Source organism: Bidens hawaiensis, unplaced genomic scaffold, assembly GCF_021521415.1.
Source record: "Bidens hawaiensis isolate Kalapana, Puna unplaced genomic scaffold, B.hawaiensis_p1.1 tig00006273_1, whole genome shotgun sequence".
Lineage (NCBI taxonomy): Eukaryota > Viridiplantae > Streptophyta > Magnoliopsida > Asterales > Asteraceae > Bidens > Bidens hawaiensis.
In genome coordinates, this window is record NW_027491418.1 from 24,064 (window position 1) to 96,152 (window position 72,089).

Below are 72,089 nucleotides of genomic sequence, written 5' to 3' on the forward strand. Positions count from 1 at the left end.
TGCATACCAGGCACGAGGGGCCTGATGTAGCCCATATAGCGCTTTACTTAGCTTGTACACGTGATCAGGAAAGTCTGGGTCAGGAAATCCCGGAGGTTACTCAACTTACACAACCTCATCGACTTTACCGTTAAGAAACGCACTTTTCACGTCTAACTGGAACACCTTCATCTCCTTGTGTGCAGAAAATGCCAAAAACAAACGAATCGCTTCCAATCTCGCCACAGGAGCAAACACTTCATTGTAGTCAATCCCTTCCTGCTGATTAAAACCTTTTGCAACCAGCCTCACCTTGTTCCTGATTATTATTCCTTTCTCATCTCTCTTACATTTGAAAACCCATTTGGTGCCGATCGCATGCACATTCTATGGTTTTGCAACCAAATTCCATACCTCCATCTTCTTGAACTGGGCTAACTCTTCTTGCATGGCTTCGACCCACGAGTTGTCTTTTAGAGCCATTTGATAGTTCTTTGGTTCAATCTGGCTGATGAAGCAGGTGTACAAGCATTCGTTAATGATGCATGTTTCTTTAATGCTTGTGTAAACACAAGTGTGCTCATTCAAGCTTCGTCTTGTTTGTACACCGTCGGATAGATCACCTATCACGTTCTCCAAAGGGTATTTTTGTGAACTCCAGTAGTCGGAACCAAACTGACTTGCAGATTGTCTTCCAGGTTCTAAGATAGTTCATCAATGGGCGATTGTTGTTGAGAGTGAAAAGGATTGAAGAATTCGTCTTCTGTAGAGGCAGCAGGGTTATCAACAGCACTCGACGAGGAAGGTTGACATTCATCGTACTGCGGTCGTTGCACAAACTTTTCTTCCTCATCATAAAGAATCTGCGTAGCAATTTTCTCATCAACTTCTGCACAATCCAAGTAAGGCATGTTAAAAGATTTAAAAAGCTTATCATAGTCGAAAGCCTCAGCGGGTCCCGTGCTTGGTTTTGGTGGTTCGTAACTTGTGATGTCAGTGTTACACACCACCTCAACCTTGCTGGTCGATAGATTAAAGACTCATCTTTTGGGTGTCCCAACAACATATCCGACTAAAATACCTTCGTCGGCTTTCTCACCAAATTTTGAGTTCGTCTTTAATATCGAACACGAGGACCCGAATGGTTCGAGACCATTCAAGTTAGGCTTTCTACCATGCATAAGTTCAAAACATGTTTTATTCAATCTTTTAACAGTTAAAACTCGATTAAGGATATAACAGGCTGTTGCAACAGCTTCAGCCCAGAACACCACAGGAAGTTTAGCATCAGCCAGCATTGTTCTGGCTCCTTCAATTAGCGTCCTGTTCTTCCTCTCAGCCACCCCATTTTGTTGCAGAGTATACGGGGCACTGTACTGTTGGTCTATCTCTTTCTGTAGGCAGAACATCTTCATCTGGTAGTTTTTGAACTCTGTCCCATTGTCACTCCTCATGTATTTAACCTTTCTCCCCACGATGTTCTCAACCTTGATAATCAAGTTAATTACCAACTGAACCGTTTCATCTTTTGTCTTCAGGAAATATACCCAAGAATATCGAGAGAAATCATCAGTTATCACCAAGCAGTACAATGTTCCACCTAGGCTTTTTACATTCACGGGACCGAAGAGATCCATGTGAAGTAGGTCTAGGGTATTGACTATTGAATTGATCTTCTTGGTGTTATGAGGTTTCTTGTGTTGCTTTCCCTTTTTGCACGATAAACATTGGTCTTCAAAGTTGAATTTTTTTAAGGGAACACCAAGCACCAGCCCATTCTTGACAATGTAGTTCATTTTTCGAAGATGTATATGTCCCATTCTTCGATGCCATAACTCGGACTCCGATTCAGTTGCTTTTGACAGAAGACATGATTCTTCTGTTGCCATCTCAGTCGACCTCATGTCCATTACATATGTATTCTTTTCCCTTGGAGCCTTCATTACTATCCATGCCTCTGGTATCTTGAAACTAGGATACAGTACAATCGCTTCATTTTTGGTAAAGTGCACAGTGTAATCTTTGTCACAGATCTGAGACACACTCAGCAAATTATGCTTCAGCTCTTTAACGAAATTCACCTTTTCTAACTTCAATTTACCATTAGTCACCGTCACAGTTCCGGTAATTCTACCACCACTCTCTCCAGCAAAACTTACTCTACCTCCCTGAACAGGTTTCCATTCGTGTAACAACTTCTTGTTACCAGTCATGTGCCGGGAACAGCCGCTATCCACAACCCATAGATTGTTTGCAGCCCTTTTTAACTGTTCCTGCACGATTAGAGCAAAGGATTAAAATCTGGGGACCCAAGACCTATTGGTCTTGGGTCGATTAAATCTGTTAAAAGGCATCCCGTACTTTGGCTGTCCAAAGTTAGTATTAGAATGATTTCTGTAATTCCTAAAATGATACCTTCTTGTAGATTGACTATGAGGCCATCCAAACCTTCGTTAATTAAATGAATTATAACTAGTGGTTTGGTTGTTAACAGGAAAAACTGAGATCGATTTCTTTGAAATCCTGGATTAGTCCAATATTTGAACTTTGATGAGTTCGCATTCTTACCATTATAGTAATTACTGTTAGTTTTATTCTCAGTTTTCGGAGGCCTCATACCTCTGAATCTCTGATTCAGAGGGAAATCAGCAATCAAGTGTCCTATTTGATTGCATCTAAAACAACTCCTGTGTTCAACCTTCGTCTCAACAGTTGTTTCAGATGTTGAGGTTGCATTACAACCCGTTTGCCTAACATATGGTGGTACATACGGGTTTAGAGGGGAATTCTTTTCAGTAGATTTAAATTCCTCCCCACGTCTTAGTAACACTACCTCTTCATTAGTCTCACTAGCTTCGGACGTCTTGTCCGAATTTGATGAGACAGAACTTGGAACAGAAATCTTAACACTCGAAACAGACTTTGTTGTATCTTTTTCACTCAATTCGGGTTTTTTAATAGAAACTTTGACAGGAACTGTCTGACTAATCTCAACATCAACAGATTTCTGATTACTAGGATCATATGTATAGTTATGATTATAAAGTGGTGGAACTTCAGAATATCCAATTCCTCCCCTTTTAACTGGGGAACGTTGATCACTTACGAGATGATCAAGCATTGCAGAGGAATTTCTAAACTGCTCAAGTTTTCTGTTTAATTCCACCACTTTTACCTGGTAGTCAGCTATCTGTTTATCCCTTTCAGCAATTAGTTTGGTTTTCTCTTCTAACACTTCATAGCTAAGATCAATTACTTGTATTTTTTCAGCTAGACTAGCTTTAAGACTCCTAACATCTTTTTCACTAGCTTTAATCTTTACTGAATAACTATTTTCTCTAGTTTTAGTGTAATGATGATCTTCTTTTAATGTTTTAAATTGAGTGTCCAAACTGATCAGTTAATGTTTTCAATTGTTCAGACAGATTTTCACATTGCATATAAGGGAGTTCAGAACTTACCTCAGAGAGCTGATCATTCACCTCCACCATATAAGCTTGATCTTCTTTTGTCTCTCTGTCGCTTCCTTCAGTTTCGATGTTAACCAGGTTAGCCTGTTCGAACACTTCCTCAACCTGAAGATTCCAATTGTATCCCCCGTTCTGTCTGGATACCATCGCCCTATTCTCATCACTTCCCCCATTTGGTTGTGTTGGCCTGTTCTGACTACGTTCTACTCTTTCATTTGTGCATTCTTTAGCAAAGTGACCATTCTGTTGACAGTTATAACACCGAACCTTTGACTTATCAAAACCTGGTCTTTCGCCAACGAACTTTCTACCAGTCTTCTTCATAAACCTTTTAACTCTTCTTACTATCATCGCCATCTGCCACTGCAGATCCATCTCTTCCAGATCATCAGTATCGATCTGATCATAGTCTTCGTCTAAAGTAGCAGGGTCGACAATTTTACCTTTGATGTAATTTTCGTAAGAAGCAATGAAAGATGCATAGAGAGCAAACTGCTGTTCAGCAGACTTAACACTCATGGGCATCTGAGAGTAGTTGTTGTTCGGAACATTTGAGGAAAAACTACCAGTTGTTGCTTGAGGTTTAGAAGAATTTGTTCCACCAGCTACGAAACACACATCAACATCCATGTTGAGAGTTACATGACCATCTTGAGTTGAGTTAGAGCTCGAGTCTCCCTTTGAGTAGTAAGCAGATGATTCTGACTTTGAACTTGAACTTGAAGTAACTTTCGCACCATACATTCCCGGATCCTGAACCTGATCAGTTGGTATCTCTTTTCGAACCATGTTAAGTTCAAAAGTTCGTAGTTTATTGACTGCTGTTTCCAAGTCGATGTTTGCAAACTCTTTATCTTCTCTCATCAAGACAGTGTACATTTCCCATTTCGGTGGGAGAGCATGAAGAAGTTTTTCTACGATCTCTTCTTCTTTATAGTCAATTGAATGGTTTCTGAGTTCGGTCATCAAGTGGTAATACGTTGTAATGATATCATCAAGTGACTCATTCTTCAAATACTTGAACACCGAGAATTGGGTTTTGAGAAGCATAATCTTGGATGCACGTATCCCCACATTACCTTCATATCGGTTTTCAAGCGCTTCCCATAGCTCTCTGGCGGTTTTGTATTTCCTGAAGGTGTGAAGAATCTCTTGCGGAAGAGCCATTGTTATCGCAGCATGAGCTTTGCTTTCTGCCTCATACATCTTCTTTTCTTCCTCTTCCATCTTATTGTACTTCTTTATTTGTTCACGACCCTCAAACATAGCCGTTGGTGGAATGTAACCGTCTTGAATGCACACCCATATCTTAGCATCTTGATATTTGACATATTGTTCAAACCGATCTTTCCAAGCAACGAAATCGGTACCCTTAAGCATTTTTGGAGCCTTAGTAGCTGAACCTGCTTCCACCTCCATTTTCACCAGTTCCGTAATATTTATAGAAGTCATCTTTGGAAGAAATACGAACGAGCACTCAAAGAAACCAAAAATAATTTATTATTCTGAACAGTACAGTAGGCGAAGTTATTTTTAACTTCGCTTATGTCTAACTTCGCCTAATCTATCAACTTTGCTTTCTTCACAACTTCGCCTAATGTTAACTTCGCTTGATGACAACTTCGCTTAAGATAAGCGAACTTGTGAGGTAGGCGAAGTTAATGATAACTTCGCTTAAACTTATATCTTTGCCTAAACCTTACAAACAGTGGCGGCAACTTCGCCTAATGAACACAACGTTTTTGCATGTTTGATTTTGACGTATTGCGAGGTATTCGAAGGTGTAATGGGTTGTTTTTGATGGAGGGAGGGGAGTAGGACACAATAACTCGGTATTTCAACGTAAACTCGTTCCGCGAATAGTCGAACGGAACGATTTCTACACCCGTGTGATAATCCCGAACCACACAATCACGAGCAAATACTCTGATACCAATTGTAGGCTCCTAGCCGGATCTACACTGAAATATCTCGTTCTACATAGGTGCGGAATCCCTACGTAAGACGATACGAGTGTAGAAGCGATATACGTTAAACACAAGCAAACGCACGTTACAATACGCAAAAGACACGTTGTATTGCAACCAATAACACGTGATATTCAATCACCAATTACACGTCCTAAATCGATTTTTTACAAACGAACCCGTAGCCTAACTTAAATACACTTCGACAACTTCGCCTAACATGCTAGGCGAAGTTGTCACTAACTTCGCTTAAACCACAAGTTCGCTTATGATGGGCGAACTTGTGAAACAAGTTCGCTTAAACATTAATACAAACCAAACTAACACTATTACAGACACTCGATACTGAACTACTGACATCATGCACCAATACCATGGTTTGGAAACATACCGATTTGAAGATTTGGTGTGCAAACAAATGTTGAATTGCGATTTGAAATTCATTAGGGTTCTGATGCGTTGATGTGATACACGGATAAGGCTAATTATGGAAGGTTTTGAATTATTTATTTTAATAAAAATAATTAGGAATTAAATGTTTAAAGATAGGAGTGCCACTTTGCAAAATATTAGGCCAATTAGTGGGATATGTGGTTCAATCATCATTTTTGTTTATTATAAAACTAGGTTATTAACCCGTGTACGACACGGGTGGAAATAATGAAATTTTCAAACTAACACGTGTCATTTGAAAGGACAACGTAAGTTGTTATATGTTATTCAGGACGACAACATACTTTAAGTTGTAAATAATATTTGTACGAAAACAAATGCTTGTGAAATGCAAAGATAAACCAAAATAACATTCAACTTACGGTGAAAATATAATCAAAAGTTAAAAATGTAAAATACATATGCTATTAAAAAGACTTCCTTATAAACAATATTAATTCTTTATTTGTAACTTTGTCTTCCTTTTTTAATATAAGAATTTTGACACCACTCTTCGCTCTTTATAAAGCTACATAGAGTTGTCCATGTGTAAACACCGGGTCTCTAAGATATATGTCAACTCTTGCTAGAGATTGACATTGACTGTTATTAATGTACATTGCAAAACATACTACAACTGGAAAAAAAACTACATTCTCTTCAATTTAAACGAAAGTTTCTTATCTGAAGGTGTTACAACATAACGAATTATACAAGTGCGATAACCAGCATTAGTACCTGAAATAACTTTTACTTCAACAAAACGCATACCCAAATTAATTACTCGCAATCTAGTTCCATTACGCAAACCGTTCTTCTAATACATATTCTTTAATAACATTATTGGTACATCGACTTTTAGAACCAATCTATGAGTCAAAATAATTTTGGTTTTTCTGATTTATTTAGCATAATGTGTTATTTTAAAATTTTAGTTCAAATTAAAATATAAAAATATAATTAGTATGGTCTTAATTAAAAACCAAAAAAATGATTTTTTTAGTTCAAAAAAAGTTTTAATCCACTCTGATTTTTGAACGGTGTTTATAAGTAAATCCAACGTCCGAGTAGGGCACCGGGACCGAGGACTTACACGCTAATAATACAAGCAAATCCATCCGATTTTAAAATTGTAAGTTATATGTTTAACAGACAGTTCACTAATGTGAAAGGGGGGGGATACAATATCATGAATAACATTGTGATATTGCATATAGATGTGAAACCGATTGGAATAGGGATTTAGGGTATGAAATTATTAGTGTTTTCATACAATCGGAAATTACATATTCGAATAGGGATTTGTATACCGATTTGGAGAATATGGATTTATAGGGTTTGCAAAACAATGTAATCATATCATGGTTTGGAAGCATACCGATTTGAAGATTTGGTGTGTAAACAAATGTTGAATTGCGATTTGAAATTCATTAGGGTTTTGATGCGTTGATGTGATACACGGATAACGCTAGTTATGGAAGGTTTTGAATTATTTATTTTAATAAAAATAATTAGGAATTAAATGTTTAAAGATAGGAGTGCCACTTTACAAAATATTAGACCAATTAGTAGGATATGTGGTTCAATCATCATTTTTGTTTATTATAAAATGAAGTAACAAATGAACATTTGCAACATCTGTAAGAAAATTAAACGTATATTGACATTGATTTCTAGCATCGTCCAATAAACGAAGGTAGTTCTAACGTCCACAACGATTAAACAATCATATAATTTTGAAGTTAAAAGAGACACTATGAACTTTAACTTAATTCAATTCACAAAATTGAGTATCCTATTGAAATCACAAGTTGAGTGTGGGATGAGTTGATGTCTAGAACAAACCAATAATCGAATCGTGTAGAGAATCTGAGCCAAAATATAAAGAAAAACATCAAATACAACTCGGTAAATCAAAACTTATCCTTTTATTACATTGGTAGATTAATAACTTCCATATTTTTTCGAGTTTCTATAATTTATATAAAATGAAAAGTAATCTTATCCACATAAATTAAAATTAAAAACCAGTCACTAAACATCAGGTATATAATTCCGAACTTCATGAAAAATTTAAAAACTAATCTAAAACCCAAATAAGTTAGATATAACACATCTTAATTATGTCAGGTTTTGGGTTTTCCAGTCGGATTCGGGTTTAACCGCTATATCTAAGGCCATGCGTAATGGGGGTAAATGGGGGCGTTGAGGGGCGAATTTGAGAAGGAACACCGCCCCCGAGGCGATAAATGGGGCGATAAGGGGGTGAGGGCGATTGCTTTTTGTCGCCGACTTGGTTTGTTGTTTTATTATTATTATAATAGTTTGTGTGTGTGTGACACACACTCACATACATATATGCATATATATATATATATATATATATATATATATATATATAGGGGTAGGTTAAAATAAAAGGAGATAGTTTTCTAGAAAGACTAAGAATAAATCATAGCCATTGGATCATGTTAATCAATGGTTGAGATTTGAAATCACCAATAACCGACATAGTTTTCTATAATTATTCTTTCATTATTCATTTGTAATGCCAAATATCAAAAATTGATTGGTTCTTATCATTCGTAGGAAACTCCATATTCTTATTTGAACCGTTTTCTATATATATATATATATAGCAAAGTCAAAATAAAAAAAAAGATTTTCTAAGAAGTGTAGGAAATGATATTGACCACTGGATATAATATAACACATGGGATGGTCAACATTAAAATTCTTTAATATTAGAATTAAAAATCGTTTTAATGTAAATTCCTATTTTTATGCATAGTTTATTTATAATATCATAACTTGGACACATTATTTCATTGTTTATTTTAATCGTTGTAGAACCTGCAACACTTCTTTATACAAAATATCAATCATTCTCCAAACAAATCAACCTTAACGAATTTAGCACGGCTAACAACAAGGAAGACGACAAACAAGGTATTTTTGGTTCAGAAATGTTTGTGATGTTTGTAAATGTAAATGTAAATGATTTTGATCTAAGGTTTTGTTATAGTTTGTCGTATTTTGTTAGAGCATTCTCAACCTGTTCTCTATCCCTATCTCTATAATTACACTAAAAAACACTGAATTTCTCTCTGCTGTTCAATTAAATAATATTATTTATACCTTTATCATTACAGTTTTCTCTCTCCTCTACTTACAACCAATTCAACATATATTAAAAAATAAATAGGGGAAACAATGTTTCCTTAAATGTTTCCCCAAATTTACAAAAAATCACTACCTTTCTCTCTCCACCCTATAATTTACACTCACAACCTCACCCTATAATTTGCAAACTTCCCTCACATAATTATAGGGAATGAGATGAGAATGCTCTTATAGATCATAAATTTGCGGTTTTGTTCTCAAAAATATTTTCACTGTGTTATTGTTCTTGGCACTGTGGTATTTATCCTAGTGTTTCATGTCCTATATTGTTGCTTAATTTCATAATAATTTGTGTTAATTTTTGTGTTATTGTTCAAATCTAGATGCGATGGTGGTCGGAGGCGAGTGAGATGATAGGAGATTAGAACAATCAGGACACTCCCATTATGCAGCCGCGGCTAGGTTTTGGGGGCGAGTAGAGAGACGCGGCGGCTAGGGTTTAGGGATGAGAAAAAACACAACCGAGATGCCATGGAGTGTTCAATGTTGTTTAATTTCATAAAGTATGCGTTCAATGTTGTGTTATTTGATAAAACTATCAACATGTTATTCGATAAAACCATCAAAAGGAGTGTTCAATATTGTTTTTTTAAATTTCATACGCAAAGTGTTTTTTAATTTTATAGGTCGTGTGTTATTGTTCTTGATGTTCTTGGTGTTGTGTTTTAAACCACACTATAATATAGATTACAATATTCTTGGTGTTTTGTTTTAATTTTTGGATCAAAATATGATAATCACATATTGATAATGTTTCCGTATATAATATAACACCCTAGACGATTATAGATTGAAAATAACCCACCTTCTTCTACTATAATTTTGTTTCTCTGATCGAAAATAATTGAGCATGCTTTTGGGTTTGAAAATTTTTGACGTGTGTTTGAATACATGATGGGGGAGCTCTGATTGTGGAAATATATTATAGATTATTTATTGGTTTGAATAAATAAATCAAATTAATTTGTTGAGTATATTTTGGAAGTTACAGAGATACATTGCATAAAAGTTGTAAGGCCCCGTTACCGGTAGCCCTACTTTCGTGTTTGATTTACTCATAAACGCAGTTCTAAATATCAGAGTTAATTAAAACATTCGCGGAATATAAAAGCTTTCATAAAACATTTCATAACAAAACACGTCTTGTCTTAAAACATCATTTTGTCTTTCAAAATAAACGAAACATTAAACTTAAACGTCTTGAGCCTTCCGATGCCAGCCTCTTATTCAATGCCACGTGTCTCCTCAAGCGAGCTGCCTCATCCTACTCACCTGCGTGCATACTAAAAGTCAGCTACGCTGAGTGAGTTCTAGTTAATCATACATCATACAATACACATAAACTTATATTCTTTCATTCATAATTTCATACTTTCTTACTTTCTTTTTTTGTATTAACTTGCTTTCATATCTTACGTTATAAAGAGCATTACGCCCTACATTCCTCGAGTTTTACTAGGGCTCGGTACCCTCCTTCCTCGAGTATTATTAGGGCTCGGTACTCTCCTTCCTCGAGTATTATTAGGGCTCGGTACCCTCTTTCCTCGAGTATTATTAGGGCTCGGTACTGTAACACCCCGCAACCGCAGCGGAAACGTAAACGGGATGCGACAGACACCTCTGATATCAACCACATTGTTTATAAAGAAAACTGAATGCATTAATATACTTCAAAATTACATTATCTCGTATTTCATTACCGTCTAGGTGATACACACATCATACCATACGATACATAACTCTATTTGTTATAATGTATCCTAACATCCCGCACGCAAATCTTACACACATCAAGCACTTAGCACGTAAGCAATCACCTTATCTTAGTTGTACCTGAAAAGCATGTGAGAAAACGGGTCAACTACGAATAGTTGGTGAGTTTCACAATTTTAGTAAACCATGATAAATCCATATCATAATATAATATTATCTGGGGACACTGTTAACCCAGTGCTGTACTCACTCCGGGGACAATGTTAACCCAGAAACACATCCAATAACCTCTGGGGACACTGTTAACCCAGAGACACATCAAATAACCTCCGGGGACACTGTTAACCCAGAAACACATTTAATAACCTCTGGGGACACTGTTAACCCAGAAACACTGTTTCGGGCCTTACAATGTTAGCAACTCAGACAATTACCATCTTAATACATTACCATACGATTCCCGTACAATAAACATTATATAAATATATTCATCTCCATGCGATCAGCATGTACTTAAACATTTTGATAGAAACATGCTTTCTGCCCCGGGAAAATATTTAAAACAGTTCAGTAAAAAGGGGCTCGTGAAACTCACCTTAGCACATGCAAGCAGGTAACAACAATCATTATCAGTTAACACGTCCAATCTGTAATATGATCCCTACGATCGTTACTATACACTCATTATTATTATAACTTTAACCAAGTTAACCGGTACATCTGGGGGCACTGTTAACCCAGCACTGTACCCGTTCTGGGGGCAAGGTTAACCCAGAAACACTTCTCCGGGCTCAGATTGTGATGTCGTTTAGAGTTCCATGGTCACAACTACTATTAGTCGTTTTTCTCGTTTTGCGTGCCTAGCACGGTTATCCGTTTTTATGTTTCAAAAATGAGTTTGGTCACACACGACCCGAAAATAGTGGTTGACTGATAATGTAATTAAAGATGTGAAATTATAGCTCGGTTTAGACGTCCCGATTGGCCGCGGGACCCGTTTCCGTCTTTGGCGTACCGGAAACTGTTAAAATAGGTTAAAATTACTCAAATCATCCGAATTATTTTCGGATGATTCATTTTTACTTGTTTAACTCATTTATATGAATATAGTCCATTTTTAAGGTTTTTATACACCAGTCAGCTCGCTTAAGCGAACTTCACCGGTTTACTCGTTTTAAGCTTTAAAAGCTTGTTTTTGCACAAATAATTATCCGTTTAATCCCGGATCTTGAAATTTTGCACAAATAACATTTTGACAGTGGGGAAATTTATAGCAATATTTCCAGAATTAAATTTTATATTTAAAATTTATTTATCTATTTTTAAACACCATTTAAACACTAAATATGTCGTAAATACCAAACGACCTTAGAAAAATCCCAAATTTTTCCTGGATGTCCCCTGCCATCCACATAATCCCCTGTAATTTTTCCAGAACCAAAATCTTCTTTTACATGCCATTTTCACTAAAACCGAGCTAGAAAACCCTAGAACTCGTTTAACCGAAAAGCCTACTTAGACTTCTTCAACTGACCTCAAATTTTGTGTGTGACTTATACATGATATTAAAAGCTTATCTGCAATTTTCCAGAATTTTTCATGATATTTAACTATTTTTCACCATTTTTGGCCAAAACCGAGCATTAAATTCACCAAATATTCATCCTTTGTCCAAAAATTACCAAAAATTCACAGAACTCTTATTTTCATGTGTAGAACATCCCTGTAAAATTTCATGACCTAACTCTAAACCATCAACAATCTGTCCCAAAACACATACACCGAACATAAACCGAATATACCTTTCGTTTTCCGCCACTACAAGCTACAAACTCGTCTTTCCGCCTTATCTACCACTAAACACAGAGCCTACAAACAACATACCACAATACCAAGCAAGTTACACTCACGATCAAGCCTTTTACACTATAGTTTCGGTTATGATATCAAAACAAAGATTTAACCGTAAAAATTGGTTTTTGACTCGTTTAACTCCTTTCTTGGACCAAGATCCCTTGTATATCTTGTATACATCACTTGATCATGCAAGAATCGGTTTCATCTCGGGTTTTCACCCATTTTTCACTTGAAACCTCATTTCCTTGCAAATAACTCGAAAAAGGAAGATGAAAATGATTATGACTCGATCTTTACCTCGTTGTTCTTGCTAGAAAACTCGGGTTTTAGTTTGTGAACTTGAGAGAAAGGTTGAAGATGGATGATTGAGTTATGAAAAAAAAATATCAAGGAATGGGTATAAGCCCCCTATTCCGATCGGATAGGCTAAGGGGGTGGGGTGGGACCCACATGTTCAATCTTGGCCACTCATTTGGATATCCGCAATTCGGATAATGTTTTGGATAATCTGGTTCAGTTTGTTTCTCGGTTAAACGTTTAATTCGGCTTAAAACGAGGCCAAAACGGTTGTTTTTCGACTAAAAAAAATGAAATTTATATAAAACCGATTTAAGAACTTTAAAAACTCAAACCATGACTTTAGTTAACTTAAAACATCATATTATTAATAATTTCGCATCTTTTTCGGCTTGATCGATTGTCTCTTGCTTGGTTTGGTATTAAAGGTTTCGTTTAATGTACCGACGTACCATTAAATCGAAATTCTTTTTCCGTGCCGTACTTTACTTAACCCGAAGCATTAATGCTTCGTAAAATCACTAAATATCGTATATCTCGTCTATAATTGAACCCTCGATTCGTTCGGGTTTCAATAACTATCAATCGATTAATCGCATATTCAATACGATGAATTATTTATTCACGCACAATCAATACAGTGAACCCTGTATTCTCGTATAGTTACTATGGTAACTCATGTACCCGACATTACATATGACGTAACTAACGTCTACCGGTTAGGGTATACCTGGTTTCGTCGGAATCGTTACATTCTCCCCCCGTTAAGAAATTTTGTCCTCGAAATTTTACACGCCCACTATCTCCTTTCGAGAGAAAGGTGGGGGGGTTTTTCCTTCAGAATTCACCCTCGCGTTACCAAGTATAATCTGGTCCTCGCTGTGAATTCCACTTAATCTTAATTAATAAAGCTTGGTATGTCCAAACTGTTTAGTTTTCCCGTCTACTATCTCTACGGAATTAGTTATGATATCAAGCATGTCTTCTATGAGTACCTCTATTACTAGTACTTTCGTTGCCTCATCGCTTAGGCACTTTTCAATCCGTATACATGGCAAAATATCATGTATAGTACTTAGCCCCTGGAGTACTTTAATCGATAAACTAAATGACCAACCATGGAGATAGTTCTCATGGGATCCAATATATTAAGAAGCTATTTTTGGTTTTGCCAAACCTCATATCACCTCTCTCTAAGGTGATGCCTTAAAATGCCTTGTCAAATTTATTCAGTGACAATGGTTTCCTTTGAACGTTGGCATAAATCCTTTGCCAACCTCGCGCTACTTTCAACTTCTCTTAAACATTATAAATCCGATTGGTTGTTTCTCGAATCAATTCAAATCTTATGGCTTGAGTGACGCCCAATTTCAATTTAACAAATTGGTGATAAATACTTCACCCATAGAAAGGTTCAAGCTCTCGATGCTTCCTTCCCCGCCTTCCAATAATGGAAGTAGGATGACTATTTCGATATGAGATAATTGAAAATGGCACTCCACGACGAGATACCATTTCACCATCATGAATTTGGGCGAGAATTCATTGTGGTAATCGTCATGGATTGGGATGAAATGCGAGGATTGATTAATCGATCCGCGATTACCCAATTGTCCTCATGCCTTTGATATATCTTGGGAATTTGCGTCCCGAAATCCAATGTAATTTATTCCCACTATCCTTGGCGAATTTTCTGTCGTTGTGGCGTTCCCAAGGGTTTTCGGTATGTAGCCTTATCTCTTGCACAACTTAAATATTTACCAACATACGTAACCATATCTTTCTCCAAACTCGGCCGTTAATAACATCCTTTCAGATATTCGTATCATCAATAGTCTAATCCGATCCTGGATGTATGGAATATTTCGATCTATGCGCTTCGTCCATGATTACTTCACGAAAGTCATGGAGGGTCGGGATCAAAACCCGATCTTTGAAATAGAGAATTTCGTCCATACGCTGTTCGAAATTCTTCTCGTTGCCGTAAAGTTCCTCCTTTTCCAATTGTTCCTCTTTCAACGTCTTACGTTGAGCGACTCGAATCAGGTCCGAAAGATTCGACTGGACTATCATCCCCAGTGCTCGCACTCGCAATGGCTTAACCCGATCTTTCCTACTCAAGGCATCGGCTACGACGTTAGCCTTGCCGGGGTGATAACGGATGTCACAATCTTAATCGCTTAACAACTCGACCCCTCTTTCGTTGAATATGGGGCTGCGGTCTCTTATCATCTATAAAATTTGTACATTTGCGTTGTAAAAAAGGATTATGAGTTGGGTAATGCTAGAAATTCTTCAATAAACCGCTGGTAATCTCCGGCTAGTCCTAAAAATTGGCGCATTCCCTATGGCGTCTTGGGTGACTGCCAATTTTAATGGTTTCTATCTTATTTGGATCTATGTGAAATCCTTGTTGCTTTACAACATGACCAAGGAATTATGCCTTCTTTATTCAAAATCACATTTCGAAAACTTCGCGTACAACTCCTCTTGCTTTAACACTTCCACAATTTTCCTTAACCGTCGTTCGTGCTCTTCTTTACGTTGCGAATATATCAAAATATCATTAATGAATTTTATGAAAAATTTGTCAAAATAAAGTTTACAGACTCGGTTCATGAGTTCCATGAATGCTGCCGGTGCATTTGTTAGCCCGAAAGGCATAACTAAGAATTCATAATGGCCGTAGCGAGTCCGAAACGCTGTTGTTGCAACGTCCTCCTCTTGGATTTTTTTTTTTTTTTTCATTTGGTGATAACTATATCTAAGATCAATTTCTAAAAATAAATCGCCCCTTGCAGTTGGTTAAACAGATCATTTACTTCGAAGAAGTGAATACCTATTCTTGATCGTCACTTTATTCAATTCTCCCTAATCAATACATATCCTAACACTTCCGTCCTTCATTTCCCAAATAACACTGGTGCACCCCATGGTGACTAACTAGGTCGTATAAAACCTTATCCAAAAATTCTTGCATTTCAGACGGTGCAAGTCGGTAGGGCGCTTTAGCAACAGAGCCAGCTTGAGGCATTAAATCGATTCTGAATTCGACCTGTCGGGTTGTCGGTAATCCAGGAAGTTTTTCTGAGAAAACTTGTGGAATTCGCGTACCATCGGGATATCTTCTATATGTTTTCTTTTAAATACTTTGGCAATCGCGTTTGTTAAATATACCACGTCTTCTTGTCGTAAATATTGTAACATCTCAAGATGAGATTAGAGTGGTAACATAATACCGTACACTTTTCCCTGTATCTAATCGCTTCATCATCCGAAAGAGAGCTTCTAATCATCTTCTTTTCATATTTGATTTCAGCTTCATGTTGAGTTAGCCAATCCATGTTAACTATTTCGTCAAAACTTCTTAACTTTACTGGTCGTAGGTCAATAAGGAAATGTTAATCGTTCAGAATAATAGGACAATTCCGAACAATTTACTTAACCATTAGGGATTTACCGTTAGTGATTCTACAGTATAGGGTTCTATAGTTTCACTAATCAATATCTTTCCAAATGATTGGAGGTTAGCAGGAACTAACCTCTATCGGCGACCGTAAAAATATCACTGAAGCCTATTGATTTAAAACTACAACGTACTTAATACCATTTTTGGATCATGACGTGCTTTATTTGAATTACTCACAAAAGCACGGCTCCTTGCTTGATTAGAGGTTGATGCTTGTCATGAGGTTCATCTTCCACGACACCTTGGTTCAATTTTGGGCAATCTCTCTTGAAACGTTCTGTACTGCCACATTCATAGCAAGTACAACTGTTTGGCATAATTTGATTTCTTCGGATGGATTGTTATTGAAGTTGTTGGGTTCGGAGTGGTTGTACATGAATGGGTTGGGATTGCCGGTTCACATGGCTTCAATTGGTTTTACAAATGGGGCATTACGTCCATCTTTACCACACCCGTGGCCTACTATCACTCGACATTCTTCTTCCTGCCGATAACCATATTTTCCACAGTTAGGGAAGGACCCTTCATGTGGTTCATGTTTTCACACCAGAACTAGTCTTAGTATAATTCTGGGTTGTAGGACATACCTACTTATTCAAAGCCTATCTTGCACTATACCTTTATCATTTCTCTTCTTTATTACTCGACGTCTCACCTAACGTCCTTCCAGTCCACTTCCCATAGAGTAAAATACATCAATGCTGGCTTGCGACACAACCCTTTCAAAGGTTGTATATTTTACAGGATTGACTATACTCTTTATCGATGGAGTTAGTCCCCAATATTGCGCTCACTTCGCTTAGTTTCAGGAGTAATTAGCCATGTTACCAGACATGACAATTCCTTCAAACGATTAGCGTGTTCCAAGTGATCAGCACACAACATTTCTACCTTTCATAGCTCAGTTTCCAATCTCTGAACTTAATTACTCGAATAAAAGTGTTCTAGCCCGAGAATTTTAAATTCCGACCATAACATCTGAGTAACAATTTTCTAACTATAATTTTGTACCATCGTATTCCATCACGATACAACATAATCTACCAACATATCTGTAGCATATTTCACTACACAATGTTCTAGACTCATACCAATATCCTTAACCATTTCGATCTTTTCTATCCACTCACTAATCTATTCCTCCCTTTACCATCAGTAAACTATTAATAATTTCCTTAACACAATCAACAGACATACCCTTCATACCGGATCTAATTCATTACGACTACTATTCATGTTTAGTTTATAACTAATACTTGTAGTCATAATAGTATTCGGTGGAACATTATCACTTTTAGTAATACCACCAAGAATTGAAATATTCATGTTCATGTGATTGCTCGATCTACAATCTTGCGATCACATTTGCATCAACACTAGCAGTGATCTATGATACGACATTCGGTATCATCATCTGCCATCTTTGAGCAATCAACTGAATCATATCAATCTCCATCATTGGAGTTACTCTTTTTATGTCATTCTGCCGTACTCATCCCGTACGCAGTAATCAATACTAATCTCACCGTATAACTCGTTACCAGTTCAATCATAACAGCAGGTACACATACACACCAAATATTATCATACATATTACAAATACCAGTATCTAGTATATATGTCCCACAAGTATAATAACATATGGACTTAACCTGACGTCGGTTAACTTTTAAATATGTTTCATAACCCTTGTCACCAACTGACATAGAGATCTTCTCAACAAAGATCAATGTTTAATATGCTTGATTTCAATATCCGTCTGCCTGTCAGCATAACCGATACATGCTCACCGTGAGCACCAAGCGATTACATACCACGGAGTTATAATATCCGTGTTTATTCGTATATCCGGCATACACAGTATACCTCCTACGAACGAACAACCAACTATGCTATAATGATTCCAACACTTCTTTGTGTATAGGTAATCATTCTATTCGAGCATACATGGGTGTAAACATCTAACGGATGTAAGGATAACATAGGGAGTTGCAAGGTTCAAGGTAATTGCGCAACATGGGTTGCCTTCAAATATTATTAATTACTATTATGGGAAACTCTACACTTGCTCAGTCAATGTCCTCAGGCGTTCTAGGTTTGCTAAAATCGGTAATTCTCGATCTGAAGTTGGTCTGTCTCATATGTTTGTGAGTGAGCAATACATATATATATATTTCAATATATTATTTTATTTTATTTTATTTATTTACTCCTTTACCTTAATGGAATAAGAATGGGTTCAGGTACAGGTCCATCCGTACGTGAGGGTCGGCGGTGCGGGTGAACACAGGGGGTTGTTAGGATATACGGTACCGGTGTTGGTAGGGTAAGGGATCTACTAATTTTTGGTTGGGAGTGACGGTTACTCAATATTTCTGATTAATGTCAAACGGGAGATTTAACTTGGTACTATCATAACTATGGCCCGATAAGTCGGACTTATCATCAACCGATGCTCTAGAAATTTCAGCATCCTCGGTACTTTTATTATTTCATCCCTCGGTTCCTTATCCGGGTCCTATTTCTCAATACTTGTACCCACAAGATACGCACATATATATATACACCTTAGCACGTATAAATAATATTATATACTTTACACATATGTTGCCATTTTTACCTATTAATGTACCCAGTGACTTCCCCTGAATTCCCTCGTGCAGACAAGTCTGTTATTATTTTCCGGATCATAATAACTCACTTGTTCGACCGAGTTCATCCCGATACTCGTCACTATCTATTATTAGTTGATATTCAGATCCTATAATACTTGAGCTACTGGTTATATTTTAGGTATCTTTTAAAGACATCCTAATTCTTTATAACTAATGGCTCTGATACCAAGTTCTGTAACACCCCGCAACCGCAGCGGAAACGTAAACGGGATGCGACAGACACCTCTGATATCAACCACATTGTTTATAAAGAAAACTGAATGCATTAATATACTTCAAAATTACATTATCTCGTATTTCATTACCGTCTAGGTGATACACACATCATACCATACGATACATAACTCTATTTGTTATAATGTATCCTAACATCCCGCACGCAAATCTTACACACATCAAGCACTTAGCACATAAGCAATCACCTTATCTTAGTTGTACCTGAAAAGCATGTGAGAAAACGGGTCAACTACGAATAGTTGGTGAGTTTCACAATTTTAGTAAACCATGATAAATCCATATCATAATATAATATTATCTGGGGACACTGTTAACCCAGTGCTGTACTCACTCCGGGGACAATGTTAACCCAGAAACACATCCAATAACCTCTGGGGACACTGTTAACCCAGAGACACATCAAATAACCTCCGGGGACACTGTTAACCCAGAAACACATTTAATAACCTCTGGGGACACTGTTAACCCAGAAACACTGTTTCGGGCCTTACAATGTTAGCAACTCAGACAATTACCATCTTAATACATTACCCTACGATTCCCGTACAATAAACATTATATAAATATATTCATCTCCATGCGATCAGCATGTACTTAAACATTTTGATAGAAACATGCTTTCTGCCCCGGGAAAATATTTAAAACAGTTCAGTAAAAAGGGGCTCGTGAAACTCACCTTAGCACATGCAAGCAGGTAACAACAATCATTATCAGTTAACACGTCCAATCTGTAATATGATCCCTACGATCGTTACTATACACTCATTATTATTATAACTTTAACCAAGTTAACCGGTACATCTGGGGGCACTGTTAACCCAGCACTGTACCCGTTCTGGGGGCAAGGTTAACCCAGAAACACTTCTCCGGGCTCAGATTGTGATGTCGTTTAGAGTTCCATGGTCACAACTACTATTAGTCGTTTTTCTCGTTTTGCGTGCCTAGCACGGTTATCCGTTTTTATGTTTCAAAAATGAGTTTGGTCACACACGACCCGAAAATAGTGGTTGACTGATAATGTAATTAAAGATGTGAAATTATAGCTCGGTTTAGACGTCCCGATTGGCCGCGGGACCCGTTTCCGTCTTTGGCGTACCGGAAACTGTTAAAATAGGTTAAAATTACTCAAATCATCCGAATTATTTTCGGATGATTCATTTTTACTTGTTTAACTCATTTATATGAATATAGTCCATTTTTAAGGTTTTTATACACCAGTCAGCTCGCTTAAGCGAACTTCACCGGTTTACTCGTTTTAAGCTTTAAAAGCTTGTTTTTGCACAAATAATTATCCGTTTAATCCCGGATCTTGAAATTTTGCACAAATAACATTTTGACAGTGGGGAAATTTATAGCAATATTTCCAGAATTAAATTTTATATTTAAAATTTATTTATCTATTTTTAAACACCATTTAAACACTAAATATGTCGTAAATACCAAACGACCTTAGAAAAATCCCAAATTTTTCCTGGATGTCCCCTGCCATCCACATAATCCCCTGTAATTTTTCCAGAACCAAAATCTTCTTTTACATGCCATTTTCACTAAAACCGAGCTAGAAAACCCTAGAACTCGTTTAACCGAAAAGCCTACTTAGACTTCTTCAACTGACCTCAAATTTTGTGTGTGACTTATACATGATATTAAAAGCTTATCTGCAATTTTCCAGAATTTTTCATGATATTTAACTATTTTTCACCATTTTTGGCCAAAACCGAGCATTAAATTCACCAAATATTCATCCTTTGTCCAAAAATTACCAAAAATTCACAGAACTCTTATTTTCATGTGTAGAACATCCCTGTAAAATTTCATGACCTAACTCTAAACCATCAACAATCTGTCCCAAAACACATACACCGAACATAAACCGAATATACCTTTCGTTTTCCGCCACTACAAGCTACAAACTCTTCTTTCCGCCTTATCTACCACTAAACACAGAGCCTACAAACAACATACCACAATACCAAGCAAGTTACACTCACGATCAAGCCTTTTACACTATAGTTTCGGTTATGATATCAAAACAAAGATTTAACCGTAAAAATTGGTTTTTGACTCGTTTAACTCCTTTCTTGGACCAAGATCCCTTGTATATCTTGTATACATCACTTGATCATGCAAGAATCGGTTTCATCTCGGGTTTTCACCCATTTTTCACTTGAAACCTCATTTCCTTGCAAATAACTCGAAAAAGGAAGATGAAAATGATTATGACTCGATCTTTACCTCGTTGTTCTTGCTAGAAAACTCGGGTTTTAGTTTGTGAACTTGAGAGAAAGGTTGAAGATGGATGATTGAGTTATGAAAAAAAAATATCAAGGAATGGGTATAAGCCCCCTATTCCGATCGGATAGGCTAAGGGGGTGGGGTGGGACCCACATGTTCAATCTTGGCCACTCATTTGGATATCCGCAATCCGGATAATGTTTTGGATAATCTGGTTCAGTTCGTTTCTCGGTTAAACGTTTAATTCGGCTTAAAACGAGGCCAAAACGGTTGTTTTTCGACTAAAAAAAATGAAATTTATATAAAACCGATTTAAGAACTTTAAAAACTCAAACCATGACTTTAGTTAACTTAAAACATCATATTATTAATAATTTCGCATCTTTTTCGGCTTGATCGATTGTCTCTTGCTTGGTTTGGTATTAAAGGTTTCGTTTAATGTACCGACGTACCATTAAATCGAAATTCTTTTTCCGTGCCGTACTTTACTTAACCCGAAGCATTAATGCTTCGTAAAATCACTAAATATCGTATATCTCGTCTATAATTGAACCCTCGATTCGTTCGGGTTTCAATAACTATCAATCGATTAATCGCATATTCAATACGATGAATTATTTATTCACGCACAATCAATACAGTGAACCCTGTATTCTCGTATAGTTACTATGGTAACTCATGTACCCGACATTACATATGACGTAACTAACGTCTACCGGTTAGGGTATACCTGGTTTCGTCGGAATCGTTACAGGTACCCTCTTTCCTCGAATATTAGTAGGGTTCGGTTCCCTAGTTCTCGAATATTAGTAGGGTTCGATTCCCTCTTCGTTACCATACAACCATACATCATACCTCGAGTATTATTAGGGCTCGGTACCCTCTTTCCTCGAATATTAGTAGGGTTCGGTTCCCTAGTTCTCGAATATTAGTAGGGTTCGATTCCCACTTCGTTACCATACAACCATACATCATACCTCGAGTATTATTAGGGCTCGGTACCCTCTTCGTAACCATACAACCATCCTTTCCTTCTTTTATTAACTTTATCACATTCATACACATAAGCATACATATCGTACTTACCTTATACTTAGCGTTACAACTTGACAGTACGTGCAATATCCGAAGATCGTTCACGTACCGTCAAGCCATCATTCATACATATCACATTATTCACATAAGGCATACACTTATCTCTTAGGATAAGCGTATTAACAAACATATCGAGTATGCACACAGCCCCGAAAACATAACACATAAATGGGGCTAGAAACTCACCTGAACACGGTTACGCTCTCCGTTAATAGTTATTCCCTTCTTGAGCTGTGCACGGCTAACTGTATAATATTTACACGTATCAATTAACTACTACTACTCATGTTGTATTTCTATCTTTATATGAACCACAACGAACGGGGGTCCTGGGGCAGCGCCCCTGGCAGCGGGGTCTAGGGGCGGCAGCCCCTAGCAGGGTCCAAGGGGCAGAGCCCCTGGCTGGGGTCGAGCTGCCAGGTCAGCTTGGAAAAATTTTATTTCCATTAACTGTCTTAACACATTTTTCATTAGGTTTTTAATTTATTTTCTAAGCGAACTTAACTTTAGGCGAAAAACCTTAAGCGAACTTAGCTTTAGGCGAAGTTATCAGTTAGGCGAACTTGGCCGTAGGCGAAGTTATCAGTTAGGCGAACTTGGCCGTAGGCGAAGTTAGCAATTAGGCGAACTTGGCCTTAGGCGAAGTTACCAGTTAGGCGAACTTGGCCTTAGGTGAAGTTACCAGTTAGGCGAACTTGGCCGTAGGCGAAGTTAAGCTTTGAAGGTGAAGTTAAGCTTTGAAGGCGAAGTTATCAGTTTGCAGGCGAAGTTGCCCAGTTCGCAGGCGAAGTTGCCCAGTTCAGCTACGGGTTTGGTTTTTATCAAGCATTTTGGCGATTTTAATACCCTTGTTATGGTTCGACATCACCCACTAACGTTCCCTAACCATTTTCGGTCGTATATATATCCCGTATATACTATAAAGCTTGGATCTTTTAGCTTAAGGACATTCAAAAGGCTAAACGTTCAATAAAACGTAAACTTTAAAGGTCAAGAACATACCTTTTATACGTTCAGTGTGGTCGCGGTTTGCTTGGTTATCTCGTATATTGAAGATCTAATAATGGTCGGCTTGATTCTTGGTCTCAGATGTCTCTCTCTCTCCCTCGGCCGAATATGGTGTTGTGTATGTGTGTGTTTTTGAGTGTGTAGAGATTATGATGGAAATGAAATGAGGGTTTAGGGTTTTAGGTTGGTTTAGGGGATATTTATATCCCTTAAAGCCCATGGACCTAAGGCCCATTCTCATTTAACCCATCTTAATTAATCTAAGTCTATGATCCGTTCTTTACTCGACATTAATTAATTAATAACGCGAAATCACTAAACGTAACTTTCTTTATTTAACATTATAAATTTTAGGATGTTACAAAAGTAGGAGCTTCCTAGTTTATTAAGTTAATCTGTGTGTTACCAAAACTTATATGACAAAACTGCCCTTTAACACAACACTCTAAATCTTAAAAATAAAACACTCATCTAACTAGTCTATCTTTCCATCTTAGTCATTGATTATCAAGATCCAACCATCCAGATTTCTTCCTACACTTTTTAGACACACTCATCTTTTTACGATATATATATAGGGAGGGCTATCGTAAAAAGATGAGTGTGTCTAAAAAGTGTAGGAAGAAATCTGGATTGTTGGATCTAAAACAAAAACACACTCTTTGATGACTGTGCATCAAATGTCGCAATTCACCTCATTTTGTAGCCCTTACACTACACATCTTACTATACTATTAAAGCAAAAGAAGATATCCACATGGCTTTCAACTAACATATCCACATATGCTTATAAGTCATCCGGTTTTCATATATAGAATTGTCACATAATTCACTAATTAATCTTTTTCTAGAATCATAACCTCACTGATTAATGTATTCTAAAATCATAACCAACTATTTCCTTTTAAATGATTTAATAACTGATTTTGACCACAATTAATTATTTATAACTGATTTTATGTTCCTTTTTTAGTATAGCTATTGTTTTAGCAATTCAATTATTTGTATATTTATAAAGTTTCTCATTCACACAATTTATACATATTTTTCCTATATCTAGCGATTTTGTAAAGAACAATGTAAAAAATTCTTATGATATATATATATATATATATAACGTTTGAAATATTTTTTATCCGTGTATAACACGAGCAACTATCATATCATAGTAGCCCGATAGATTAAGATAGCGTTTGGTATGCATGAATGGAGACATAATGGAATGGACCATTATAATGGAATGAAAAAAAATGTGTTTGTTTGGTTAATGAAATGCAATCACTTATTACCATGTTCATTTCATTCCCTCTAAAACACCCCAAATTCATTCCATCCACCCACATTGTATTCCTTTCATTCCATCCATCTTTCACACCATATCACCTCCCACCGCTCACCACCACCATTACTGCTCTCTGCCCACCGCCACTCACTACCATTTTTATTTTATTCCGGCTTTTTCTAGCTTACCAAAAAATAAAAACTAAGAATTCATGTCATTCCCACATGGTAACCAAACATATCAATGAAATGATAATAACCCATTCTATTACCTCATCCATTACATTCCCTCGTTCATTATATTCCATCATTCGTTTGACCCTAAAAATTTCCATACCGGCTATCTAGATGTTTCCCTAATTTTCTATGATTTATGGAAAATAAAAAAGTAATCTCATCCCTTATCCGCTTATATTAAAAATATTCACTGTGCTCGCCTCCATCAAGTTGTCGTATAGACTTATCATCCCCTAATCATCGCCCACCACGTGGACACCCTCCATATCAAACGGCCAACAATCCATAACCCCATCATCAAAACCACATTCACCAATCTCGTTTTCGCGGTTCATTTCACAACCAAATACCACCACCACAATGATCGGCGGTCCCACCGGAACCAAAAAACGCCACTGTGCCGGAAGCCACAGCCGCCTCTCATCCACCGCCGCGTTAATCGACACCTCTCGCCCAGACGGAACCCTAACGGAGGTCTCCCACAAACCGTTACCGTCATCTTCCTCCATCCGCCGATCCACTTCCCGTCATCATTCCCCGGTCCCACTCGCTCCAACTCTTTCCAACGGCTTCAACGATCCAACCACCGCTGACGTCATCCTACGCCTCTACCTCGATCAATCCTCACCGTTCGATTCGGATGATTCTGAAACGCAATTAGCCGTTGATTCATCCTCCGAGTTTCAGATCTACCTCCACTCGTCCGTACTCCGCCGGTCTAAATACTTCTCCGCGTTATTATCCGACCGGTGGAAGAAAGAGTCGACCGGTGAAATCGATTATTACCGGTTCAATTTAGCGGTCCCGTCATCGGCCGGTTCGATTAATAATCATTTAACCGTTCTTCAACTGTTATATAGTAATGAAATCAATGCTGCTATTGATACTGTATCCACGGCCTTAGAATTGCTTCCGATTGCTTTAGAGTTATTATTCGAGGACTGTGTAACCGCGTGTGTGAAGTTTCTCGAAGCGGTCCCGTGGACAGAGGACGAAGAGAGGACTGTATTAAGTTTAATTCCTTTGTTAAGTGATGAAGAGTCTTCAGAACTGTTAGCTAGGATTTCGCCTCCAAAATCGGACTTATCGGAAGAAATGCTTCACGGATTGATATTAACCGCGATTCATAACCATCCGAATATGGCGTTTGCGAAGGCGTTTGTTGCGAAGTTGTTAAGGGACTTCTCGTCGAGGGAGTTGGCGAGGCGCGTGTTGGATAAGTCGTTCGAGACGAGTTTGAACATGGTGAAGGAGTCGTTGGATGAGTATTCGAGTCCGGACTTGCGTGGGGACCATAATGAGACGGAGGCGATTCAGAGGTTGAATTTGCATACGGCAATGACGAATGGTAGGCATTTGTTGTGGTTGATTGAGAGGATGATTGAGTTGAGGGCGGCGGATACGGCTGTGAAGGCATGGAGTGAGCAGGCTTTGTTTACCGCGAATTTGCAGAGGGCGTTTAGGGATGATGCGTGGAGGAATATTGTTCCCGGGCTTCCTTCGGTTGTTATGAGGTGTACGTGTAAGCTTGCGAATGCGGTTGCTGCCGGGGTTATTTTGTCTTCTAGACAGGTTTGCTTATGCATTTCTAGATTGCTTATGCCTTTATCTGTTGTAATGTCGTTGTAAAGTATTGTAATGTCGTTGTGAAGTAGCATAGATGTCGTTAAGAACATATCCCTTAGGATAGATGTATGTTTTGCCTATAGACCGCATTCAGTAGTTCCTACTAATATCTTTTATACGTGTGAGATTTTTTTTTGGTTTCATGAATCTTCTTCTTTTCTTTGTCTTTACATTGTTTATCTGTTACTATTATAAAGCTTCTCTATTTTCTATTATATTTTGTGTTACTAGTTTACAAATACGATATATTAGTACTTTGTATTTCTGCTGTTTAGATTAATTAAGTAGCATTTTATGTTTTTATTTTAATAAGCATTTATATCTGGATTTGGTTTGCTGGTCTCTCTGAAAGCTACCACTTTATCCCTTGGGATATAAGGTTTAGGTATGCTTTGCCTACCTCCCATGGTCTGTAGACCCTACTAATAACTTTACAGTGTGAGATTTTTTTTTCATGAATCATCTAGTTGTCTCTGTATATGATTTATTTGTTACTGATATACAATTCATCATTTTTCATGTTATTGGTAACGTAGTAGTACCATATTTTAGTTTTTGTTTTTCTGTTTTGTTTAGATTTCTCAAGTAGCAGTCTATGTTTTTATTTTACTGTGCATTTATGTCTGGGTATTGTTTGGAGCTGCGCTTCTTCTTGGAAGCAACTTTTCTATGACTACAGGCTAGGGGTGGCAATCTTGACCCAAACCCTTTCAAATGGGTTAATTTGAGTTTTAAAAATTAAATGAGTTGGTTTGGGTAAAAGGTTTTAACTAAGGGGGTGTTTGGGATTCCTTATTTTCATCAACTTATAACTTATAAATTTTTTGAAAAGTTAATAAGGTGTATAAGGTGTTTGGTAAACCATAAGGCCTTTTGAATTTTAACTTATGGTGATGGCAAAATAAATGGGTTTTGAAAAGTTAGGAATCTCTAACTTATTAACTTAATGAATTTGATTTACTTATTACACCCCTCTAACCCTCAAAACCCATTACACCTCTTTTAAAAAAAGTGTCTATTTTAGTCATTTTGGTATTCCCTAACACATAAGCTAATCCAAACATTTTTTCAAAAACTTCTTTTCAAAACTTCATAAGTTTATAAGTCCTTTTAACAAAAAGTCCTTTTTCACTTAAATAAGCAATCCCAAACACACCCTAAATGGGTCAATATGAGTCATTTAAAATTCCATCCTTTTAATTTTGGGTCAAAATGGGTCGACAAGTTCAAAGAAATGGGTCGATGTGGGTTAGTGTCCTAAGGAAATGTGACAGATTTAGGATCGGAACGGGTTTTTGTACAAGACAGGTTTTGACACGAAACGGGTTTCAGATTGGAACGGGTTCAGTTCAGGTTTCAAGCCAACACGAGTTTTCACCCGTGACGGGTTGGGTTTTGGTTTTTTTTGGGTCGATTCCGGACTCGTTTTTGTCTGCTTTTTCAGTTTCGTTTTTGTTTGGTTTGAATTTTTTTAGTTCCGTTTTGATTGTTTTTTCGATTTCGATTGATGTGGTCCGGTTTTGGCTTTTTGTTTCATATTCGTCGGTTTTTTCGGTTTTGGTTCGATTTTTGGTGGGTTTTTTTTATGGAACGAGGACAACATAGGAAACATGTTAGTGTTTTTACTTTTTTTGTTTATGATTTATATTTTGAGTTATAATTTTATTTTTGAATATTTTTTTGAAAGTGGCGGAAGGTTAATCAGGCATCATGTGGTGGCGTTGATAGCCGAAAGACAAGGGCACATGCACCAATCAGTCGGTGTCCCGATGATTGAGTGCTATGTGCCTTATGTCCAAGGATTGATGCAAAACTACTATCGAGCCGGGGGTCTCACCGTAAGCAGCCTCTCTATCCCTATGGGACAGAGGTAAGGCTGTCTACATCTTACCCTCCTCAGACCCCACCATAGCATTGCTATTGGTGGGATATACTGAGTACGATGATGATGATGATGATTCTAGTACTCTGTTATTCTGTTAAGATTCCTTGAGTAGCACCTCTGTGTTTGTAATATACCTTTATGTTTGAATTAGTCTCCGTTATCTTCTGGCATAGAGATGTGGTCTGTCTGCTTTCCACCCAACACAAACCCTGCCAATAGTTTTAACATGTGTGAGATTTTACTGGCAATGGTTATTTTTGTTGAATCTTCACGTGCAGGTTAGGATGAAATTGGTGAAAGATTGGCTGCCGGTGTTGATTGTGTGTAAAGACAACATGACACCAATGCTTACAAATCATAAATCATTGTATCTAGAACTGGAAGAAACATTCTTGAAAATCATATCAACATTACCAATGTCTGAAGCTCAAGAACTGTTGCAGCAATGTTTGAGCTTTTCAACTCGAAATGTGGAGGACTGTCCTCATTTGGTTGCAGCATTCACCACTTGGTTCCGCCGTGCAAACCGACAGTTACAAGGTGATCACTGCCAACTTTCTTGAGTGTTATCGGGCTAATTTAGTAAAAGTTGTGTTGAAGTTTAAGCTTGATTTAACTCTGGTTCCGAAAGTTTGCATGTATATACAACTGGTTTGTTGGGAATGTAGTTTACCTTGAAGAACCTGTTTTGTCTCTTTGTAAATGTTAGTGATTGGCATGGATGGTTTTACTATATGTTATTCTGATACATATGGTTAGTGATGGGCCATACTGGTTTAGTTTTGTCTGAAACCGAAAAATAGTTCATTTTTCGGTTATATTATTTCAAGAGTAGACTAGGTGGAATGGCATAAGGTTATATTGCAAGTTTGATCATATTAAGAAATTGCACATGTGCACAAAGGGACTGATTCCTTAAAACTTTCAATGACCAACCCAAATTCGACGATAGAACCCTAGTCGCTGTTAGCTTAGAAACAAAGAAAAGTAATGGCTTGGGTGTAAGTGTGTAGCTGTGTTATAACCATCGATCTATTACAAGAATTGACTAGATACAAAAATAGTCCCTCTGAAATAAAAAATGACTATGTAGTCCCTCAACTATCAATTAGGTCGTAACAGTCGTGCGCTATAGAGGCAGTTTTGAAACGAATGAAGCTGATGTGAGCTTGAAACGGTGGGTTGTGATAGGTCAGCATGAAAATTTGTTAACCATAAAAAGTGACAAGACCGAATGGAAAACATGGTTCGATTTTTGTTTTCTTTTTGTTAACTGAGTTTTAAGGTTCAGTACTGACTACAATTTTACAAAACTGATTTAACTAAACCGAACTGCTATCTTATTTAAAAATATCAAACCGAACTAACATTAAAATGTTTGGTAACCAAGGGAGGTATCGGGAATTTTAACAGACCTGCCAATATTGGAAAATCTTTTGGCTTGTTACCCAAGCTAGGAACATGTCTCATTTGACACTCATAATTTGCTGTACAAGTGACCTGTGTTATATCATGGTATCATACCGAATTATCTACACAAGGTGTAAGTCCGTAAGATAACTCAAACTAAAGAAGCTTGTATTCGAGGTTGGATCCTGTTTTAGTCATTTGAATCTTGAAATCTTAATTACACCAATGGATGATTCGTCACACAACACGAAAATTTAAAATATGAACTTAATCCCTAGGCATTCAAAATTTTTACAGATCCAAAATTTCTAAGGCTCAAAGCAAACTGTTCTAGAAATCTAACGAATAGGCAACGCTCAAATTCATGCCAACTTTCACAAGATTCATGCACACCGCGTCATAAGTTGTTGCTGTAACAATGCTCAACATGGCACTCTTGTTTTAAGTTTTTTCATATTCTCCCTTTTTTGTTTTTAGCCGATTAAATGTTCTATTTAAACTTGCGCCCCTCGCTTGATCTGCTGCCACCCGACTCACCACTTGAATATTCTTGGCTTGATGTCCTTGCTTTGCCATACTTATGCAAATCAGTTTCTGAGCCCCCTGCACTTGACATGTTACCCACGGTTCCCGCGTTTAGATCATCCAATGTAGCTTCACCTTCCAATGCACGCACAACCTGTCGGCGTCGTGTTAGACAACACTGATTTCTTTTTCATTAACATACCACTTTCTCATTTCTTTTATTTCAAGCAGGTCAAATGAAAAACCAGCTAAAAGGAAAACGTGACAAACAAGTTGGTTAAACAGGTAGCATACCTGACTCATTTTAGGCCGTCTTCTTGCAGAGCGTACAAGACATGCCGATGCACATACAATCATTCGATACATCTCCTCATGTTTATAGTTGTTCTCTAAACGTTTATCCACTAACTCTTCATAGCTTCCGCCCTCTACTGCTTCTGCTAGTATAGGCCTAGTCTGAAAGACAATAATGAGAACAAGAACATGTGAAACGGAAATATAGACAAAAGAAAACGTGTCATCAAATATTGAAGTAATATAAATGCTTACCCAGTCAATTAAGCTATCGTCATCATTATTTGACTCTGCGGGTCGTCTACCTGTAATCAATTCCAAGAGCACAACCCCAAAGGAAAAGACATCTGATTTCTCTGTAAGCTTCCCACTGGATGCATATTCAGGAGCCAGGTACCTTCATTTCACACACCTTATTGATCATTTGCTTTGTTAATCTTAAGTAATAACGCGATAATAGTGAAATTTACCCGAATGTTCCCATAACACGCGTTGACACGTGAGTGTTGTTGTCTGTTGAAAGCTTTGCTAGTCCAAAATCTGCTACCTAGTTCACGATGAGTAAGTATCCTTATTAACATGTATTCTTTATTTTATGTATATTGATCCTTTTACATTTAGAGTGAGTTTTTCCATAGTGCTATGTAAAACTCATTGGTACCTTAGCTTCATAGTGTTCATCAATCAGAATATTGGCTGCCTTAATGTCTCTGTGGATGATACGAGGCTGACCTACATGTCATAAGAGTTAATTAGTCGACCCTGCATATATATGTATCTAAACATACACACACACCTATACATATTTCAATACATATACAAATACAAAACTTAAAGATGGGCTTACAATCTTCATGAAGATATGCAAAACCTTTGGCTGCTCCTAGTGCGACGTTTAACCTTGTCGAGCCATTCATAGGCCGGGCATTTTTCCCTGTAAAATAAACCACAACTTATGAGTAACATATAAAGTAAAGTGGCTATATATACTTGAACCAAAATCTGGAAGAAATTAATATGGTTCCACAATCATACCATAAAGGTGATAATCAAGACTATGGTTGGGAATATATTCATAAACCAACAATCTTTGCCGTCCAGTGATACAATATCCGACAAGAGATACAAGGTGCCGGTGATGCACACGACTAATAATCTCCACCTCAGACTGAAACTCACGCTCCCCTTGACCACTCGTAGATTTAAGGCTCTTAACAGCTATCTCTTTTCCATTCGGTAAAACTCCTTTGTGCACATACCCAAAGCCACCTTCCCCTAAAAGTAGAGAGTTATCAAACCTTCGGGTAGCTGCGGCCAACTCATCATAGGTAAAAGTGCTCTTAGTGAACCCGAGAGCCACAGTTGGGTGCGGAGGTGGCAAGGGGGCTTGGTATGGCCCAGAGAACATAGATGAGTTGAACTCACTACTCATCATACCAGGTGGTGGCGGTGGTGGTGCCGCCACCCATGATTGTTCGGAACTTACTGGACCACTAGCCGGTGGTGGCACTGGCGGCATCTTTAGATGGACATCATTTGGTGGTTGAGATTGATTCGGACGATTTTCTTGTGCATAATAGGTGTTATCTGCAACAAAGACATTACACCACCATTGTGATTCATCACTACTCTATAAATGCCAAATAAATGGGGTGTGGTTTTTAGAGCCAGGGTATGTGGGAACTGGCTTTCTAAACCTATCATCAACTTTGCTATGAGTGTGATTTTACTGTAAAGTTTGTATATGTTATGAAAAGTAAGATCTAGTGATGGAATAATATTTTACCTTTTATCTGGTCATTGTCTTTATAGTAATACATCTCTTCAGGTCGTTTTCTTTTCCTTTTCTTGAGGGCAGCCATTACACATAATATCATGATAAAGAACATCAATCCGGCTGCAGCTACCGCTCCTACCGTTATAAAAATGTCATTACCGGCTTCTTCAGGATGAGGACGTGAAGGGGGTATCTTATGTTGTCCGGGTGGAAGTGGGGGTGGGGGTGGTGGGGGAGGAGGTGGAGGTGGTGGTGGTGGCGGCGGTGGAGCCTTTTGATTTCCGTTGTTATTATTGTTATTATTTTTGTTGTTGCCGTTATTGTTATTGTTGCCGTTGTTATTGTTATTGTTACCGTTGTTGTTATTGTTGTTGTTGCCGTTATTGTTGTTATTTCCGTTGTTGTTATTGTTGTCTTTGTTATTGTTGCCGTTGTTGCCGTTGTTGTTGTTATTGTTGCCGTTGTGGTTGTTATTGTTGTCGTTGTTGTTGTTGGTGCTGTTATTGTCGTTGTTGTTGTTGTTTCCGTTGTTGTTGTTTCCGTTGTTGTTGTTGTTGTTGTCGTTGTTACCGTTGTTTTGATTGTCGTTATTGTTGTTGTCGTTGCTGTTATAATCATCATCCGAGGGCATTTTGAAATCAAGGTTGTTCGTTTAGATCTTAGTTTACCCTTAACAGGTCCCCCGAAACTTGAAGGCCGCGGTCTAGAAAGCTACATATCATGATAAGGAAAAGAATGGAAGGGTATAAAGATTGATCAATCTTGGAAACCCCTTGCATAAAAACACAAAACTTTCTTGTATATTGGACAAAAGTTGCAAATTTGCATGCAAATCTTTGATGTATAATTTGGTTGAAATAGACAGGTGTTGTTGACTTGCAGGGTTGGAGAAATAGACGAAAAAGAAATGGAGGAGAAGATTAGGGTATAAGTGCAGATTCTGAAAGGAGGCAGGGAGGAAAACATTTTGCATGGTTACCTGCTCAACAAAGAAAACATGAGATTTCTTTCTATCCCCATAAAACATCCTATAAATAAGTTCCCTAAATTTTTGTTTTTCTTTTCCATTTTTAGTTTCTTTTTTTCACATAATGGTTGGCATCAAAATCGATTTATGACTCATGAACACTCACTTAGTGTATCAATTCTTTATATATATATTGCCGGAATTTAAATATATCAAACGATAACTTTGATCTCTTTAATCGCATCCACTTTGTAGGCTTTACAGTTTGAATAAGTCTTCAACATCTTTTTGAACAGTGTACACATATCACTTTCAGATTGATGTATATTGATGATAATATAGAAGTTTAATTTAGATAAGTCAAAGAGAAACAAGAACGAGTCTGAGATATTTTGTTATGAAATGTTTATCAGAAAATGACAAAATTAAACTAAATTATGTTTTATAGTTGGACAACCATCCCAAAGTTTTATTGAAATTACACAAGTTTTCATGTAAAAATATATCAGTTGGTGGTTAAAAAGAATCAACAATTATTTGATTACCATCAACAGTGACTTTTGCTAGCAAAAAGTCTCTCTCAAGGACTGCTTTAGCAGTATGAAAATTGATATGCCAGCAGTGCTGCTGATGCATGCACACATACTACAAATGCCACATACTGATGTTAGTCCGAGTTTCTGATGATCATATATAATTATTGCCTTATTGGTAGTAATAGCCCAAGTACTGTTGGTCACATTTACTATTGACAGCATTTTGTTTCTGTCACTGCTGGACCTGATGATGATCATAGTTAATTACTACATAAGTTGCACTAACTTATTTGATGCCATCCTTTTACTTTTGATGATTGATAGTTTATCTATTCAAGATTGGCTGATTGATATGTTTCCTATCAAGCAATATTAGAGTTTCGATTTAGCTTGGACGTGGAGGAAACAGGTGGTGTTACCCTAGTTGACTGCTATTTAACGATAAAATATAAAGTTAGAAAAAAAGGGCACGATTAAATCAAGTCGATCCATATGTCTTGTATTGAAGCTTTTGGATGTGTTGTTACCTAATACTCTAATAGCATGGTTTGAAGGGAGGATTGTTGGGTGCAAAACATATCCAATTTAATGTAGAAATTGATGCCACACGTACAGAAGCTTATCAGTTTATCTACTGCTACTAGGTTTTAGAATGAAGCCCTATTTTGGCATATATAGTTAGCTTTATGGTGGGTTTAGCTTTACCATATAAGTCCAATAAAGAATTCTTTGATAAGGTAAATATGTCGCATAATGTTTAACAAACTCGTTTTTACGTAGTATAATGCTTACATATGTTGTTATCATACATAAATTAAGTTTGTTTTCATATTTGAATTAATTCACGTTTGCCAAAATGAAAAAAATGTTGCAAAAAATGAAGAAATTGAGGCCTGAATGGAGAAATTGAGGCCCAACTGAAGAAATGGCAACCAAAGTGAAGAAATGATGTCCAAAACGAACAAAGGGCATCAAGCTTCATAAAAATTTGGATCAGATCTGGAGGATAAATACAATGTTGATTGTAAGCAAATGTGAATTTGCGAATCTAAAGGTTTTGCCGTTTAGGCCTTGATTTTCGTTTCGGATGCATTTGTGCCTTTTGGATGCAATTCGTGCCTTTTGGTCCTTGAATTTATTATTCAAGATGTGAGTAAAACTCAAATAGGAGAAGAATATAGTCATTAGGTCACTAGTTTATCCTCATCTATATAATAGATTGGTCTCAACGCAGGAGGAAGAAGTAGCAATCGACACAAAACCATCCATTTTGGTTCTATATTTGTTCGAATAAAATGTTTAGCCAATTCCACGCGTCTAAGTAAAAAAAATTTTTCTTGTTCCAACTTTTATATTTCCCCATTCATTACATATGGGTTCTTCTTCCTCAAATCCTTTTCATTATACCAATGACTAATCTATAATCATTCGTAAATTTCGATTTGCTAATTGTTGTTTAATAGAACCCCCTGCTAGACATCTCTCGATTTTGAAATATATCGACTATTAGGTTACGGAGGTCGTTTGACTAGAGGTTTATAATCTACCCTTGTGTAATTCCTGTTGAAGCATATATTCGAGGGGTGGGTGCATGGCAGACAATTTGAAATTTTAAGGCAGACTCCCCATTCATAAGATATAGAAGATGACAAAATTTTGTGATCCGTTGTTGAACTTATTCCAAGAGGTCGGATCAAATCGATATTGCTATATGAGATCTCTTATTGAATTTCTCATTGAATGAGCATTCTCAATATTATGCCTTGAAGAGGACTCGAACCTCCACACTTTTTAGCACGGGATTTTGACTCTCGCAAGTCTACCATTTCACCAGCGAGGCGTCTTGAAAGTGAATCATATTCCATGAATATGATATCTATCTAGTGTGATGTATGGAATAGTGGAGTGTTGGAGTATTTCTATTGATCGGCCATGTCATATAAGCCCGAATTGGACATCCATTTGCTTCGATTTGAATAATACTGATAATGCCTTATATAGATATACAACATATCAAAAGATGGACAATCAAACCTATTTCTTGATTCAATAGAAGACCAAAGAGGTGAATAGGTTCCCAAATAACGAGGGATATGTAAAAAGTAGGTCCAATTTCGCTTATTCCTAAACCTAAATGGAATGTAACGATGCAGGGATTCATATGTTCGCATAATATCCATTTAGATACGCTTAAATGACCCTTTCTCACAATGAGAATGCATATAACCCTATTCCAGTCTGGTCTGGTATGAAATAAACTTATAATCATATATTTGACTTGATCATCATATTATAGATTATAAGTTCATAACCCAAGCCCATTGCCGTTTTGGGCAGAACATATCTACTAATTCTTTGATTCTAGTTAGTAAAAGGGATCTTGAACTAAGAAATAGACACAAGATACTAAAACAGGGTATCTGAGCAATTCCAGTAATCGGATTCATTAATTGATATTCTTGGTATAGTAGATGATATCAAACAAAAGATCATACTCAATTCGATGGAATTGTTTGATCTTAAATGGGATTTTTTATAATTCCGCACATGAGGGGTTATTTCTTGGTTTTGTCCAAACATTAATAACTTGATTGTTTTTAGATAATAATAGATAGAAACAACGCGTGTAATGAGTCCTATTAAAACTAAGAAATATAGGCTTGCTTGCCATCCACACCAGAAAAATAGAGTTTTTCGAAAAAAACTGCTAGTGGATGAAAACCTCCTAGGGATAAGAGACATAGAGCTAAAAGCCTTTTTGATGCCATTTATGCATTTTGGGCGCCATTTGTTCGTTTCATACACCATTTCTTTGCTTCGGTTGCCGTTTCTTCATTTGGGTCTCGATTTCTTCATTTGAGCCTCCATTTCTTCACTTTTTGCAACCATTTCTTCATTTAATATTGACCCGAATGACGGTCGAATCATGTCAATAAGGCACAAATATTAACACAAGGGCTTTTCTCAAATAATACTAGTTAAATATGAGGAAACTTTTATTCAATCCCTTGTAATGGATACGATAATTTGATGTGTGGGTGAGATTGGTTCACGGGTACAACCTTTGTAACTTCATGATATATACCCACGGTTTGGCCTGTTCCTATTCGGAAGGCTGTAATTTCTTAACTGTCACAACTTCTACTCCTGCTAATAGTTTAGAACATTCTTTATTATACCAAGTAAGAAACAAGAAATCGAAGTTCGTTATTTAACTTATTATATATGGATTTCATACGTTTTTACTTAGTATAATGCTTACATATGTTGTTATCATACATAAATTAAGTTTGTTTTAATACTTGAATTAATTGTTGTTTTAACGTGAATTATATACCATGTGAAAAAAACAGATACTTTTGTTATAATCGAGAAAAACACCAGTATTAATCGTGTATTGTTGAAGGGTTGAATTATTTCAATAAAAATATTACCCAAATATTTATTTGTGTAAAACAATCAACTTTATCCTAAACGCTTAAAATAGTATAGCCCGAACATGACATGTTTTACCCATTTATTTTAAATTATTAAATGAGTTGACCAATAGTAATCAAATAATAAAATTGTATTCTCAATGTAAGTGAGTTGTAATAAATAGGTTAAAAGAGATGTTGACATCATGACATATTGAGTTGTTTGATTAAACATATTAACATGTCAACCTATTGAACTAAACATGACCATTTCAAAAACAAAATAATTAAAGAAAATAGAAATAAAAATAAAAGTAAACAGAAAAATAGACACATACTACAAGCTTATACGAATATCCAGCGACTCATAATATATAGTTTTGGGATGTGATCCTCCCATACCACCCTCACATGCCTATACGGCTCGTATAGGCCTATACGGCCATATAGGGTATACATGCCTGTCAAGGGGACAAAAAAATAGCTTTTTGCAGCCTATACCGTATAGGCATTACATGTCTCGTATTGCATTCAGACAAAACCATAAAAGCTATATGGTCGTATAGGGCTATACGACCGTATAGAAAATAAAAGCTATACGGTCGTATAGGGCTATACGACCGTATAGAAAACATTTGCAGAAACATTCAGACTACCTTAATCGCTGCCGGAAAACGATTTAAAAAAAACCTCAAATTTTGGTGTGCATTTTTATTTTAATGTATGTTGACTAGATGTTAAAAAAACCTCAAATTTTTATTATATGTAAGCAACAAATATGCCTAGATAGTCTTGAGCTTTTGACGAGCTAAGCCTGAGCTCAACATTTAACCCGTTAAGATAAATGAACCAAATACGACCCGTATAAATCACATATATTGTATATATGGTCATCATTTTTTAAAAAAAAAGTGTCTATAAACGAGCCAAATACGACTCGTATAAATCACATATATTGTATATTGGTCATTATTTTTTTTTAAAAAAATTGTCTATACAGTCGTATAGGCTTATACGACCCATATTATACGAGACACAATAAACAATGGCAGACAACCTATGACACAATTCAGGTCCTATACGACCGTATAGCCTATACGAGCCGTATAGGACAAAAAATGGTGTGGGAAGATCATGGATGGTGTGGGACCGGAAGGATCCCATGCCATATTTTTTAATCCCCAAATATATTTAAAATATAAATTTTCAAAAAAAAAAGAAAAGAAATAAGTAATTTGAGTTCGATAAATCCTACGCCATACAAACACCCAATGGCGTTCTTCATTTTCCATTAGTTAACACTGCAACTAACATCTCTCTCTCTCTCTCTAGATCGGATCCAATTTCGATGGCTTCTAGAAGACGAACTCTACTCAAGGTCATCATCCTCGGTGACAGCGGGTCAGTGGTTTATTTTATTCCAACTCACCGATCGTTCTTACTCTTTCGATTAATATATGATTGATCTGATTTTGCTTGCTGTGTTGATTAATTTCGATATGCGGTTTGACTATCCAACAGGTCAAATTGATTGAACTCGCTTTGACTAGCGTACACGTTACCGTTTTTAAGTTCAATTGTTTAGGTTAATAATTAATATTAGGTCCAATTGTTGTGTTGACCTGTTAGTTCTCCTTTGTTAGGGTTTGTGCAATTGTTGTTACGTTTGGTGATACAGTTCGATATGAACTTAATTTCACGAATTTTGTGTAACAATTTAGCTTCTCAAGCTATACATATTACGGGTTCTAGGGTTTTAGATCAGTTCTGTAGAACTCGTGCTAGTTGGCAGTGGGGTATTGATTAAGGATTATTCGGATTGGAATTTTTATATGTAATTTTCGGTTTTATATGTATACACACACACACACACACATAATTTTATGTAATTTTTTGAAGTAGACAGGTTTTAACCCCTTCTCAAACCCATTCAAAATCCAAAATCACCGGAAACTGGCCAGAATTAAGGCTAATTCGGGGCGATTTTGACTGCCTTTGGCCTATGCAGTTGATATTGGTGCTATAGCTGTTATTGGACCTCTAGCAGAATATCGTTGAGAATATCGGCACCGACAATATCCGCGATATTGACCAATATTTGACTGATATGCCGATATCAGTTTTTTAAGTTTAATTTGTCAATTTTTAGTGTTTTAAGTCTTAATCAGTTCCTACTTGCTACAATTGTTAGTGTTTTGTAAGTTGCAAAAGGTTAATTTGTTAATGGTAGGAGAGCATACTGAATTGTTAGTGTTAAATTGCTATATTTTTTTATAAATTCTGCATGACATTAAAATTACCTCCCACCATGATAACCGAGTATCAGATATGGGTCCTTGACCAATATTCAATTTTTTTCCACATTAACTGCATTTTTTCCACGTTAACTGCATAGGGATTTGATCGATTAAGACCGATTAGCGAATAATGTCCCGATTACAAAAAAATTAATCGCCAGAGGACTGATTGGCGATTAATGTCCCGATTACCTTTAATAGCCAGAGGACTGGTTGGCGATTAGTCTAATTACCCATTTTTATAATTTATGCAACCATAAACTTATAATGAAATCATGATTGTATTGTTGACTGATTTGTGATCCTTGGTTGATGCAGGGTTGGCAAGACATCTTTGATGAATCAGTATCCTTTGTGATTTTATAATTAGTAATGTGTAAGATCTTAACTAAAATTTGTTATATAGGAAGCATTATTTGGTGTTTATTAGCAAAAACTGTGTTAAATATTTGAAATTGTGACCTCCAAAAGTGTTGTTACCATTGTACATGAGGCGCACAAGGAGAATTGAAAAATAGCGCGAGGTGCAGGTGAGGCGTGCGCCTTTTGTACCCTGAGTGTTTTTATGTATCAAAATGTTGTACAATTGCCCTTTTAGATTGTACATGTATGTTAATACCTTGAATGATATATGAAGCTTATTTATAGCTAATTTTGGGTAGGGGATGCTAAAAACCTCCGAGATGTCTAAAAATAATAGTGTAAAAACTTTGCGCCTCGTGTACGAAAATCAGTGTGCTTTGCGCTTTGGGTTTAGACCCTGTTGCTTTTGTGCGCTTCTCGGTATATAAAACCAAATGTTACACAGTGGATGGTTCTTGTTTGGCCTTTATATTTGCTTTTTAGATATGTTAACAAGAAGTTTAGCCCTCAGTACAAGGCAACAATAGGAGCTGATTTCTTGACAAAGGAAGTACAGTCTGATGATAGGCTCTTCACTCTGCAGGTTAGTAGTGGTGACCTCGTTGGATGACCTCGTTGATCTTTAAGCGTTTTGAATTTCTATTTGGCTATTGATATTACGTGGAAACTTCTGTAACAGACCATTAAGATCATGTAATTTGAATTTTATGATTTTTGATCTGTTCTTTACTTAAACATTCTGTAAAGCATGGTTTAAATTTAAGAATATATTTCAGTTTTTTGCATTTTTACAGAAATGCATACTTTTTGTGACTCTGAATCGGTATCCTTCTTGTCTTAGATCTGGGATACTGCCGGGCAAGAAAGATTTCAAAGCCTTGGTGTCGCCTTTTACCGAGGTGCAGATTGCTGTGTTCTTGTATATGATGTGAATGTCCAGAAATCCTTTGATAATCTCAACAACTGGAGGGAGGAGTTTCTTATTCAGGTATGTAAACATGAAAATTGATTGCTTGATATTGAAAGGCCAAATGCAATGATTCAAAAGCTAAAGTCAACTAGTAAGTCAATTATGCACATTTATATATCATGCATTATGAACTTACGAGTTACGATCTTATATAATCTTCCAGGCAAGCCCCTCTGATCCTGAAAATTTCCCGTTTGTTGTTCTTGGTAACAAGGTTGATGTTGATGGTGGCAATAGTCGAGTGGTACGCCTTTAAATAGTAATAACAAATCTACACTTTTGACCATCAAGTTTACTCATTGGTCACGGTATCACTTTCGTGACAGGTTTCTGAGAAAAAGGCGCGGGCTTGGTGTGCATCGAAAGGAAATATTCCATATTTTGAGACATCTGCAAAGGATGGAATAAATGTTGAAGAAGCTTTTGAAGTCATTGCCAAAAATGCCTTGAAGACTGAAGAGGAAGAACTGTAAGTCTAAATTCAACTCTTAAAATATTTTTAAAAATGATAAAACTTTAATACTAACGTGTTGGTGTCTTTCTTCTATGAAGTTATCTGCCTGATACGATTGATGTAGGAAACGCGGGTCAACCAAGGGCCTCGGGATGTGACTGCTAGAGAGAAGTTTCTTTATTAGTGGTTTGTTTTGATGTTTAGTTTGTAAATTTGGTTTCATGAAACTAGTTTTATGAATGGATTGGTTTTAATGAGTGGTCATATTTCTACCTGATCTACGTTGAGAAGATTGGGTAGTATAAATAATCGAATGAAATGTTGGTAAATTTCTTTGAAAAGATTGTTTTCAATAAAGTTGTTGCCTTTATGGTATCAAAAGTTCCTAGCATGGGCCTGATGTGCATCATATTTTGTGTATGTTTTAAACTTTTTTTTGGATATTAGATTTTAATAATCCAAACTTCGGTTTATTGGCCGGTATTAATTCCAAATTACAACATACCCTATTTTTATCATAACTTTCATCATATTGGCCTTCACTTGGCCTTTTGCTAATGAACACTAAACCAGTTAGTTTTTGGGTAATATGTCATTTCTTTAAGTTGATGGTGGTAAAAACCTTTTGTTTATTATAAACCAGGTTTATATTTCTCTCCAACTAGGGGTGCCGAAGAGCCGAGACGAGCTCAAGCTCGACTTGCTTCTGTCTTTATTTCAAGAGCTCGAGCTTGGCCTATGAGTGGTTTTTTAGACTCGAGGTCGGCTCGTTTACCATTTATTAATCAATTTTTATATACTTATAATTAAAAATATATATATATAAAAATAATATTATATAATATGTATTATTTATTTATTTTTTCTTTACTATAGATATTAATTAATTAATTAATTAATAATAATAATAATAATATAAATTTACAAACTCTTATTTATAAACCTATAATCTGCATGGCGATGGCGGCAGAGGTCACGATGGCAACAGTGGCAGCAGCGGTGGTGGGGGGCAGCGACGGATGTGACGGTGGTGGGTTTTGAAGTTTATTTATACTACTCAAGTTAAATAGATGATAATTTTGGGCCCTAAAACTGACCGGGTTAGTATCCGTTAGGAAAAGGCTTAGTGAAGACCAATATAATAAAAGTTGGAGTTAACCTAGTGAATTTCTTAAGTTAGGATTAATACCGGCTAATAGATCATAATTTGGATTACTAAAATCCGATATCTTTTTTTTTTAACTTTCATTTTTGATTATTTTTTACCCTCTCCTATATTTTATTATATGATTATAAATAAATAATGTTTGATTGATGAAATCATACGTGTATGTTAAAATTGGAGCTTAGCTGGGTCCACGGTAATCCCTTCAGGATTGATTACGTGACCTAGAAACTGCACTTCACGCAACCAGAATGCGCATTTCGAAAACTTAGCATACAACTCCTCTTTCTTCAAAGTCTCCAATAATTCTCTTAGGTGCCCAGCATGATCAGACTCGCTCTTTGAATAAATCAATATATCATCGATGAAAACGATAACTGACTTATCCAACATCGGCCGACACACCCTATTCATCATGTCCATAAACGATGCGGGAGCATTTGTTAGACCGAAGGATATCACGAGGAACTCGTAGTGTCCATACCGCGTCCAAAACGCTGTTTTAGGGATGTTTGCCTATTTTACCTCAGATGGTGATAGCCTGATCTAAGGTCTATTCGTGAGAATCAACTCGAACCTAGTAGTTGATCAAACAAATCATCAATCCGTGGCAACGGATATCTGTTCTTTACCGTAAGCTTGTTCAACTCATGATAGTCTATGCACATTCTCATACCTCCATCCTTCTTCTTTACAAACAACACCTGTGCGCCCCAAGGGGAAACACTTGGTCTTATAAAACCTTTATTAAGGAGTTCTTGTAGCTGGGACATCAATTCTTTCATCTCAGACGGCGCTAGACGGTAAGGTGCTTTTGCGACGGGCTGTGCTCATGGTATTAAATCTATCTGAAATTCAATATGTCGCTCTGGTGGCAACCCCGGAAGATCCTCAGGGAATACTTCTGGGTAGTCACACTGTCACACCCTAACCTAAGGCGGAAATGTTGGGGCGTGAGCTGATTGCTACAACTCTCAAGGTACTATCATGCAATATTTAAATGACAATATCTATTAATTAAATTCAATTATCAAACAAATCAAATACAAACAAGTACATAATTCATACAACAATACAAATTTTTATATTTCTTGATTAAAATATTCTTCTAACTAAATTCTTCACTAAATCTTCATCAACCTGCATTAAATTTCTATGATAACCTGCATATGCGTATAAAATAGAAAGGTTTGTCAACAACACATGTTGAGTGAGTAAAACACCAGTTGAAGACACAACAATAATAATATATAATAAATAAAGATGGAAACTGTTCTTGTGAGAATAAACAGTTAAGCCATATCACATAAACAACCAATCAAACCATAAAGAAATGGCTCAACTAATCCATATAAATGGACATTGGTTACCAAGCAAGGACTAAACCGTGCCATAAAAAGGGACATCGGTTGCCGAAGTAAGCAAATAGCGTTCAAATAAAGCAAGTAAGCAAATAGCAAGTTAGGCAGACTGATAAACACACAAGGATAAACAGTTGCGGTTTGAATACAATATAATATGAAAACAGATAGTTACGCATATGTCCCCAAAACGGTAAAAATAAGTAAAAAGGGGAGTGAAATACTCACCTTGTTAATTAAGCAAGAGATAATGATTAGGCAAGGAAGCTGTAAGTCAAGCTCTTCGAGATTTACCGACGAGAAATCCTAAGTAACAATAATTACGAAAACGAATATAAATGAATTGGATAAAAAATCTAAAACCCAAATAGGGTTTGGAAAGTTGAATGATCGGGTATGTTCTTACGAAAATTAAATATTACTTGGATTTACTTTATATATTGTAATACTACCTTTACTTAACAAATTTATATTAAATAATATATCTTTAATTGTGTAAAATTATATGTATAAATAAAATACTTAAATACTTATTTATAAACCTTATAGTTTATATAATGAGATTTGTTTATTATAATCTAAAAATAAGTTTAATGTACATATATATATTTTTATTGTTAATATCGATTCCTTTTAAATAAATATTGTAAATAATAGATAATGCATAATATATAATAATATTTATAAAAAAATTATGATCTTTTTTATAACACACTTAAGCTATACTTTTAATACGTAAATTAACGTGATATTATATATATATATATATATATATATATATATATATATGTATATTAAATTAAAACCTTTATAAATTTTTAAATAATCTAATATCTATACATACATACATACATATATAAATATATATGTATATATATATGGTTTTAACAAATGTTCGGAAAAGTGATCGGTTAATAAGTTGGTTTTGTTTTTATAAAAATATTTATAATGTTTGAAATTTAGTTTAATAATTAAATATACTAATAAAATTGACTTTATAAACTAATACTAATAAATCACTAATAAGCGGGCTAGGGGTGGCTCGAACCCGCACCCCAGCCAACACCGTCTTAACTCGCACACCCCTAACCAACTGGGCTAGGAGTTTAGTTTGATTAGTCAGAACAAGTAAAAGAATATAACCAAAAGGTTAAATGCGCAGCTTACAGAGTAAAACCCTAGCAACATCAATTGATCAATCCGTGTTATCATTGAACAATTAACATTAGGGCTATTTAACAAGGATTGAAGGCGAATCTAACCATGTAAGATATTACCTGATAAGATGATTATAAGGGGTTTAATTAAGCGATATAGTGGCCAGCCATAAGACGATCAGGGATGGTTCTTGCATATTGTTACAGCGGAATTCAACAATGGGGTTTATATGGCGATGCAGTTTATTTGCATTATGCTGACGTCTATATGGCAAAACACGAAACAGGTATGACGGTTTGTATATTCACGCAAACGAGATCGTTTTTTTTGTTATAAACTATAATTAGATTGTCGGTATAATATGTTTAGACATTAGGAATGATTTGGTATGATATTTTCCAAGTTAAACACGAGAATTGTGGCTCAAGATACAAAAACGGGTACCGGGTTGCGATGTGGATCCAGATTGTGGGTAAACGGGTATATGGGTTTAGATTAAAATAATATACCAATTTTGCTATTTAGTCCCTGTACTATAGAAATGGAAACAAATTGAGATTAAAGTTTATATTATGGCTAAAAATGTACATTTTTCAAAGTATATTTATAGTTAGTACATAATTAAAATAAACAATTATTAATAAAATATTAAATACTCGCTAGACGCGATATTTTACCAGTAAAATTTCCTGAACAACAAAAGCGGGTCGGGTCATGACTAATAAATATAAATTTGGAAATTACGAGTTGTTACACACACACTATAGGAACATATATCACTTCCTTCGTCTCAGCCGTAACTTTGACAACATACGCCAGGTATGCACCGCACCCTCGCCTTAACAAACCCTCGGCTTTTATCATCGAAATGACATTAAGCCCAGAACTTTCCTTATCACCATAAACCGTCACCGTACTACCATCCAAGGACTTTAACCTAATTAACCTACTCTTACACACTATCTGAGCTTCAAACTCAGATAGCCAATCCATTCCCAAAACTACATCGAATCCTCCTAAGGTTATAACGTACAGGGAACTCGCGCCCCTCCAGTTCTATTTTACCATCCTTAACCATTCTCATTATTCTAACCGTAGTTTCACTATTGGTTTCTATGATAAAAGTTTCGGGCGCACGACAACATTTCATTTTGGCTAACTTACTAAATGGTGTAGCTACGAAACTTCTATTCGCACCTGAATCAAACAATACTCAGAAATACCTTTTACTAGAAACGTACCTGCCACAACATCAGGCATCTGCTTGGCTTGCTCCTAAGTCAGCATGTAGGCCCTGGTCCTTGGCCTAGACTAGTCAGCATCTTTCTTTCTACTGCCTTCGACTTCGGCACTGTCCCTTGCCATATGACCCTTCTTACCACACTTATTATATGTGTGCTCGACATTGCATTCATGAGCGTAATGCCCCACCTTCCCACATTTGTAACAAGCATTTGACCCTAGCCTGAACTCTCCACCATGAGTCTTCCCGAACTTATGGCACACATCGGAACCGATACCCCACTTGCACACACCACCGTGCATCTTTCCACAAGTCTTGCACGACTTCCTTTCCCACACCTTCTGTTTCTTATCCTTGGGGTTCCACAAATGAGTACCAGGTCATTTAACAGGAACAACCCATTTCTTCTCCTTCTTCTCTTCCACCACCACATCGTCCACGGAAGATCATTATAAACCATCTCTGCGAGTTCGACAACAGAGTCAAAAGTAGCAGGTTTACTAGTCTTGAACAATGTGCGAACGTTCTGCAGTAGCCCACTCACATAACACTTGATTCGTTTGGCCTCAGTGTTAACCATGTCAGGCACCAGCCTTGACATGCGGTTGAATTCAGTAGTGTACTTGTGGTGTGTCATCTTACCCGCTTTCAAATTCAGAAACTTCATCTCAGCCCCTTCAACTTCCGCATCAGCACAGAACCTTCTCATCACCAATTCCTTCAGGTCATCCCTTCTTAAAGCCTTAATCTCTTCTCAACTCTTTCTCTGCTATATCGACTCCCACCAGTACATAGCTTCATCTCTGAATGATTGGGTAGCATAGCCTACTGCTTGGTCGGGACGACACTCGCTAATTCAGATAACCTTGTCCATGGCGGTTATCCATTGGAGAGTAGCGATTGCATCCCCTAAACCAGTCATCTTTGGCGGGTCACAACCTTTGAATGACTTGTAGTTACACCCGCCACGGCCTCTCTTACTGTCATCAACCTTCACAGACCTGACCTCAATCGAGTCACCTTTCTCCATCTCGTCATCCTTCTTACCATTTTCCCCTGACCTCTCAGCAGTTCTTGCATGGTTACCAGCAGACTTTTCAGGTTGCAATTCTTTTACTGCAGCAGCTACGGCTTGAGCAATGGCTGCTTGAACAGTCGGGTCAGGTTGATACCCTTCATTTTGGCTTGGCCCTCGTAGGGTTTCACTTCTTTCTTTTCTTGAGTTCACAATTGGTTCTTCAGAAGAATTTCGGACAATACGTGACCTTCCACGACGTCTAGTGCGACCTCCTTGTCCAGCAACATTCTATAAGGAAACATAAACGTCATCACTCGAGGAACTATTTAGTACAAGGATAGTAAGGCTAACAGGTAATAACAGTGGCCAGCTGTGATTAGCTGATCATGTTACTATCCGTTTCCTATACACTTCCCTTTGTGATTCCACTTGTGCTAAGTTCTACTTTCAAACAATTAATCAATCAAACAATCAATTAATCATATCCCTAACATACCCATATTCTTTCTTTAGCAATTAAGCTAACAACATTACACATTAATTAACCATATAATTTAACTTTACTTAGCTTGCTTGAGCGACACACGGCTATCTTGAACTGGCATCTTCTTGCTTTTCTTACTTAAATTCCATTCTCTGTTCGAGTCTAAGCATGTAAGATGCTTAATTCTCTCGAACTTATGCTCTGATACTAACTTGTAAGGCCCCGATCCCGGTGCCCTACATTGGGTGCTGGATTTACTCATAAACATAGTTTTAAATATTATCGTTAATTAAAAACATTCGTGGAATAATATAAGTAGTCAACCATATATTACAAACATCCATAATTTGTCCTTTAAAACATAACATAAAATATAGTATAAAATATCATGAAAAATCTTCAGATGCCAGCCTCATCCAATCCTACCATGTGTCCTCCTCAATCTAGTTGTTTCAGTCTATTCACCTGCGTGCATACTAAAAGTCAGCTACGCTGAGTGAGTTCTAGTTAATCAGATAACATACAATACGTTCATGTAATACATACTTAACCTTCTTTACTTCCTTTCATACGTACATAAGTATACACCTTCATTCTTACTTTCATACTCTCTTTCTTTCATACTTTCATATTTTATCTTACTTTATATACATACTTATATGTTTTAAAGAGCCTTTCGCCCTATAACCTCACATATATTGTTAGGGTCTGCCACCCTCCTTCACAGATATTATTAGGGTCTGCTACCCTCCTTCACAGATATTATTAGGGTCTGCCACCCTCCTTCACAGATATTATTAGGGTCTGCCACCCTCCTTCACAGATATTATTAGGGTCTGCCACCATTCTTCACAGATATTATTACGGTCTGCCACCCTTTACCATCAATTCCTTCCTTCACACCTTCCATTTCTTTTATAATTTTATATACTTTCTTATATACTCATAAACCTTTCTATAATATCCATACATCATACGTACATCATTTATATACATCCATATATCATACATACATCATTCATAACATTCACACGTGTCATACACTTACCACTTAAGGTAAGTGTATTAACTAATCACATTGAGTATGCACACAGCCCCGAAAACATAAAAAGGAAAATGGGGCTAGAAACTTACCTGTATCCGGTTACGCTCGGAGCCAATAGTAATCCCTTTCTTTAATTGTGCACGGCTAGCTGTTAAATGTATATTTGTTAATTAACCGTATAATTAATTAAGTCGGTATATTAGTTAATAAACGTATTTTCTAGGTTGGGCTCATTTGTTTAGTTTTATTTTAAATTAGGATATGGGCTTAGCATCTTGTGGACTTAGTTAAGTCATGCCCAACTGTCCCTTATGGCATCTGGCCCAACTGGGACGAGGCCCAAAGCCATACTGAAAACTGAGTGACCGAGAACTCAAGGTAAAGAACCCTTGGAACCGAGAACCCATGTTGACCGAGAACTCGTGTTTGACCGAGAACTCATGCTGACTGAGAACTCAGGTCACTGAGAACTCAGGTCACTGAGAACTCGTGTTGACCGATAACTCATGCTGACCAAGAACTCAGGTCACCGAGAACTCGTGTTGACCTAGAACCCGTGTCTGATGCTTTCAGTTCCTATTTTTTTTATCTTTTCATTTATTCCCTAGCTCAGTTAGCTGTTTTATGGTCCATATCATTGGTTTTAACCACATTTTCTACTCTTCTTAACCGTTTTACATCCATTAGTATTTCCTTATCAAGATCCAACCCATTTTTAGCATAAAGCTTGAACCTTTATCAATTTCAAACCCGTTTTAGCTAGGTCTTTAAGTAACGAGTTGATTAAGTTCATCTTTAACATCAAGTTCTCATTTTTATTGCATAAGGTTGACCGATCTTCCTTCGTATCAATCCTTAGGGCAAACGGACTATAAAAATGTAATCTTTAAGTTAAAACGTACCTTTACGATTCACTTCGAGCTACGGTGGGCTTAAATACGTGATCTTGGACTTGTTTCTTGCTTGAATTTAATTTATGCACTTAGTCTAATATAGAGTAATTGCATAGCTACTTAGTAATACATTTTCCACAAACTCCTTGTGTTCGACACCCGCTTATCACTATCTAATTAGTTATAATTGGTTTATTTTTTAGTGAGTCTTCGACCTCACGTCAAATTTTGGCAACGTGAGGTCGAAGACTCACTCAAAAATAAACCGATTATAACTAATTAGATAGTGATAAGAGGGTGTCGAACACAAGGAGTTTGTGGAAAATGCGTTACTAAGTAGCTATGTAATTACTCTATATTAAACTAAGTGCACAAATTAAATTCAATGATTTGGTTGTTTGATTTGAATAACAAAAAGAACTAATGCAAATAAACGAGTTTCAAATAATATGAAGAAGTATGCCTACCCTCGGTTTTAGGTCTCTACAAAAGCCAACATGAATGTTTAACTGAGATGAACGATAATTATATAGTTCGTGATTATGCAACAATTGTGATAATTGAGGACTAAGTAATTGGATTATAAATGCAAGGTAATCACTCAAATATCAATTAGATGATCTAATCCCAGTCCCTCCCGATTAATCTCGATTACATACAAAACCAAGAATTGACGGCTTAGAACACGAACTCAATAAACTAACAAATTAACAATCAGTTCATAACACCATAATAATGAAATCAATAAGATTAAACTATTATCTGGGAAATTCATAAACATTCAATTAACATTCATAAAGAAACCTTACAATCCGAGGGAAAACATAAAGAAAATTAGCCACGCATCGTTTGATTCATCACCATATCAATTAGGTTGTAGGAATGAATTACAAACATCAAACTAATGATCACAATCACCACAATATTGTTCTTGGACTCCAAATTCGTCTCTAGGGTGTTTTAGAATGAAAGATAATTGAAAACACAGCCAAAAACGAATATAATATGCCAAAAACGGCAGTTAAGAATGCCGTACCGTGGCCCACGGTTCACACCATGGGTCACGGTGTGATCCTTGAAACATTGGACCTTGGCCCACGGTGGAACCGTGGGTCACGGTTGACTCCACGGTCACCGTACCCGCCACGGTACGGTGACCTCTGTTTGTTTTGTTAATTTGGACCGTGGCCCACGGTCCAGACCGTGGGCCACAATGGACTTCAGCCACACAATTCCGTTTTCACCTCTTTTGACCTCTCTCGCGTCTCCGGTTCCTTCGGTTGACTCGTTATACACCAAAATGGCTCCGGAACCTCCTTTTAATATGCAATTAACCACACAACAGTAGTTATCCATTTCCCACGAAATCAACACTTAATACATGGATTTTTATGTCGATTAAACACACTTATGGGTCATCCTCCGATGCACCCGTCAAGGCTATGGTGTGGAATGGATGGAAATGAAAATGATTAGGGTTTAAGGGGTACTTATACTCCATTAAGCCCATGAACCTAAGGCTCATCTTTCCTTTTTGGTCCATAATTAATTCCATCTAATTAGCCTACTACTCTTCCATCTTCATTATTTTATTATTTCTTTACTAATTCAAGTAAACTTTTCCATCATAATAAATAATATAATAAATATTATTCTTTGAAATTTCGGGATGTTACAAAAAATGTTCATAACTTGTCTTTAAAACATAACTTAAATATCTTATTTATACATCATGACAGATCTTCATATGCAAGCCTCTTCAATTCATGCCATGTGTTTCCCTCAAGTTAGCTGCTTCAGTCTATTTACCTGCGTGCATACTAAAAGTCAGCTACGCTGAGTGAGTTCTGGTTAATCGGGCAACATACAACACACTCACATACTTACACATATGCGTATCCGAAGATACATATAGCATACTTAGCTTGTTACCTTTCTTACACACTTTCATTCTTTCTTTCGTACATACATTCATATATATTTTAAGAGTATTTCGCCCTATAATGTTCGCATATATTATTAGGGTATGTTCCCTACATTCACATATATTATTAGGGTCTGTTCCCTTCATTCGCAGATATTATTAGGGTATGTTCCTTACATTCACAGATATTATTAGGGTCTGTTCCCTACATTCGCACAACCATACCTCCATACTATCATTCATACGATTTCATACATACCATGATTTGTCATTCATACATACTTTATACACAATTACATATTCTAACACTTACCTTGGCGATAGGTGCAAAATCCGAAGATTGTTCACGTACCAACAAGCATTAATTCATAACTTCGATAACTATCACACATATCATATATGGCATACACTTACCACTTAAGGTAAGTGATTAACTATTAACATCGAGTATGCACACAACCCCGAAAACATAACAAGGAAATGAGGCTAGAAACTCACCTGTAAACGGTTCCTCTCTGAATTTATTGTTATGCCCTTCTTGAGTTGTGCACGATTAACTGTGTATTAATTATAGTATCAATTAACTACTTCTAGCTGTACCATACTTCTAAGTTATTGTAACCCATAGCTATGATGGTCTTGGGGCAGCGCCCCTGGCAGCAGGGTTCTAAGGGCGGCAGCCCCTAGCGGGGTCCAAGGGGCAGAGCCCCTGGCTAGGGTTAAGCCGAAGTTCGATTATTTAATCAATTCAAATCTTCATTTTAAACGTTACCTTTCATTATTAATTATTTCATATTTCACACAAGTCCATGTCTATTATTTACGTACGTATACGTTGTTTATCTTTCGTTTATTTTGGAAATCACTCTATCGTATAAGTCCCTGAGGACGTATAAGTTTACAATGCATAAGCTGTTTCGGCGTATAAGTCCATACATATATGGCAGACACTTACTTATGTGTTACCTATACATACACGACCATATACATACACGCTATATACATATACGCTTCATACATTTACAGATTACATATACATATGCGCCACATATATATACGCCACATATATATACGCCACATATATATGCGCCGCCCTCACTTATAGGGTCTATTTTATACCTTTGACACACACGCTGAACATACTTATACGGCGTATATACTTATACGCCGTAAAGTTCTGTTCAGCTTTCTTATTACGCGTTTTTAAGGTTTTTCTTCGATTCCGGCACCGTCAGCCGCTGTTAACCACCATGGTTGATCGGGGTTTGATCGTTTATGGTCTGAGTAGCTTCGGGGTGTCTAGATCTGAGCTAAGGTGGTCCTTAAGCTCGTTTTTGGTTGATTAAACACCCGTAATAAACTAGATCTAGATACAGACGGCTTGTACGGCATCACGGGGTTGCAGTTTCGGGTTCCAATAGGTTGGTTCAGCTGAGATAAATTATTTCTTACCTACAGTTGGTCTCGGATTGTTGAATATATTAGAGTAGAGAGTGTTTGACTTAAGTGTGTGTTTTTGAAGGTATAGGCTATAGTGTAGAGACGGATGGAAATGGAAAGGATTAGGGTTTAAGGGGTATTTATACTCCCTTAAGCCCATGGACCTTAGGCCCATCTTTCCTTTTTGGTCTATATTTAATTCCATCTAATTAGCCTATTTAACCTTCTATCTTTATTATTTTATTATTATTTTTCTAATAAATGAAGTAAACTTTTTCCATCTTAAATAAATATATTAAATATTATTCTTAGAAATTTCGGGATGTTACATTGATGCTGCCAGAAGAATCATTGATGACATGAGCTGATGCTGCCACGTGAATCATTGATGTCTTTCCATACCAATCCATTGATTTTTATCTTATATATAATTTAATTTAACTCCCACTTTCATTCAAAACAGGAACTCGAATAATAAGCTATACTAAACTCAAAACACCAAATGTTCAATATAAATGAGCCATAAAGTGAATTAAGCCAAATATAATTAAAAATCATACCAAACCGTCTATTGCAAAAACTCCAGTTTGGTCCAATATTTTTTTTATCCACATAAAACTCGAGTGCCTTATGTCTTCTATAATTCGGCTTGGATGGGGCTTCTTTCGATTGAAGATAGCCTCATTTCTAGCCCTCCATATATACCAACAAGCCGTGAGTTTAATAACATGAATCGACCTACTCGTACACATATCCAAAATCTGACCTTTGTGCGTGTAGATTAAATCCTTAATTTAGAATGCATAAATTGGAGAAAGATTACACCAGTGACTTAACGCTTGGTAAACAAAAGCCACCAAACCGCATAAAGTAAAACAGATACTCCACCAAACACCAACAACAACTTACTACTTGTACATCTATATCAATTTCACACGACCATATAAATTTCTATAGAACCTTAAAATATTTTCCATATTAACCCTAAAATATTTTCCATATTGTCCTATAAGGAACACTAATAGAAAATAGGTCATTTTCCTATGATAAATTGACTCAACATATAACTTCAACAAACTTTTGAAGGTTTTCCAGCAAAAGAAATTAAATATATAAATATAATAATATGTTGAAAATTTGTGGAAATAAAAAATAAATACAAATGTGTTATGAATAATAGTTATTATGGTTATCAACACCTAAAATAGATTTGACTTCTTCTCCAAGTTTTCTCATCCCTATATAATATTCTATTGTATCTCATTGTATTAGACACACCTAATTAATGAAATCTCCATATTTCTCCCTACATCTCTTTCTCATCTTCTTTGGTTATTAGGCTTGTTTTACAATACGTTATCAGCACGAGTCTCTCGATTATTAATGTTAATCCTCCACCGCCGCTCTCAATATTCAAGACATCGTCATTGACTTTTGTAGGTAATCTTCGAATCAGGTTAGCAAATCTAATCTCTCTCATTACAAGCAAATCGGTTAAACTTTAATATAATGAGTTGGGTTTATATGCTATTGATTTCTAAACAGAGAAACTAGATTCTTGAAATTGCAATTTTGATTATGCAGACTTCTCTTGTTTAGAAAACACCTTACTATGGGTCCCTTCTGGTTAGCCCAATTTTTTTTCTAGTCTCATAAGTCATAAAGAATATAAACATAATTGATCATAATCTTTGTTTTTATTTGTTTTCTTTTCTTTGAGATGTAATCAAACAAACAAAATTTTTTATTGATTACTATTAATCCTTTATTATTATTCAAACGGATATTGATTGACGGCTAGGGTTGACAATTATTAGACTCTAAAAGAAAAAGAGAATGTATTTACTTTTAACAGAAAGTGTTATTCCTCATTGTAATATCTTGTTTATATTTCTACTATAATAAATGAGTAGAATCGAGATAATAGTAATTTGTTTATAATTCGACAACAATTGCATCTTGTTTATATTTTCTACTAAAATATTAGTAAATTCAAAGTTGATTTATAACAAGACTTCATAATTCGTTTTCATGCCTATACGTGCATTTAATTCAAGGTCTTGTTAAAGTAAAATTATTGATTATTTGCTACAACATGATTTATTTGCTTATTTGATGATATCATGTATCTTTAATATTCATGCGTTACTTGTATCAGGATTTATGATAAACTTTTATTTTCTTTTAAATATAAGATAATTAATATTGAAAAATATCTTACGAGTTACGATGGAAATTATAAGGAAACCAAATCCTCAATCTTTTTATTTTATCATTTAAAGATTTTACTGATGGTTATACAATTTTGTCTAAAAATAAATGGTACGGTTTTAAATGTTTATTGTTATTGGTATTGGAATTTGGATGAAGGTCATGTTTATTTATAGCTATTATCCATAATTTATCTAATCTTTATGACTATGATTAAAAATATTATATAGTTTATAATCATACCAGATTATATGATCGAGATTAAAGTTGCCGCATCCATTAGTTATCGTATTATGAATTATATTACTTATTATCATTTTTTCATTGAAAAAATCATAAATATATTTTTAAAAAAAAATATCGATACTATATAAACATTTATCGCTTAAAAATTGAGTAATTTACAAGTTGCATGACAATATCGATGTCTTCAGTTTCATTTAATTTGGTTGATTGTAGTACTTATGTCCTTTTTAATTTTTAAGCTCTAAGCATTTTGTTTATATTTTTTTGAAAAGAAAATTTCAAGCATTTTGTTTATCTAAAACTATAAATAAAATCGAAAGCCACTTTTACTTAAAGAAAAATCATAACTATATGTTGTATATGGGATTTGACTGCATATGCTAATATAAGTGTAATTTATTATTTTAGATGTATGAATTCATGGTATCTTATATATTAGTCTTATCCAACAATCTGCATAACAACTGTGATAGTGTTCGTTATCTTTGATCACACTTTTAAATTATTTTCATGGATTTGAACTTGCGTATTTTAAAATTCATAAGCAAATAAATATTTGTATCACTTGCATATGTCTATGAATTCCTTGTTAAATGTAAATAATATAAAAGATAACTTAAAGTCTATTAATTTGTTTTATAATGACATGTGTATTACTTAGTATTGTGTGTTATCTATTAGATAGTATTGAATAGAACTACACCAAGTTATGGTTTATTATCAATTTCACGGAAAAATAAAAATATGCTCAGATATGACACATAAAATGTCATTCTCCCTAGATCTCATTATTGAAGGTTATAAAATATTAGCATGATAAATTTTACATGACTCATTCATGTAATTACATTCTCAATATTTGTTATATAAAGAGAAGATTAATTATGAGAAAAAACATGGATTGACCATTTTTCATTTATCAAACCTCACCTGAAGTAGCATATCATTAAAACGTATGAAACGTCTGAAGTGATTTAGTATCCATGTTGGAGAAAATGAATAAACCATGTAAATGGTTTGGTTTGGTTTTATACCATTCCATGAAGTGCATGTGACGATGTATTGATCAATGCAATCATTGATATAGTTGAGAAATTTGTATCAATGATTATACTAATAACGAGATCGACCACCACATGTGGCAAAGAGATTGATCTTATATGAGAACAAAATCTGGAAATACAAATGTGAAATCACATTATTGCTTGAAGCGATAATACAATGTTCTATGGATCATAATTATCTAATGGCATGACCGGTAAGACCACACCGAGTCAATGATGTGAAATTTATTGAAGAACCAAAAGCTTATTCCTAATTTATACATGCAATATTGCTCTCAAGAGGAATTGTTTATTTACCAACTGAGAAGGGTGTAAATCCCTAAATTTATTATGGAATTAAGAAAAGGATACACATATGCTCACATGATACCATTTAGTGTTTTCAAAATCGATGTATCGTCTAAATGGTTATTAAGATCGCAACTTCATGTTTGCATGATCTATGACTTAGCTAATAAGATAGCAATCATATTATTCCATATTGGTATATTTACATTCGGTTATAATAATTAATTTGATTCCCAAGTTAATAATGATCATAGGAATAAGTGTTGAACTTCATAACATATGATGTTCTTACATAAACTGTTTTGTTAAAGACGATTACTCAATGTCTGTAATTGGTTGCAGAGGCAATTATCACAAGAACAAAGGTTCATGTTTGTATTTGAGTACATATGATTTTACATGTCTTTAAACTAATTCACATCAAGCCAACAAGTTGTGATACTTCCTCCCCATTGCAATTGGTTTTTTGTCATTAACCAAATATTTCTCATCTAATATTTCGTATGTGTTATATATTGAAATTAATCCACCACAAGACACAACGATGAGGCCATAAAAAAGTTGGGAATTTATGTCGGTATTAAATAGTATATATGATTAAATACTTAGAGCCATTAATGAGATATTTGTTTATGGCTCATTGGTCTTCACTTTAGTGAATATCAGGGGGAGATATAAGTCAGTTGGAAAATGAATTTAGTTGGAATGAATTATTATTGATCCTCAAACTAAGTTATATAAACTGAAAATTCAAAGGATAATTCATGTATACAACTTAACGAATCAATTACCAGATAATTCACTGACCAAAATATAGTGTCTATCTAAGACACATATACCAACTGCTAATGCTCCAATTAAAGTTGTCTAAGAAGGACAAACGCATATTGATAATGATTCTAATACACACGTGTAACATGGTAGACCAATCGATTCCAAAGGTAAAATTTCCTCAAAAATTGGAGCAAGTAACTAAGATGGTCAAGTCGAGGTACAATAAAAAAGTCTCTTGAAAGAGATTAGACATGATGGTTCTTGAAGAACCTTAGGTACCTGAAAACAAAGAGCTCTCAATAAATTATATTGTATCATGTCTACACAGATATATGGAATCGAAATAAAGTCGACGTCACTATACTTTTATATAAATGATGATGAGGATCAATATTATAAATCTGCCTATGAAAAATTATTGGCCAAAGTGGAAAGACGCAAACAAGGCAGAGTTGAATTCTCTAAATAACGAAAAGTTTGTTGGACCAGCAGTCCGTACAACTAAAGTTGTAAAATGTGTTAGATGTACGTTAGATACAAATGGGTATTGTATATGAGTTATGAAAATTCATCAAGTGATATAAGGTAAAAAATTGATGGTACAAAAATTTTTGCAAAGACCCATGATTAATTATGAGGAGACATATTCTCCAATGGTGGAAGCAATGACTTTTCGATAACTAAACAATTGGTAATATAAAGAGAGAATTGATATGTGTCCAATAAATATTGTTATTCAGTTGATACTGAGAGTTTACAAGAAAATCTATGAAGGATTTGAATTATCAAATCATGTAAAGTAAGTTCTTGAGAACATAATGATTGATGTGTATAGAGTCATATTTGAATACTTTACGATTATTGAATATGTAGAACATAAATGGAACTCCTGAAGAGTTTCCTAAGGTGATTGAACACTTGAAAGATTAATTGATTATGTGCATCAATAAGCGTACACATAGAAGAGAATGTACATGATGAGTACAATATCTCAATAAACAAATAAATTATACAATATGGATTTTTGATATATGATACAAAATGAAGTGTTAATGAGCAAGTTTATGCAACAAAAATTCTAGAAAAGTGAATGCGTATGCAAAATTTGTCAAGTTGAAAAGAAGCCCATGATAGATTGATAAATGCATGGATTTATGCTTATTATGTATGAACTAAATTATTTGGATTGAGCTTGACACAAATCAAAAGATATTTTGATAAAGAGAGAGATAAGTTGGATAAAATTAGCAATACTTTTATCAAAATTTCACTCTTATAAGGTCATTATAATTGTAAATCTACAATGATGATGTAGACATCACCGAGAGAAACTTATGAGCTTTTAAAGAGAAAATTCTTTTTAAAAGACCTTGACACGGTGTGATTGTTCGACTTAAAGTTCGAGTATATGTGTAATTGTATGTTTATAAATCCATCAAAGTGCATCTAGAAAATGTTGAGACATTTTACCATGCACAAATTTAATCGTTTTAGCATGTTAAAGGATGTCTAGCAATGACTCTATATCATTGTCTATCTGACTATGAATATTACTGCTTCGGAAATACCATAATTAAACGCATATGTGCATTATGTCGTACTCTTAGCTATATATTATTATTATTATTATTATTATTATTATTATTATTTTCTTTATGTATATTTATCAACATGTGTCCTGCTAAGAGACATCATAATGAGTTAATACATATATTACAGGTATGAAATATACGAGTTTATATGTTACTAATCCACCAAAACAAGTTTGGTTAGTCTTGTATATACAGAGAAACACAACAGGGTCATGAATACAATTGTATATGTTTACGGATGAGGTGATAGAAGTTTTCACGTGAAGATCATGCAATATTGTTCAACTTCAAGATTCGTATATCATGGGACCAAGACGCAAATTATTGAGTACAAAGTTACGAAGCTTTCACATAAGATTTTTACTTACTATTTTAAATGATATATAAATCAGGGGGAGACAATACGCGCTGCACTCTTTTTCCCTTAGCTATGGTTTTGTCCCAATGGGTTTTCCTAGCAAGGTTTTTAATGAGGCAGCATCCCGAAGCGTATGAAGTTGATAACCAAGGGGGAGTGTTATGAATAATAGTTATTATGGTTATCAACGCCTAAAATAGATTTGGCTTCTTCTCCAAGTTTTCCCATCCCTATATAATATTCTATTGTATCTCATTGTATTAGACACACCTAATTAATGAAATCTCCATCTTTCTCCCTACATCTCTTGTAGGTTCCTGGCGGATCGTACACGAGATGTCGCTAACAACGCAGGTGCGGAATCCCTGCGTAGGTAGATACGAGTGTAGAGTATGTAGAGATCGAACACACAAGCAATAAACCAAACACGTTATATTGATAACAAACACGTGACCCGAGGTCACTATTACAGACAATGACACGTAACACACGAAGTGAACAGCTGAAACGAAAACCCTAAACGACCAACCCTAACTGTTTCGGCTGAAACAGTATATAAACATGACAACTTCGCCATAGGCGAAGTTGTCAATAACTTCGCTGATTCAACAAGTTCGCCAGAGCGAACTTGTTGACAACTTCGCGTGTTACAAATATAAACATAATCAAAACATAATTGCATTACAGACTCGATTACAAATGCTAGACTATGAACTACTGACACACATGTACCAACAGACTCCCCCTTGGCAGTAGCTTCATATCTTGATCTTCAAATCTTGAGTCTTGTAATCTTGCATCTCTACGCATGCGCCCCTTCTCTAACACATACCGACACCACCCGTTGATATTTCCTAGCTTGATCCTTCCAAGCAGGAATGTAGAAGATCTTCTTCTCGTTGAGCACTTTCAAATCAGCCTGCGATAGATTAACAAGATGCATCGGGTCGTAAACCCGAAGTACTTCTTGTTCATCCTCATCTTCCATTACCGCCTCAGCTGTCTCACAATCCACGTACCACCATTTTAGATCTTTGAGCACGTCCTTGGGCATGAACTTCATCGGTACTTCTTTAAGGCACCGGATCGGTTTGTATTTCATGACCATCCAAGGATTTCCATCAACTCTCAGACCTCTATCCTTGTCTTCGACAAGTTTCCCCTTTTGTGGTTTCAGTAGCTCAAACTTTTTCTCTTTAACGCACTCTTTCCACATGATCTTCGCAATGATTCTAGCCATGTTGTCTTCACTTCTGTTTATCAATCCCAATCTGGCTAAATCTTTTACTTCACATTCTGGCAGTGTGTTTAGAGATCTCAACTTTCTCTGGAAGTACTGAATGCCATCGTATCTCTTGATCACGAAGAGCCGCAGCTGCTCGTCGTATAACCAGCAGATAATACCTTTCTTGGCTTCCGCGTATCCCTTAATATTGTAACTTTTTCTGAACATCTTAGGGACCGCCGGCTTCTTCGTCTTTACGAACCAGTGGGCACAACCCTCCTTCCATTTCGGTTGTTCCTCCCACTCAGCATCTTCCTCCGCGTTCTCATCACCCAACTCTGGTCTCTCAACCTCCGGAATCTCGTGTTCCACGGAGTCATCAACAATCTCACCTTCCTCTAACACGTTTTCAACCGTAATCTGCTCTCCAATCCTCTCGATCTCATCAACTGGCAGCACATCATCTTCAATCATAAACTCATCATCCTCCTCATCCAACTCTTTCAATGCGTCGATAACATCTTCAACATCAGCATCATCATCAACCGCTACCACGTCGTCACCAGCTGCATTTGTAGACTCCCCCTCAGCTGTGGAAGCCCCAAGAGCCTGAGAGGTTCTTGGCAGCTCACCACCTGCACCTTCCGGTGCATTGGGATCATCGTCATGATCTTCTCTCCGTTTCGTCCTCAACTCATCTCCCCTACAAGTCTTCTCCCCCTGAGATGCCAAGAATGCCTTGAAGGCATCTATTACTTTTCCGTGTTCAACCAGGAGGGCTGCTTGTAGTCGATTGGATTCCACTAGGCTTTGAATGGTCTTTGTCTGATCAGCAACAATCCGCTCTAGTGATGTAATCCTCTCGGAATCTGAAGTAGGCGTTGGAGTTGGCGGGACATCAGCAGCAGAAGTGACCGCAGGTGGTACACTTGGTAACCCTGCAGTAGTAGTGACGGTCGACTCCACAAAACGTGCAACTACCACCGGTGGATTAAGCGGTTGGGGTGGTAGAGACACAATTGCTGGGGCCGACGTCTCGACAGCAGTAACCTGTGCTGTGGAAGGAATAAGAGACATACCAGACAAGGCAGGTGGAGCAAAACGTACCAGCCTCGAAGATTCTCCAGCTCCGGAACCCATACCTGTCCGTTCTCTTCGTGAACGTCTGAGCACAATCTGCACTGCCTCCTCTTCATCAACTTCGTCCTCATCCTCGTCTACAGTTCTCGGCCTCTTTCCCGTAGTTCTCTCCCGAGACACCATAAGTCGTCTCGCTTCAGCAAACGTTTCGTCTAGATCGGAGTCAGCTACCGAAGTAACTGCTCTAGTAACATCCATAAACTGAGGACCCGAGACATCCATATCAAACAAACCATGTCCGCCAAAGGCAGCATCAAGATCAACGTCTTCAGCAGTAGACACAGCAGGAGATACCGCAGCTGGCACAGCAGCAGAGGCAACAGTAGATACAACAGGCGCAGCTGATACAGCATGTGGTGCTGCCGCCTGATGTGGTTGCGGGTCTCTGAACTCGTCCCCTCCTGCAGGAACATACTCCGGATTGATGAGATACCCGAATAATGGAGTATTCCTGGGACGCAGCTCAGGCTTGCTACGAGTGCTCGAAGTGCGGCACTGAGCAAAGATACGTTTCGTCACGCATTCGACGTATCTAATCGGGCGTCTCTGCGGTAGCGACGGAACGACATGATTCAAAATCATCTGTAAGAAACGAGGATACATAGTGAATCGCTCGCGCGCCACAGCCCTTCTCTGACGATCGATCTCGTAGAATATCAGCTGACTAAAAGAATATCGGCGGTTGTAAGTCAGCGCTATCATGGCTGACTGCATCGTCGCGCCCATCCCATCTGTTCCTGCCTTCCTACCGGACATGCATACAATCAATACATGCATCAGGAAGCGCCATTGATCAAGCAAAAACCCTTTCCTCCTCTGCGAGTCCCCCAGCGGACCCGAATAACCCATCCTCAAATAAGCTCCATCACGGAAAGGAGCTACGAACTCCGTTGGGTCATCTCTTGTTTCTTCACCGAACTGCAGAGCCAACCGTATATCTTCCGAGGAAAACTGTATGTCATGTCCATTTACGGTTGCTCGCATCACCGGAGGCTCAGGCCTGCAATCATAGTACACTGTCTGCCAAAAGTCTTCAATGTTAGGCAGAGAAATGGGCAGTGTATTTGTGATCGCATGAAAGACTCTTGATCGCTGGAGAAACGTGATAATCTCCCTGTAGTCTTCTACGCCTCGTGCGTCTGGATCTAAAGTGATGTACTGGTTATGGGCTGGAAAGAATTGTCGTTGATCATCACCGTCGTCACCACCAGCACCTCCAACAGCAGCCATATCTGCACAAAACAAAACAAGTTAGAGAACAGTTAAGCAACTCACAAGTTCGCTTTGTACCACGTGCGAAGTTGTGATTAAACCTGTACAGGCGAACTTAAAGGTGAGGCGAAGTTGGGAACAACTTCGCTTCATCTGTAAGTTCGTCTAAAAACTGTTAAGTGAATTGGTATAGGCGAAGTTGATGATAACTTCGCCTTGGCACAACATCGCCTCAGGCGAACTTGAGTTCAAGGCGAAGTTACGGATAACTTCGCCACATGCGAAATTAAGCTTCAGGCGAAGTTGCGGATAACTTCGCCTAAACCATAACTTCGCCTGAATCTGAAACGACGACTGTTCAGATTCATAAGGCAATGATCCGATGTTTTCGGACCGATTTGACGATCCAGCAGTGAAGAACAACATATAGTAAAGGTGTTAAGACGTAAAGCTCGTCCATGAACACGTAACACAAAGGTGAAAGACTTGGTTTTGAAGGTTCGACGACCCGAGGTCTCGAACCGGGTAAAACTATAACGAACGAGTAAGTTTGGGAATGATATTGACAACACATACCACGAGTATAATAGAAACTGGAAACACAAAGATCGAAAACGAAAAGGATGATAAGATCGCCGGAACTTTGAGATGTTATGTTCGCCGGAATTTTTTGATAAATGGTACTGTTACAGATTTAAAAGTCCTTATATAGGGCGGAGTTTGTTCAGGCGAAGTTACGCTTAACTTCGCCTAGGCGAAGTTAAGCACAACTTCGCCGAATTCAACAACTTCGCCCGTAATTTCAAAATCAACCCTTTAAGTTTGAAAAATCTTGCACTTAACATTTGAAGCTTCCAAAAAGAGTTAAACAAAAATGATCATGTCCAAGTAACCAGTTATACAATAATCCAACTACAAAAACTTATAAAAATTTAACGAAATAAGGGATCAAATTTCAGTCTAGTCAGGGACCACTACGTATTTAGAAAAGATCCTAACAGGAATCATACTAACTACGTGAGTGTCACTTGGATCCGTGTTTAGCTGTATTATGACATAGAGAAACAGGTTGTAGGCATGTAAATAACTTAAATGGTTTTCATCGTTTCTGTGATACGGATTAAGGTTCAGTTGAGCTCAAAATTTTAAGTAGGCAACAACTCAAAGATAATGAAGCCTTCTATCTATTCTCAAAGCATATTTGGCTATACCCAAGTCACCCCGAATTGACTTCGACCCATAATGTCTGATTAACTTGTAGATACTCGTTGTCTGCTTCCCGTTCTTTTCTTACTCCAGAATTGAGAAGTCTTGATTGTTACTATGTCTCATAAGTACTAAAAAAAATATACATGTATAATAATTTTTTTTTTTTTTTAAACCAAACATTCTTATTGACTTCGGAGTACTAAACCACTGCAAGTCCCGAATCTGGATCACTGCAGTGTCTTGAAATGCTTTCTTTACGGGAATCAGAACACTCACGGGCTCGTGTATGACTGGGTAGTCGCTTTTCTGCCTATCATTCGGAAAGATATGTATGAAGACATTCAACACTCTTAAGGAGTTTCCACGTAAAATCGAGTATTTTAAGTTAGTATCACATACACTTTTACGCACCATAAAAATTACCATGACATACAATGACTGTTCTAAAGCCTTTTAAGCTTAATAACTTCACTAGTTAAGCACACACAATCAGTATATATATCATTTTCCAAGGTTGGATCTATTTTCAGTTAAACATAGCACATTTACTTCATACGAAGTAATAGACTTGAAAAGTAATTTCATTTCCCAATAAAATTTTGATTTCAATCGCCCCGATCACGTCAAAGTCGTCAGGTAAACGGCAATCCTGAAGATCCAATGGATCAACTGGACCGACCACATACAAGTATGTGTCCTTCTTACTAAGAATGACCGACTAATTTTCAGCAACTGAAGAACACACGTCATAACTGCCCCGGTCACTTTCAGTCTTCCGGTTAATGGCTAACCTCATTCTCTAAGTCGAAACGAGGACCAAAACATATCCGAGGATATGTCCATCAAACTGAGGTAACCGACTAATTTTAAGCAATAATGACACATTTTTTTTTTAAATAAACACAAAAGCATGGTTACTCGGGATTGATCATCCCGTTCAGCTCAATTAGGTTTTGAAATCTGGATTTATCAAACGCTTTTGTAAACAAGTCAGCAAAATTTTCAAGTGTATCAACTTTTTCGATCTTGATCAGTTTCTTCTCAGCACAATCCCGTATGAAGTGATGACGAATGTCAATATGCTTAGTTTTACTGTGCTTCACGGGATTGTTAATTACTGAGATGGCGGCAGTGTTATCAATTAAAATAGGAGTGAGTAAGAAATTCAGACCATAGTCGCGTAATTGTTGCTGAATCCACAAAACCTGAGAGCAGCAGTTGGATGCTGCCATGTATTCAGCTTCGCATGTTGAGATTGCAACTGATGTCTGTTTCTTGCACTGCCAGGAAACTAATCTTCCTCCAAGAAACTGACAGCCTCCTGTTGTTGACTTCCGACTCTGATTGCATCCCCCATAATCAGAATCTGTATATGCCACCAGTTCAACGTCTCCTCCCTTTGGGTACCACAACCCTAGTTTCGGCTTGCCTCTGAGATACCGCAAAATCCTCTTCACACCTTTCATGTGAGATTCCTTTGGGTTTGCCTGAAAACGAGCACAAAGACAAACATCAAACATTATATCAGGCCTAGAAGCAGTTAAATACATTAAAGAACCTATTATCGCCCGATACAGAGTTGGGTCCACATCTGCGTCACCATCTGATTCAGCACCCAATTTGTGATTGACGCAGATTGGAGTATCATATGGAGAACTGTCCTCCATCTTGAATCTTTTCAGCACATCATGAACGTACTTCGTTTGATGAATGAACATCCCGTCCTTCTTCTGATCAACCTGCAATCCTAGAAAGAAAGTTAGTTCACCCATAGCACTCATCTCGAATCGTTTCTTCATGACAGCCTCAAAATCCTGACACATGGATACTCTTGATGCAGCAAAAATGATATCATCCACGTAGACTTGAACCAGTAGGAAGTCACATCCTTCTCTCTTCACAAACAACGTACTGTCAATCAATCCCCTTTCAAAACCATTTTCCAGCAAGTAGTCCGATAACGTTGAATACCAGGCACGAGGTGCCTGATGTAACCCATACAACGCCTTGCTCAACCTGTATACGTGATCAGGAAAGTCTGGGTCAGGAAAACCTGGAGGTTGCTCAACATACACAACCTCATCAACTTTCCCGTTTAGAAACGCGCTCTTCACATCCAACTGAAATACCTTCATCTTTTTAAATGCAGCAAACGCCAAAAACAATCGAATCGCTTCTAACCGGGCAACAGGGGCGAACACCTCATTGTAATCAATACCCTCTTGCTGATTAAAACCTTTAACAACCAGCCTCGCCTTATTTCTTACGATAATCCCCTTATCATCTCTCTTACACTTGAACACCCATTTTGTGCCTATAGCATGCACATTCTTTGGTTTTTCAACCAAAGTCCAAACTTCCATTTTCTTGAACTGAGCCAACTCTTCTTGCATGGCTTCGACCCACGAGCTGTCCTTTAAAGCCATTTGATAGTTCTTTGGTTCAATTTGGCTTATAAAGCAGGAGTACAAACATTCGTTCATTATACCCGTTTCTTTAATGCTTGTATAAACACATGTGTGCTCATTCAAGCTACTTCTGGTTTGAACCCTGGAGGACACATCACCTATAATATTCTCCAATGGGTGATCTTTGTGAATTCTCGTGGTCGGAACAGCACCGACATGCAAATTATCTTCCAAATTTGAAGAGATCTCATCTATGGTTGTTTCTGGCTGAGAGTGAAAAGGATTAATAAACTCTTCTTCAGTTGAGGCCGCAGGGGTATCGATAGGGTTTGATGTGGAAGGTTGAGATTTCTCAAACATCTGATGTTGCAATAGATTCTCTTCCTCATCAAGTATCATCTTCGTCACAGCTCTTTCGTCTTCTTCAGAAATTTCCAAATCAGGTACGTTAAACGACTTAAAAAGTTTGACATAGTCGAAAAGCTCAGCAGGTCCATTGCTTGGTTTTGGCGGTTGGTAACTAGTAATGTCGGTGTTACAAACCACCTCCACCTTGCAAGTCGACGTATTGAAGACCCGTCTGTTGGGAGTCCCAACAACATAACCGACTAGGATTCCCTCATCGGCTACTTCACCAAATTTCGAATTAGTCTTCAAAATCGAACAAGGAGACCCAAATGGTTCAAGACCGCACAAGTTGGGCTTCCTTCCGTGCATAAGCTCGTAACAAGTTTTTCCAAGTCTCTTAACGGTTAACACCCTATTCAGAACATAGCAGGCTGTAGCAACTGCTTCAGCCCAGAACATCACAGGAAGCTTCGAGTCTGCCAGCATAGTTCTGGCTCCTTCAATTAACGTTCGGTTCTTCCTTTCAGCCACTCCATTCTGTTGTGGAGTATACGGAGCGCTGTACTGATGTTCAATTCCCTTCTGAAGACAGAAGATTTCCATTTCAAAGTTCTTGAACTCTGTCCCATTGTCGCTTCTGATGTATTTAACTGATTTACTCATGACGTTCTCAACTTTTGTAATTAGATTCTTCACCATCTGAGTTGTCTCGTCTTTTGTTTTCAGAAAATATACCCACGAGTATCGCGAGTAGTCATCAGTTATCACCAAGCAGTAAGAAGTACCACCTAGACTTTTTACATTCACTGGACCGAAGAGATCCATATGAAGTAGTTCTAGAGTACCGGCAATAGAATTAATCTTCTTGGTGAGATGGGATTTCTTGTGTTGCTTTCCCTTCTTGCATGCTATACATTTGTCTTCAAAGTTAAAACTTTTTAAGGGAACGCCCATCACAAGCCCATTCTTGACAATGAAGTTCATCTTCCGAAGATGAATATGTCCCATTCTCCTGTGCCATAATTCTGATTCTGATTCGCTTGCTTTTGTCATTAAACAGGATTCTCCAGTGGCCATTTCAGTAGACCTCATATCCATCACATATGTATTCGTTTCACGTGGAGCTTTCATTACTATCCATTCGTCTGGTATTTGAAAACCAGGTTTCAATACGATCGCTTCATTCTTCGTGAAATGGACAGTGTAATCTTTATCACAAATCTGCGACACACTCAGCAGATTGTGCTTTAATTCCTCCACAAAGTTTACATTCTCAAGTGTCATTCTCCCATTCGACACTGTTCCTCTACCAGTAATCCTACCACCGCTCTCACCAGCAAAACTAACTCTTGCTCCCTGAACAGGTTTTAAATCTTGCAACAAGTGTTTGATGCCTGTCATGTGCCGGGAACAGCCGCTATCTACAATCCAAAGATTGTTGGCAGCCCTGTTCAACTGTTCCTGCACAATAAAACAAAGAGTTAGAATCTTGGGACCCAAGACCAATTGGTCTTGGATCGATACGTCCCGTACCCTGGCTTTCTCAAGTTAGCATCAGGATAATTTCTGTAAGTCCTGTTAGGGAATCTCCTTGCAGATTGAGTGTAATGCCTTCCAAACCTATGAGAGTTGAAAGTATTATATCTTGTGGTTTGGTTGAAAAACTGAGGTTTGTTTTTATAAAAACTTGAATTAGTTACATTTTTGCACTTTGAAAAGTTTTCATTTTTAGCAGTAACAAAATGACGCTTATCCTCAGTTGTATTTGGCCTCACACCTCTAAATCTCGGCTTCAGAGGGCAGTCTGCAACTAAATGCCCTAATTTGTTACATCTAAAGCAACACCGACTCTCCATTTTCTTGTCAAATGTTGGTTTGGATGTAGAGGCAGTGTTACCATCCGTATGTCTCACATAAGGTGGGACGTACGGATTGAGTGGAGAACTCTTTTTAGAAATTTTATTTTTATCTCCACCGTTGGGTAACCCTACTTTCTCTTTTGTCTGACCAGATTCGGACAACTTATCCGAATCCGATGAGACTGGACTCGAAACAGAAATATTCACACTAGAAACAGGCGAACTCGTTTCGCCACAGCTAACACTTGGTTCTACCCTTGTAATCTTGATTGGAGTTGTCTGAGTAACCTCGAAATCAACAGATTTTTGAACACTCGGATTATAGGTATAGTTGTGGTTAAAGGGTGGTGGAACTTCGTGATATCCGATTCCTCCCCTCTTTGCAGAGGTACCTTGATCACTCACGAGGTGATCAAGGATGGCCGAGGAATTCCTGAACTGCTCAAGTTTGCGGTTCAGTTCCACCACCTTCACCTGGTGGTCAGCAATCTGTTTATCCCGATCAGCAATCAATTTAGTTTTTTCTTCTAAAACTTCATAACTAAGATCAATTATTTCAATTTTCTCAGCAAGTTTAGTTTTTAAGCTTTGAATGTCTTTTTCACATGCTTTTATTTTAACTTTATAACTGTTTTCTCTTGATTTAGTAAAATGGTGATCTTCTTTAATAGTTTTAAAATCAGCATCTAAACGGACGTACTGATCAGTTATCGTAGTGAGTTGCTCAGACAAATTCTCACAACTAGTACAAATATTCTTAGTACTTACCTCGGAGCGATTATCCTTGTCATCTGCCATGAAAGCGGTTTCTTCTTCATTAGCTTTCTCATTTCCATCAACCTTCTTACATTCTTCAACTTCAGACTCAGCCATGTTCGCTTGCTCACCAGAACCACTTGAATGCGGGTTCCAGTTGTACTCACCTGCTTCTCTGGTCAACATGGCGTTAATCTCTCTGTTAACTCCAGAGTGTTGTGTAGGCCGACCTTGTCCTCGTTCAACCCTCTCATTTCTGCATTCCTTGGCAAAGTGCCCGTACTGTTGACAATTATAGCACCTTACCTTGGATTTGTCGAACCCGGGCCTACCACCAACAAACTTTCTCCCAGTTTTGTTCATAAACCGTTTTACACGCCTCACAATCATTGCCATTTGCCATTGCAAATCCATCTCCTCCAGATCATCAGCATCGATCTGGTCGTAGTCCTCATCCAGTACAGCAGGGTCCACAATCTTCCCCTGGATGTAGTTTTCGTAGGAAGCAATAAATGATGCATAGACTGCAAACTGCTCTTCAGCAGATTTTACACTCATAGGCATCTTGGAATAATTATTGCTTGAGGCATTTGCAGAAAAACCACTTGAGGATGCTTGAGGCTTTGAAGTACTTGATCCTCCAGCAACGAAACAGACATCACCGTTCATGTTCACAGAAACGTTTCCATCATGAGAAGAGTCAGGACCTGACTCCCCTTTCGAGTAAAAAGCAGCAGATTCAGGCCTCGAACTTGAGCCTGAGTTAACCTTTGCACCATACATACCAGGGTCTTGTATCTGATCTGTTGGTGTTTCTTTTCGAACCATATTAAGCTCATAAGTTCTGAGCTTGTTTACTGCTGTTTCCAGATCATAATTTGGAAAGTCTCTGTCTTCCCTCATAAGAACGGTGTACATTTCCCACTTCGGTGGGAGAGCATCGAGAAGCTTTTCAACAATCTCTTCTTCTCGATAGGCAATCGAATAATTGCTAAGCTCTGTCATTAGATGATAGTATCTGGTGATAATATTATCCAGTGATTCGTTCTTCAAAAATTTGAAGACGGAGAACTGGGTTTTTAAGAGTTTGATCTTTGATGCACGGATACCCACATTCCCCTCGAATCTATTTTCAAGAGCATCCCAAAGCTCTCTCGCAGAAGTGTACTTTCTGAAAGTGTGGAGAACCTCTTGAGGAAGTGCCATTGTTATAGCTGCATGGGCCTTGCTCTCAGCCTCATACATTTTCTTTTCTTCATCCTCCATTTTGCTGTACTTCTTAACCACGTCACGGCCTTCGTATTGCATAGTTGGAGGGATATATCCATCCTGGATGCACACCCACATTTTGGCATCCTGGTATTTAATGTATTGGATGAATCTGTCCTTCCATGCCACGAAGTCAGTTCCTTTCAATAACCTCGGGGCCTTAGTGGCTGACCCCGCTTCTACTTCCATCTTGACCAAATCGGAGATGTTAATTGACGACATCCTTGCGAAAACCTGAAAAACCTGAAAATAAAAAAATATTAAAACAGCTCAGTAGGCGAAGTTAAGAGTAACTTCGCTTGAAAGTTAACTTCGCTGAAAAGAGAACTTCGCTGGGTCTTAAATTCGCTTGACTTGGCGAAGTTAAAAATAACTTCGCTTAGAATGAGCGAACTTAGGAGGTAAGCGAACTTGGGTGGAAAGCGAAGTTGCGGATAACTTCGCTAAGGCGAACTTATGAGGTAAGCGAAGTTGTGGTTAACTTCGCTAATCCTTATATCTTCGCCGAAACCCTAATTCCAGTGACGGCAACTTCGCCTGAAGAATGGTAACTTCGCCCGAAGAACGGTAACTTCGCCCGATGAACAAGGAAACTGTTCAGATCTGATTTCGTCAATCCAGCAGTTTCCGATCAATGCAATGGCTTGAAAATGACTATCAAGCACGAGCAAAACACAATCCCAACAAAAACACGTCCCGCGAATAGGTCAAACTAGACGTTTTCTACACCCGCGTGAAATCCCG

General features: G+C 37.0%; 3 protein-coding genes across 3 annotated transcripts; 2 read left to right on the plus strand and 1 right to left on the minus strand.

Annotated features, from left to right (window-relative positions):
• Nucleotides 1-25,405: 25,405 nt before the first annotated feature.
• Nucleotides 25,406-29,379, plus strand: LOC143631939 (BTB/POZ domain-containing protein At1g63850-like). Its single transcript, XM_077100553.1, has 2 exons — nucleotides 25,406-26,707; nucleotides 28,925-29,379. Exons 1-2 carry the CDS (start codon nucleotides 25,496-25,498, stop codon nucleotides 29,207-29,209), a joined length of 1,497 nt encoding a protein of 498 aa, XP_076956668.1. The 5' UTR covers nucleotides 25,406-25,495; the 3' UTR covers nucleotides 29,210-29,379.
• Nucleotides 29,380-30,457: 1,078 nt separating this feature from the next.
• LOC143631940 (putative proline-rich receptor-like protein kinase PERK6) lies at nucleotides 30,458-32,492 on the minus strand. The gene is made up of 7 exons (XM_077100554.1): nucleotides 31,911-32,492; nucleotides 31,723-31,809; nucleotides 31,537-31,607; nucleotides 31,346-31,422; nucleotides 31,131-31,272; nucleotides 30,876-31,037; nucleotides 30,458-30,735 (listed from the first exon to the last, which is right to left on the minus strand). The coding sequence occupies exons 1-7, from the start codon at nucleotides 32,392-32,394 to the stop codon at nucleotides 30,547-30,549; spliced, it is 1,212 nt and encodes a 403-aa protein (XP_076956669.1). The 5' UTR covers nucleotides 32,395-32,492; the 3' UTR covers nucleotides 30,458-30,546.
• A 6,329-nt stretch (nucleotides 32,493-38,821) lies between these two features.
• LOC143631941 (ras-related protein Rab7-like) lies at nucleotides 38,822-41,909 on the plus strand. Its single transcript, XM_077100555.1, has 7 exons — nucleotides 38,822-38,972; nucleotides 40,187-40,213; nucleotides 40,715-40,814; nucleotides 41,073-41,219; nucleotides 41,365-41,445; nucleotides 41,528-41,670; nucleotides 41,754-41,909. The coding sequence occupies exons 1-7, from the start codon at nucleotides 38,920-38,922 to the stop codon at nucleotides 41,818-41,820; spliced, it is 618 nt and encodes a 205-aa protein (XP_076956670.1). The 5' UTR covers nucleotides 38,822-38,919; the 3' UTR covers nucleotides 41,821-41,909.
• Nucleotides 41,910-72,089: the final 30,180 nt, after the last annotated feature.

What these genes read in the sequence shown, in the direction of transcription:
- LOC143631939 (XM_077100553.1), top strand. Translation starts at nt 25,496, where the DNA reads ATGATCGGCGGTCCCACCGGAACCAAAAAACGCCACTGTGCCGGAAGC. An exon ending in TTATTTTGTCTTCTAGACAG is followed by an intron (nt 26,708 to 28,924) that starts GTTTGCTTATGC and finishes CTTCACGTGCAG; the next exon opens with GTTAGGATGAAATTGGTGAA.
- LOC143631940 (XM_077100554.1), bottom strand. Translation starts at nt 32,394, where the DNA reads ATGCCGCCAGTGCCACCACCGGCTAGTGGTCCAGTAAGTTCCGAACAA. An exon ending in TCTTGATTATCACCTTTATG is followed by an intron (nt 31,810 to 31,910) that starts GTATGATTGTGG and finishes TTTATTTTACAG; the next exon opens with GGAAAAATGCCCGGCCTATG. An exon ending in GACGGCCTAAAATGAGTCAG is followed by an intron (nt 30,736 to 30,875) that starts GTATGCTACCTG and finishes CGACGCCGACAG; the next exon opens with GTTGTGCGTGCATTGGAAGG.
- LOC143631941 (XM_077100555.1), top strand. Translation starts at nt 38,920, where the DNA reads ATGGCTTCTAGAAGACGAACTCTACTCAAGGTCATCATCCTCGGTGAC. An exon ending in GGGAGGAGTTTCTTATTCAG is followed by an intron (nt 41,220 to 41,364) that starts GTATGTAAACAT and finishes ATAATCTTCCAG; the next exon opens with GCAAGCCCCTCTGATCCTGA. An exon ending in AAGACTGAAGAGGAAGAACT is followed by an intron (nt 41,671 to 41,753) that starts GTAAGTCTAAAT and finishes TCTTCTATGAAG; the next exon opens with TTATCTGCCTGATACGATTG.